This window comes from Balaenoptera acutorostrata, chromosome 5, assembly GCF_949987535.1.
Source record: "Balaenoptera acutorostrata chromosome 5, mBalAcu1.1, whole genome shotgun sequence".
In the NCBI taxonomy this organism is placed as follows: Eukaryota; Metazoa; Chordata; class Mammalia; order Artiodactyla; family Balaenopteridae; genus Balaenoptera; species Balaenoptera acutorostrata.
In genome coordinates this window covers 55,714,751-55,786,839 of record NC_080068.1, presented here as the reverse complement: position 1 = coordinate 55,786,839, position 72,089 = coordinate 55,714,751, and the positions used below count along the sequence as shown (strand labels likewise).

At 34.1% G+C, this 72,089-nt stretch overlaps 1 protein-coding gene across 1 annotated transcript; it reads right to left on the bottom strand.

Annotated features, from left to right (window-relative positions):
- Positions 1-18,457: 18,457 nt before the first annotated feature.
- LOC103009971 (UDP-glucuronosyltransferase 2A2) lies at positions 18,458-69,828 on the bottom strand. The gene is given in 9 exon segments (XM_057546949.1): positions 18,458-18,737; positions 22,769-22,988; positions 23,455-23,542; positions 26,038-26,169; positions 28,662-28,810; positions 52,407-52,649; positions 52,652-53,035; positions 65,570-66,341; positions 69,810-69,828. Coding segments are annotated over 8 exon segments (2,214 nt in total). The 5' UTR covers positions 66,288-66,341; positions 69,810-69,828.
- Positions 69,829-72,089: the final 2,261 nt, after the last annotated feature.

The following is a 72,089-nucleotide window of genomic DNA, read 5'->3' as shown; positions in this document are numbered from 1 at the left end:
AGGCTTTAAGCTCAAATCATCAAAATTTAAATTAATTTATTCCTTATTTTGCCTATACCCATTTTTCTCTTTCAGTGTCATTTTTGCTTGACAAAATGTTGGTGACATAGTGTATTTTTATTTGGTAGGCCCTTAGCAAGAATAATTTGCCAAAAGCAATAATGGCTCAGATTAACAATGAAGAGGAATTGAACCAACTTCCAGGTTCAACTAAGGAGCAGACATTCTATGGGTATTTCATTTTTAGATTATAAATATGTTGAGATTTATTAATGGGGAGTTAAGCCTATGTCAGATTATGGGATGAAGACTGTTAATGACATCACAGTTGTACTTTTTTTTTTCTAACTTCATACTCAACTAATACAGTTAGATATTTCTACTACATCATAGTGATTATATTTTTATGATAAAAAAGTAATAGTTCCATATCTTTACAAACTGTCTCTGCAGAGATGTCAGGTGATGATGTTATTGGCATCTCGATTTGGCAGTATGCGAAACATGAGACTGCCTTAAAGTATATGTGCTACTTCGGTTACGTATCTCCCTCTGCCTAGGGGCCAGGCCAGTTCCAACGAATACCAAGATTCTCGTACATAATAGTTTATAAAGAATTTAAGGGTTCAGACAGTTGGTTGAAAACAGAAAACTTAAAAAAAATTTTTTTTAAACTAAAATTTTTAAATTTCAGTTTGAAGTGCCTGGTTTATAAAATCAGATTCTTTGATTATTACCTTTCTCTTTTAAACTGACTAATTTTGCTGATTAAACTTAAAGTCCTAGGCTCAAATGTGATGATTTTTTGATAAAATTGCTTCTTGATGGTTTGAGGTCATGACGTTTATTAAATTGTCCTTGTTTTCCCAAATACTGGTCTAACCATATCCAGATGTCATTATTCAATTAAGCAAGTTAAGAAATCATCCTGTAAATGAATGTTTAGGTTACTAAATTATATCATCTGCTGAGGAAGTGTCAATCTTCCCTACATTAAGAGGCGCCGTCATCTCCTCAAAACACATGCTGTTTCCTTGGTATTAGCGGAGACTGTGTTCATTTAAAGATGGGAAGCCTTTCATGCAGTTCCTAGAAACACTTGCTTTTTCTAGAAAGAAACTTTTCTATGATTAGTTTATAATTGTGTTTTCTCTAAGCACTTTCTTTTATTTCAGTTATCAATTTAATTTTCAAGTTAACAAATGCTATGTAAAGTCTCTCATACTGAGACTGGTCCATTAAATTATTGAAAGTTGCACTGCTCTTCATCTTTCAGGTGTCTGAAGTGAATGCCGTCAGGTGTTTGGAAGGTGTAAGATCATAAACTTTATTCATTTGCCTTATACAAAGCGATGGCTTCTAATGCTTATATTTCAAGATTTTTTTTTTAAAGACAACAACCCCTAATAGAGTAAAGTTTGATTTCAGTCCAGGTCCCAATAATGTATTTGATTTTTCTGTTGTTGCTGGTGCTTCCTCTTGCATCAGATAGAGATTATCTGCCTTTTTGTAGGGTACCCTTGTGACACCTTACGCCCAGTTGGAAAATACTATATGGCTTCTTTGTGCCTCTGCTATCTTTTCAAGAGCCATTTTACAAAAATCCTAGGTAGCTTATTTTAGTATTTAAATATATGTATACATGTGAGAGATACTTTTAGAACAGACTATTTTTACTTAAAAATTCCTGAATTCACATTTTTAAGATTAAATTTGAACTTTCCAGAATTTGAATTTGCCTTTCTCCACAGCAGTGTAATAGACCATAATTCAGCAATAGAAGAAATTGATGTCTGGTTAAAGGAAACAGATGTGAAGGGGAAAAAATTGTTTTAATGTAACAGAAATGAATTTTTAAATAAAATTGTCTTGTTTCTGTAATTTTGTATTTGCTGCTACAGTAGCTCAATATTTTACAGAGCTAACATATAAATCTGGCTCCATTCAAAAACTAGAGTACTTTCTAGTATCACCAGCCTAGTAGGAAACTATGCACCAGTCTTCCAAATGGGTGACTGACGGCCTTGTTTAGCTGATGCATACTTTAAAATTCACCTATAGCCCAACATCAAGGAAATTTGGGAGAAACTTTTATCTTGCTAGTTATAGAATTATGATTCTTTTTGGGCACTGGCATTTTGTGAAACCTTTGGGGGAGGGAGGGTGAGGCTGGGGAAGAAATGTGAATTATGTAGAAGGGTGTTTTCATGTTTCCTACCCTCTCCTAGAACCAGTACAACTTTCTTACCTGTGTTAGGTCCTAGTTCACCAGCTTTGTATCCAGTGATCATCTCATACAAGTTTGGCTTTACTTGGTGATAGTGCCCACAGCTAAGTTATTTGGCATACTTGACTTTCAACAGTAACAAAAATGGTTTTGGATTTTGTTTTATTTCCTAAAAATATATACAATGTCAGAACTTCACATTTTATATACTAGTATCTGGCTATTAGTATTTTACAGGAACCATAGTTCTTGGTGACTCTCTCTCTCTCTCTCTCTCTCTCTCTCTCTATATATATATATATATATTGGGCGGGCCAAAAGATTTGTTCAGTTTTTTCTGTAAGATGGCTCCAGTAGCACTTAGTTGCCTTTAACTTCATTCGAAACAATTTTGTTAGATTGCATGTGACAGCTGTCATATTAGCATGCATTTATAAAAAGACTTATCAAAATTGGTGAATTTTTGTGTAGCCATTGTAATATTAAAGAGGGAAGAAAAAAAGCAACATTTTCGGCATATTATGTTTATTATTTCAAGAAAAGTAAAAACTGAAACGTAAAAAAAGATTTGTGCAGCGTGTGGAGAAGGTGCTGTGACTGATCGAATGTGTCAAAAGTGGTTTGTGATGTTTCATGATGGAGATTTCTCACTGGACAATGCTTCACGGTAGGTAGACCAGTTGAAGTTGATGCCGATCAAATTGAAACAATAATTGAGAAGAATCAACGTTATACCATGAGGGAGATAGCCAACATACTCAAAATATCCAAATCAAGCGTTGAAAATCATTCGCACCAGCTTGGTTATATGAATCGCTTTCATGTTTGGGTTCCTCATAAGTTAAGCTAAAAAAACCTTCTTGACCATATTTCCTCATACGATTCTCTACTAAAACGTAATGAAAACGTTCCCTTTTTAAAGCAAATTGTGATGGGTGATGAAAAGTGGATACTGTACAAAAATGTGGAACAGAAGAGATCATGGAACAAGAGAAATGAACCACCACCAACTGCACCAAAGGCCAGTCTTCACCCAAAGAAGGTGATGTTGTGTATATGGTGGGATTGGAAGGGAGTCCCCTATTATGAGCTTCTCCTGGAAAGCCAAATGGTTAATTCCAACAAGTACTGCTCCCAATTAGACCAACTGAAAATGGCACTCAATGGAAAGTGTCCAGAATTAGTCAACAGAAAATGCATAATATTCCATCAGGATAACTCAAGACCACATGTTTGTTTGATGACTAGGCAAAAACTGTTACAGCTTGGCTGGGAAGTTCTGATTCATCTGCTGTATTCACCAGACATTGCACCTTCAGATTTCCATTTATTTCGGTCTTTACAAGATTCTCTTAATGGAAAAAATTTCTATTCCCTGGAAGACTGTAAAAGTCACCTGGAACTGTTCTTTGCTCAAAAAGATAAAGAGTTTTGGGAAGATGGAATTATGAAGTTGCCTGAAAAATGGCAGAAGGTAGTGGAATAAAAGGGTGAATACGGTGCTCAATAAAGTTCTTGGTGAAAATGAAAAATGTGTCTTTTATTTTTACTTAAAAAACCGAAGGCACTTTTTGGCCCACCCAATATATATACATACATATGTATATATATGACTTCTTTTGTATACTAAGTGCTGTTTCAGTGTTACAATCATTTTTAGAGTTATTATAATCAATGTGAATATCATGCTTTTTTAAATCTGAAAAAAAAAATTTATTTGAGTAGAATATTTTCTCTCACTGTTGTATTTTCTTAATATTGGGGTGACGATAGGTGTATACTTTGAGGAATCATACTCTAATTTACTACTGATGTTTTGGTCAAAATATAGAATTTATTTTGAAATTTTAAATGGTGTTTGTTATGGGCTGTATTGTGTCCCTCCAAAAAGTAGTAACCCCAAGTGCCTCAGAATGTGAATTTATTTGGAGATAAGACTTTGAAAGAGGAATTAAGGTAAAATAAGGTCATATAGGGCCCACCTTATATGGAGGACTTGTCAGAAGAGCACGTGAAGACATCAGAGGAAGATGACCATATGTAAGCCAAGGAGAGAGATCTTAGATGAAACCAACCTTGCTGACACCTTGACTTTAGACTTCAAGCCTTCAGAATTGTGAGAAAATAAATTTTTATTGTTTAAGCCACCCAGCTTATACTACTTAGCAGCGTTGGCTCTAGCAAACTTGTACAGTGGTATATAGGAACAAATTTGAATTTTGAGTGTTGATGTGTTATGAAATGAATTTTCAAAGTGTTGGGTTTGTATCAAGGCATGAAAGGAGGATTTTGCACCATTTGGAAGATGATACACATATAACAAGTCAGATATATTTATCAAACTCATCATTTGAGGAAAGACCTGTCATGCTCCATGTTTATTTTCTGGGAAATCATTTGTATATTGAATAGTTGCATCTCAGATTTTTGTTTAGCTTTCATAAAGTTATAGTAGTAATAATCATTAACTTCAAGTTTATAAATATATTAGTTTTCTCAATAATAAGAACAGAACGTTGTACATTTGAGATTGTAGAGACAGGTGGTTAAGATTAGGATAATTTTTTTTGCTAGAACAAATATCAGAGTTCAGAGTCGGTGAGTAATTAGGAGAGAATGCAGAAATATATAGAATTAAATAATTAAGGAATAAAAACAGGCTAGGTGGTATACACACCAACTTTAAAGAAGTGCTTATTTTTAAAGTTTTAGCGGAATTTAAACTAGATAATATAGCAAGAGTATTTCCACTTTCTGTGTAACTATTTATTTATTTGACCCACATGCACTTTTGTTGGGAATGTAAATTAGTGTAGCCTCTATGGAAAATAGTATATAGTTTCCTCAAAAAATTAAGAATAGAGCTACCATACGATCCAACAACTCCACTTCTGGGTATTTATCCAAAGAAAATGAAAACTCTATTTCAGAAAGATATATGCACCCTTACTTTCATTGCAGCATTATTTTTAATAGCCAAAGTATAAAAGCAACCTAAATGCCTATCAACAGATGACTGGATAAGGAAGTGTGGTATATGTGTGTGCAGGTATATATATGTGTGTATATATATATATATATATATACATTTACGTATATATACACAAACACAATAGAATATTAGTCATATAAAAGAAAGAATTCTTGCCATTTGCGACAACATGGATGGACCTAGAATGTATTATTCTCAGTGAAATAAGTCAGACAGAGAAAGACAAATATCATTTAATTCCCTTATATGTGAAATCTAAAAATAAAACAAACAAACGTAAGAAAACAGAAACAGACTCATAGATAGATATAGAAAACAAACAGGTGGTTTCCAGAGGGGAGAGGGCTGGGGGAATGAGTGAAATAGGTGAAGGAGATTAAAAGGTACAAACTTCCAGTTATAAAATAAATAAGCCAAAGTGATGTAATGTACAGTATAGGGAATATAGTCAATAATACCGTAGTATCTTTGTATGGTGACATGTTGTAACTAGACTTATACTAATGATCGTTTAGTAATGCATAAAAATGTTGAGTCATTTTGTTGTACACCTGAAACAAATATAATTTTGTAATTCATTTATACTTTAATAAAAGATATAATAAAACTTCTAGTCCATAAGAACATAATAAAAAGCCAAAAAGAAAAATAATTTTAAAAAATCAGAGAAATTGAAATATATAAAATGATTATAAAAGTAAAATATGTCAGTTTCACTAGACTATATCACTGGATAAAAATTTCCAAGTAAAAGATGTAAAGCTTATATAGGTTATAAAAATTCAGTTATGCACTGGGTAAAAGAGGTATACCTAGATGTTAGTATAGTGTGTAACTTCCAAATAAGTAGAAAAAAAATAAAAAAGGAAAAGCACAGCAAAACAAAAGGCATCCAATTCTAAAAACAAAAGAAAAATGGGAAAATATAATCTGAAATCCAGAAAACCCATGAAAAGATAATGACAATGAAATATAGTAGTTTCCAAATAAATAAATACAGATTAAAATTTTGTGTTTAGAAAATACTCATAAACAGTAGATTAAAAAATATCTAATTATATTTTAGATAAAAAGACAACATCTAAAGCATTACAACATTTACACATTTAAAGTAAATATATGAAAAATATATCACATATATACTTGACTAAAGAATGCAGATATTGTTATATTGATATTAGAAAATAATTTACTTTGACTAAAAAAGCATTATCAAAAACAAAATCACTGAGAAAAAAATATTAAAATTTTCAGTTCACTGGGAAACTATAATAATTCTATGTGAGTGCAGCTAATAACATCACCTTAACTATAAGGGAAACTTTGATAGAAGTACATGAAAAGTGTAAAATTAAGTGAAAAACTGAGGTGGATATTTTGATTATATCTACAGTGTTGTGATAAAGAAAATGTGGTATTGAAATCTTTTTTAGATTTACAATGCAGTTATACACACAAATTTGGGTAAATAATTGTGGTATATTGATGTAGTGGGATATTACAATGGTGAAAATGAACAAGCTACAGTTATTGCAAAACAATGTCCGTAAATCAGAAAACATATCAAGGAAGTTAAACATGGGATATTTTGTAATCAAACTGCTTTATTCACACAGTTGTATAGCCACACAGACTTTGCCTCATTAGCCAGAGATAATGAAAGGGTCACATCTCTGCTATTTTATTAATTCCAAATGAGTAATGCCAAAGCAAGATATAAAGATTTCCACTTCACAGTCTCAGGTGTAGTGGTATTTGTCATTCTGTGGCCTGCACTGGTATTTGTCATTCTGTGGCCTGTGCAAGTACTTTGTTTGCTTTTCCAAAAAGCTAATGGGTAGGACCAGCAGTTATATACAAGGAAACAAACAGGACTGACAGCACTTAGGAAGCCGGACAATTGAAGCGTTAGTGAAAGAGTTTTAAAAAGGTAGTGTTAACTTCTAACAAAAATCCCGAGGATTATCACTGAATTAGGTACGGGATTACATTGACGTTTTAGGGAAATGATGGGAAAGAGATAAGATTATATGAAAAGAACTTATTTTCTTTACTTTGATAAGTGTTAGGTCCTTATCACTGGAGTTGGAAATCAAAAATAATTCTATTTTGTGCAGCCCCTACTCATTTACTATGAGTGGTGACTGCAATTGACACAAGCTTCTCCTACTACTACATGAGGATGGCAGAATATGGAGAAAGAGAAGTGGGGCCTCAGATGGAGACAGGGGAGTATGAAGTGGTTCATAAAGCCTGGACACACTCCCAGTAGAGCAGGAGCAGAGGTCACTGCCTAGAGCTGGCAAAGGACACAGAGTTCACCAGGAGTGCTGGAAGGTTTCTGAAGTGCTGCCAGCTGTAATTTGATGGTAGGCAAGATGAAGAGAGTGCTTCTCAGTATATGGAAGAACATAAGCAGTGCCTAGCTTGAGTTTAAAACACTTGAGTGCCTGTAGAACTTGAAGGAAATGTGAAAAAAACTTATACTCTATCTTTGAAATAGAAAATTAATACATTCAGACAGCATTTGCTAAAGGAAATGATTTTTAAAATTTAAAGCAGTTTTACAAGAAAATATCCAAATATATGTATCTTTGTTTCAATGACTCTAAAGGGAGCTGTTGCAAAAATTAGTTTATATAGTTATTTTGTGGTTTAACCTATGATTCAAAGTTCAGCTCAGCTACTTCTCAGATATAGCCATTGTATGGCAGTGTGCTTGTTATTGATTTTTTTTTTTTTCATGTTCAAGTTCACATCAATGAAGGCACAAAGTTCCTTGGTTTTATACCATGTATCAATTAGAATACTTAAATTATTTCACAGTTGTTAATTCCTTTATTCTTGAATCATCCTCTCCTGGTTCCCTAACAACAGAACCCCCAGTTTTGCTCCTAATAAGTGGCCACTCTTTCTTATTCTCACTTCATAGCTCCTGTTCCTCTGTCTCTGCTCTCAGTGGTGACCCTGGAATGCTTTAATTATTCTTCATTTATCTCCCCAGATCTATTATCCTCAATTTTATTTTCTAATTTTGGATCTCAGGATGCTCAGCTTTGTGCACTATATCAACTAAATTCCTCTGCTATGTGGCTTCTGGCTGGATTTAGACAATGGGGAAGAGAAATTGTATTTCATCGCTGTTCTTTTCCTGGATTGGGACCGTGTCTTCAGCAATCGCTTTATCCTTCCATTACTACATTTTTTGCCATCTGTTTCTTCCTCCATGTTCCAATTCTCACTAATTTCTTGGAACGTTACTGCTTTCCTTTATGGTTTAGCCTAATAGGATATTAATGGCTTCCACTTTTGCTAGTCTTTGGTTGCCTCACTATTCCTTTTGGTTCCCTTCACGTTGTCCAGATATTTGTTAAGTACTCTTTTCATTAAAGTATCCCAATTCAAAATATCTGAGGTGAATTTTTTTATCTGCATGGAAACTCAGTGATTCTGGTTTGGTAATAGTCATGGCCTCAGGAAAGAGACTATATAGTTAGAATCTGAGGTTGTTATCATATTTGATTAATATATGGATACCTTCCTTGACAGAAGAAGCTAAAACATTGTAATGTTTTCATATAGTGGTGTATTAGTCTGCTCAGGTTGCCATAGCAATATAGACAAGGTGGCTTGAACAACAGGAATTTTATTTCTTCACAGTTCTGAAAGCTGGGATACCGAAAATCAAGGTGCTGGCTGATTCTGTTTTTGGTGAGAGCTGAGCACTCTCTTTCTGGCTTGCAGACAGCTGCTTTTTTCTTGTGTCCTCGCATGGTGGAGAAAGAGAGAGAGAGAGCAAGCTCTATAGTCTCTTCCTAAAAGGAAACTAATCCATTGGATTAGGGCTCCACATTTATGACCTCACTTAACCTTAATTACATTCTTATAGGCCCTGTCTCTAAACACTATCACATAGCTGGTTAAGGCTTCAACATATGAAATTTGGGGAGGGACACAATTCAGTCTATATAAAGTTGTATCATGACTCTTCAAATAATCTTGGTTTGAAATGTGTTATAATTTGAAATGTGTTGAAATGTTTATAGTGAGTAAGCTTTGTGAGTTCAAATTAGCTCACTGTGATTTTAATGGAAGTTTCAGATGGAGATGAGTGCTTCTGACTAAATTGAAAAACACAAAAACAGAAAAGATTAGGTTAAGACCTTGAACTCATAACTCATGGATGAAGAAACAAAATCCTGTATGGAAGTTGTAAAATAATACCTTATGTGATGTAGCTGAATTGAAATCATGACTATCAGTCCCCAAATCTAATAGCGGTGGTAAATTACAATGCTCATTGGATTAGGTTTCTAGGGCTGCCATAAAAAAGTACCACAGATTGTGTGGTTTAGACAGTAAATTTTTTTCCTGAGTTCTGAAGGCTAGAAGTCTGAAATCAAGGTGTTTCCAGAGTTGCTTTCTCTGGGATCTCTCTTCTTGGCATTTAGATGGCTATCTTCTTGTTCACATAATGTTCTTTCTCTTTATGTGTTTGTATTGACTATGTTTCCTTATTTTCTGTGTACTTGATGCTCTGGTATTTGGGACCTTGATCATGGAGGGATCCTGGAGCTAGCTCCTCCCAGGTCTAGCTAATTCTTAGAGCCAGCAAATGACTTCCCTGAATGATTATTTTTTTAAAAAACACTTAACTATATGCTGTCTACAAGAGACTCATTTCAGCTATATGGACACACAGACTGAAAGTGATGGGATGAAAAATGTTATTCCATGCAAATGGTACCAAAAAAGAAAACAGTCATTATAGTTTTATCTTTCATTTGAAAAGATACATGCACCCCGATGTTCATAGTAACACTATTTACAATAGCCAAGAAATGGAAGCAACCTGTGTCCATTGACAGATAAATGAATAAAGAAGATGCGGTACATATACACAATGGAATATTACTCAGTCATAAAAAGAATGAAATAATGCCATTTGCAACAACATGGATGGACCTAGAGATGATCATACTAAGTGAAGTAAATCAAACAAAGAGAAGTATCATATATCACTTATATGTGCAATCTAAAAATATGATACAGATGAACTTATTTACGAAACAGAGACAGACTCACAGACATAGAAAACAAATTTATAGTTATCAAAGGGGGAAGGGAGGGATAAATTAGGAGTTAGAGATTAAAATATACAAACTAGTATATATATATATATATATATATATACATATATATATATGTATATATATATATATACATATATATATATATATATATAACAAGGACCTACTGTATAGTACAGGGAACTATACTCAGTATCTTATAATAACCTATAATGGAAAAGAATCTTTAAAAAAGTATATATATATATATATATATATATATATATATATATATAGACCTACTGTATAGTACAGGGAACTATACTAAGTATCTTATAATAACCTATAATGGAAAAGAATCTTTAAAAAAGTACATATATATATATATATATATACATACATATATATATATATATATATATATATATACGACTGACTCACTTTGCTGTACACCTGAAACTAACAATATTATAAATCAACTATATTTCAATACATTTTTTTTAAAGATCAAACACTAAAATAAAGAGAGCAGTTGTAATGACATTAGACAACGTAAACAAAATAGATTTTAAATCAAAAATTGCTGAAAAGACAAAGAAGGACACTAGATAATGATGTGTCAATACACCAGGAAAATATAAAAATTATAAATATATACACACCCAGTATCAGAACTCCCAAATATGTGAAGGAAACATTGACAGAACTGAAGAGAGAAATAGATAGCAATACAATAATAGTATTTAATATCCCACTATCAATAATAGATAGAAATCTAGACAGAAGATCAATAAGGAAGTAGCATACTCAAATGAAACAATAGACCAAATGGACCTAACAGACATATATAAAACATAGCACCCAACCACAGTAGAATACATATTCTTCTTAAGAACAACAGAATGTTCTTCACAATAGATCACATATTAGGTCAAACACAAGTCCTAACAAATTTAAGAAGATTGAAAATATACCAAGTATCCTTTTCTATTACAATGGAATGAAACTAGGAATTAATAGTAGAAGGAACACTGGAAAATATTCAAATATGTGGAAATGAAACAACACACTCTTGAAAAATCAATGGATCAAAGGAGAAATTAAAAGTGAAATTAGAAAATATCTTAAGATAAACAAGAGTGAAAATACAAGATACCAAAACTTGTGAGATACAGCAAAAGCTGTTCCAAGAGGAAAGTTTTTAATGATAAACACCTACATTAAAAAAGAAGAAAGATCTCAAATAAAACCTAACTTTACACCTCAAGGAAGTAGAAAAAGAAGAACAAACTATGCCCAAAATTAGTAGAGAGAAGAAAATAATAAAAATTAGAGCAGAAATAAATGAACTAGAGGATAGAAAAGCAGTATTAAAAATCAATAAAACTGGGCTTCCCTGGTGGCGCAGTGGTTGAGAGTCTGCCTGCTAATGCAGGGGACACGGGTTCGAGCCCTGGCCTGGGAAGATCCCACATGCCGCGGAGCGGCTGGGCCCGTGAGCCACAACTGCTGAGCCTGCGCGTCTGGAGCCTGTGCTCCGCGGCGAGAGAGGCCGCGGCGGTGAGAGGCCCGCGCATCGCGATGAAGAGTGGCCCCCGCTTGCCACAACTGGAGAAAGCCCTCGCACAGAAACGAAGACCCAACACAGCCAAAATCAATCAATCAATCAATCAATCAAAACATACGCATCTGATTCAAGATCCTCATTAAAAAAAAAAAAAAAAATCAATAAAACTGAGTTGTTTTCTAAAAGATCAACAAACTCAACAAAATTTTAGCTAGACTAAAATAAATAAACAGAAAACTCAAAATCAGAAATGAAAAAGGAGACACTAAAAATTATGCCACAGAAATAAAAAGAATATTGAGACTATTATGAACAATTACATGACAACAAATTGGTGAACTTAAAAGAAATGAATAAATTTCTAGAAACATACAACTTACCAAGACTGAATCATGAAGAAATTGAAAATCTGAGCAGATCTATAAGTAGTAAGGGCATTGAATCAGTAATCAAAAGTCTCCCAACAAAGCAAAGCCCAGGAACAGGTGACTTCACTGATGAATCCTACCAACATTTAAAGAAGAATTAATGTCAATCCTTCGCAACTCTTCCAAAAATTTGAAGAGAAGAAAACACACCCAAATTCATTTCATGTGGCCAGCATTATCCTGATACAAAAGCCAGATAAGGACACTTAAAAGAAAACTATAGGCCAATATCTCTGATGAATATAGATGCAAAATCCTCAACAAAATACTATCAAAGAAGACTCAACAGCATGTTAAAAAAGATCACACACTCTTACCAAGTAGGCTCTATTCCTAGGATGTTTCGACATAAGAAAATCAATCAATATGATACACCACATTACAAAATGAAGGCTAAAAAAATCACATAATCATCTCAATATGCAGAAAAAGAATTGACAAATCCTACACCTTTTCGTGATAAAAACTTTCAGCAAACTAGGAATAGAAGGAAATTACCCAACATAACAAAGGTCACATATGAAAAGCTCACAGCTAATGTCATACTCAATGGTGAAAAAATGAAAATTTTTCCTCTAAAGATCAGAAACAAGGCAACGATGCTCACTTTTGCCACATATATTCAATACAGTACTGGATGTTCTAGCCAGAGCAATCAGGAAAGAAATAGATATAATATCCATTCAAATTGAAACGGAAGAAGTAAAATCTATTCACAGAAGGCATGATCTTCTATGTGGAAAACCCTAAAGATTCCACAAAAAACTGTTAGAACAAATCAACTGATTCAGTAAGTTTGCAGATTACAAAATCAATATAAAAATTTTTCCCTGGACTTCCCTGGTGGCGCAGTGGTTAAGAATCCACCTGCCAATGCAGGGGACATGGGTTTGAGCCCTGGTCTGGGAAGATCCCACATGCCACGGAGCAACTAAGCCCACGCGCCACAGCTACTGAGCCTGCGCTCTAGAGCCCTCGAGCCACAACTACTGAGCCCCCGTGCCACAACTGCTGAAGCCTGCACGCCTAGACCCCGTGCTCCGCAGCAAGGGAAGCCACCACAGTGAGAAGGCTGTGCACCACAACAAAGAGTAGCCCCCGCTCGCCGCAACTAGAGAAAAGCCCACACGTAGCAACGAAGACCCAATGCAGCCAAAAATAAATAAATACATTTATTTAAAAAAAATTGTTTCCTACACACTAACAATGAACTATCTGAAAAGGAAATTAAAAAAACAGTCCCATATATAACAACATTAAAAGGAATATACTTAGCCAAATACACTTAGGTATAAACTTAGCTAAAGAGGTGAAAGACTTGGATAGTTAAGACTATAAAACATTGATAAAGGAAATTAAAGAGGACACAAATAAGTGGAACGGCATCCTGTGCTTATGCATTGGAAGTACTAACATTATTAAATGTCCATACTACCCTAAACGATCTACAGATTCAATGAAATCCTTATCAAAATCCAAATGCAAATTTTTACAGAAATAGAAAAAAATTCTAAAATTGATTTGGAACCACAAAAGGCCCCAAATATCCAAAACAATTTCAAGAAAGAATAACAAAGCTGGAGGCATCACACTACCTGATTTCAAACATATTGCAAATAGTATGGTTCTGACTTCAAGACAGACATATAGACCAATGAAACAGAATAAAGAGTCCAAAAATAAACCCACACATATATGGTCAACTGATTTTTGACAAGGGACCAAGAATACACGGTGGGGAAAGGATAGTGTCTTTAAAAACTAGTGTTGTGAAACCTGGATATCCACATGCAAAAAAATAAGATCGGACTCTTATCTTACATCATGCACAAAGATTAACTCAAAATGCATTGAACACTTAAATGTAAGACCTGAAATTGCAAACCCCCAAGAGCAAAACAGAGGAAAAGTTTCATGGCATTGGTATTGACCATGATTTATTGGATACAACACCAAAAGCACAGGAAAAAGAAGGCAAAAATAGACAAGTAAGACTAAATCTCACTAAAAACTTCTGCAAAACAAAGGAAACCATTAGAAGATTTAAAAGGCAACTTAATGAAAGGGAAAAAAGATTTGCAAATCACATATCTGATAAGGGGTTAATATCCAAAATATATAAGGGACTCCTACAACTCAGTAGCAAAAATCCCCACAAAACTTAATTACAAAATAGGCAAAAGACTTGAATAAACATTTCTGCAAAGATAATATACAAATGGTGAACATGTATGTGTATATGAAATGATGTTCAACATCCCTAATAATTAGGAAAATGCAAATAAAAACCAGTTTGATATCACCTCATACCTGTTAGGATGGCAATTATAAAACGAACAAACAAAAAATAACAAGTATTGGCAGGGATCTGCAGAAGTTGGAATCTTTATGCACTGTTGGTGAGAAAGTAAAATGGTGTGTAAGGGGATTCCCCCAAACAGTAAAAATTGAATTACCATATGATGCAGCAATTTCTCTTCTGGGTATTTATCCAAAATAATTGAAATCACTATTTCAAAGAGATATCTGCACTTACATGTTCATTGCAGCATTATTCACAATACCTAAGATATAGGAGCAAACTAAATGTAAATCCACAGATGAATGGATAAGGAAAATGTGGTATATACATACAATGGAATATTATTCAACATCAAAAATGAAGGAAATCCTGTCACATGCTACAACAGGGAAGAAACTTGAGGACATTATGCTAAGTGAAATAGGCCAGTCATAGAAGAATAAAATACTGCGTAATTCCATTTATATGAGGTATCTTAAATAATCAACCTCATAGAAGCAGAAAGTAGAGTGGTGGATGCCAGCAGCTGGAGGGAAGGGACAATGGGAGTAGCTATTCAAGAAGTATGAGTTTCAGTTCTGCAAGATGCACAAGTTCTAGAGATCTGTCGTACAACATTGTGCATATAGCTAACAATACTGTGTTGTACATGCAAAAATCTAAGAAGGTAGATATCATCTTTTTTTTACCACAATTAAAAAAAGAAAGAAAGAATATCCAAGTGTACCTGCTGTGCTTGTAGCAGATAGCAGATAGTTAAATAAATGTTTGATAAGTGTCAGAAAAACAGAAGTCCTAGGATTCTGGAGCACTACTATGACCTATTTTTCTGATGTCTCTTCTCCATTAGAAGAAACAGTCCCTGGCTTGTTATTGAGCTCTGGTTGAGAATGAATACCTGATCATGGGTACCAAGTGACTGTTACTTATGATGACTATTATTTTGCAATAACAAAAATATAAGTGAACATTAGCAGCAACATTCTACAATTAAATAGATATAGTATATATGAGAATAGGCCAAAGCAGGTCCAGAAAAACAAGTAAATTGTCTCTGCAGGTGGCTTAGACTTTTGTGGAACCTACCAATGCTTTTAAAACCTCCTACAGTATTTCTGCCAGCATCACAAACCAGGGACATAGTCTTAATAAAAATCATGGTAATGATATCAACATTGTGTATGAGCAGGAAACATATTTACAGCTGAGGAAATTCCACAAAGTCTAATATCCATGGAATTTGCTGATTTTACCAGGTTCCCCATTAGGTAATGAAAGCTTTTCAGGGTTTTAGCTGGGGGCTAATACCCTGTATATTTTAGGTTCTGTCTTAAAGGAGGCAGTGTATGCTTTAAATTATGGCCTGATATACGATATATTCTGTGTTTCAGTTTGAATACACACGGGTTACGATATCAAGGGGTTGAAAGTGGGAATGGATCCTCTAACAAGTATGCTTCCCTATTTCCCTTAGACAAGTTGGTTTTTCCTTACTACAACTTGGAGACAGGCAGTTTGGAGGTTGCATTTCTCAAGAGAGCAGTGATTCCACCCAGGCATATGGACATAATTTACTTAGATTGGAAGCATGCATACTTCTTAATTATTTTGAGCTCCTCTGCATCAGAATTCACTTAGAGAAGGGCTTACTCTCCTGGCTGTGGTAATTTATCCAAAATACCAAAGATAAACTAGGTTGCTGACACATGAGAAGTGTAGGCAAAATTATGCCTAGTATCCATCTCAATACTCTGATGTCCAATAGTAAAAGTCAGTGGAAAGCTGTGGCAAACCAGTCAGACAAGACATATTTTCACATTGATTTGGAGTGGAGAAAGATTTGGATCATCCTATCAGGTAAAGAACCCTGACCAGAGGATAAACGGTATGTGGAATGTTTATGAACAAAGTAAATAAAACTATTAAGTTCAGTCTCTTGGTCATACCTAAGGTCTGAGAAAGTAAGATTTATGTATAAGTACCCTGGCTGATGGGACTTGGTTTCTGCTTTATTATCCTAGAATGAACAGTTTTATGAATGACTGCTAAGGAAAGTCCATTCTTAACCTTTTTTAAAAAAAAAAAATCCAAATATATGCTGCAGTTATTCTAGCTAATGCAGTTGGTATCACCCAGGAAGTTTTGCCAGATGACTTCTGATGATACTCAGGCAAAGGAAGAAACCTGTAGATGATCAGAGGGCAGAAAGGGAGAAATCAGGTGAGCAGCAGCTATAGAGCTGAAGTAAGTCAAACCAAATGGGTGCCTGCACTTGGGCAGTGTTCAGGGCCAGGGATGGCCAGCCCACCTCTCATTAGATCATTAGATCTTAGCTGTTTGCTACATTCTAATTACCAAAAATAAATTGAGCATAGAACAAACATAAACAACTCTTCTCCAAACATAATTGTAAAAGTCAAAACGTATCCGTATGAATCACTCTTTTAGAAAGACAACATTTAACAAACACATTTTCAGCCTTCACAAAAAAATTTGTAGAATTTATTTGCATTTTCAGTAATGTACATATTCAAGAGGAAATACCTGTATGTTCTGGTGATACAATTATTTTTAAATTGGAAGTAATTTTTGATATACCATATTGAAATAAAAAAGAATTTCAAAAAGTTCAGTAAGCTGATAGATGTCATTTATTGCTTCAATTATATATCAAATACTGAAATTAAAACTTTAATTAGACATGTCATTAAGTTTATGATGGATAAGGAAAGTAAAATCTTTAATCTATTTGTTAAATTAATGCAAAGCTGAATCCAATATGAACATTTCTCTTTAGTGCTCTGCATTGATGCATGTTTACTACAACGTATCTTTGGTCAAACAGGTCTGCTAACATCTTATATCCTTGGCATAACAATTATTGATGAATTTAAATTTGTAGGCGATAGAGACTGAAAACTAATATAATAATCGTATCTTTCAGGTAAATATTTGTTTTTGACAGAAAACTACACCTTTGATTATAAATAGCAATTGTAGATTATGAGCATTAATGATTTTTAAATATAATGAATTGACATTTAACTTTAAGATTATCAATTGTACTGTAAATTAAAATTTTCATAAAATTATTGTAAAATTTTCCTATATTTCTTGTTATTTTTTTCTAAAAATTATCTGTTCCCCCTTAACATATTGCTTACGTTCTCTGTCCCTGAGAAAAAAATCAATGATTCAATCGATCTCTTGTTTGAAGGCAGTGCTCAGTCTCTTGCACTACAGGGCACACAAGAGTACTTGCTGACTAAAGGCAGGAATGTGGGTGTGATTATCTATGTGTTTAATGGAAATTTGTAGACCTTTCCTGGTGTGATGTGCTGTCACAATTATTATCAATTCGTGCTCTGACCCCAGTAACAGTGGGCAAGCAGAAAGACTTATTGTTATGACAAATGAAATCATTACTCTTATGATATACTAGTCTCCTGTGATAGTTTCCTAATTTGTATGTTCTAGAGGAACTTGTGAATTTTTTTCTCTGTGGTCCCTGCATCTATCAACTTTGGCTTACATTTTGTGTGTTCCCCAGGATTCAGCATATTGTCAGTCAGCATATCACTTAAGGTTAAAAATAAAGAAAAAATTGGTATTATTAATAGAATAAACATAAAATTATTAGTGAACCTTTGTCAGGAATGTTTGAGGACGAGGGTAAAGCCACCTGGGAAAAGACAGAAGAAGAATGGGACATGCCCACCAGTTAATGCTATTGTTGAATTCTAGACTTTAGCTTAAGGTAGAGAGGAATGGGGATTTTGAAAACAGGATGAAGATGTTATGTTTTCATTAAGGCCATTGTGGCTAGAATGAACAGAATTGCCCATACAAGCCTTTACCAAACTTAGAAAGATCTATTCTCTCTTTTTCTTCTTTCCTGTTTTAACAAATTTTAGACAAGAAAACAAACAACATTTTGTGACCAAGAATACAGCAGTTGCCACACAGGCCAGCAAGAACCCAATCACATCCAAAGAGTGGTACTGGAACCAGGTGAGGTCATGGGCAGCTGGCCTCAGGTGCTTGGCTCCTTTGTGGCGCATGACAAACTCGATCCAGAAGACTGCTCGGTCCAGGGGCTTTACAGGCTGATCATGGTGAATCCTTGATAACCTCATAGCATTCTCTTTATAACTGGTAGGCAAAAACAAACAAAAACATAGAAATTATAGAGCTTTTGTTTTCATTAAAAGTAAGTATACGATGCATGATATGCGCTATGCAAGCCAAAAGCCACAGGTGTGTTGAGAAAAACATTTTAATTCTTGCTGTGACATGAACTTTGCTGGTCGCATAGCATGTTAAAAGTTGTGAAAGAGGGGTGTGGAAGAGATATATTCTTAACGGAATGTGGTAGAGATATATTCTTAACGGAATGTGGTAAAATGCAAACATATAAAAAAGATGGAATAAGTCAGTTGTAAATGTATAGCCTCATTTTTCCAAGAAGGAATTTTGGTTTTGTGTGAATTATAGTTTCCAGGACTGTTCCAGACCAAGACTCTGAATAATCCTATTTTGAGAGAAAATACCCATTAGAGAGTCCATAAGCATGGCCTCTAATGTCAGACTAACTAATGATGACAGAAACAGAAACTGATAGTCAACAGTAGTGAGACATTTTTGCAATGTCTGAGATCTCGACACTGATAATTCCTCCATTGCACACACCTGTGCCTTTGTGATGCAAAAGACAGTGTCTATATATTGGCAGTGTCAAGACTGGATGAATATTAAGGTAATCTTAGAAATGGCAAGGACATGGGTTTTGAGTTTTTAAGGTAAATAGAAGTATCTCACTGGCATAAAGCCCATAATCAATGTGGCATCACAAGAGCAATAGTTAACAACTCTAATAGTCTCTCAAACAACAATGGTTATAGGTATGTCTTCAAAAGACATGTTCTGTCTTCACTGGAGATTTCTTGGTGGCTGAGCCAGAATTAGGATGTTTACCTTTGGTTTTGTGTTAGAGATAAAAGTTCCAACCTGGAGACATGAAGATGACAGAAGGTAGAGATGTGAAGAGATGTCCTGGTGCAAGTTGGACATTGTTGGGATCAGAGAAGAAGAAATGTAATCATCATTCACCAGTGAACATGGTACACAACATCCAGCAGCAAGAGGTAATTTACTTGTGTTCTTTTTTTGCACACAGTGAGAAAGAATAGTCATACTCTCTCTTTTTGTTTTTTGTTTGTTTGTTTTGTTTTTTGTTGTTGTTTTCATACTCTCTTTCAACTGGATTGAAATATAGGTAGGACTAGAAGAGTAGTTACACAAGTTTCTTCCTAATACATTTTAGGCAAACTACAGTGGTGATAAGAGACTATCTGTCCAAAACATATTTTTATTCAAGGTTTTCTCCATTTATAGATAGAGATTTAAAATCTGAAATATGCATATACTTGACAGATACACTTGTACATGTGAATACAAATAAAAATACAGTAAGCTTTCCTACAAATGAGATAAGATAAAATATGACTATGCCCATTAAGATGATTACTTAATATTTGTTGTACACTGTTTTATGACTGTTATGTTAAAATATTATGAAATTGCTATGGTTTATGTATTTAAATGTAATCTTTGTGTTCCTTAATTCCTTTAAGGAATAAGAAAATGGAATATAAATACATTATATATATACTCTACACTAAACACTTTTGTTCCCAGATAATTTCAGACTTGAATAAAGTTTAGGGTTAAAGTTAAGGTATTTTTAAAATAAGTAATTTCAGGTATTTTCCTGGGAAATTCTAAGAGTATAATTTTTTCACATCAATAGTTTTCAAATCAACAAGAAAATTTAGTAAGCCTTCTATAAAACGAAGTAGAATTTTTAAAAATTACAGAATTTACCTACTCTGATATTTAGTAAAATGAACCAAATTATCAGCAATTAACAACTTGGTAATAGCCTAATAGATTAGACATCAAGATCATCATTTATGAGAAACAAAAGATCATAGTAAGCCTCGCTGAAACTCCTAAACTCCCTTTCCAGATCCTGAGGATATCTATAATATTCTGAAATTTATGATTTGAATATGTATCTTAACAAAAATCTTTTGACTGCAATGTGAGTGGGAGGGGAAAATGGACCACCAGGGCTGACTTTTTAGGATGAGTTCAAGGCAGATATTGAGTGTCTTCCCTTTTGGAAATGAATACATTGACCACTTTGTCTAGAAAACCTTGCTGCTAGGGTTTTAACAGATGGTTTTTTACAGACTAGTTCCACTAAAAAAAGCTGCAAAAAATTCCATTTAAGTTTATCTTCTCTCCTACCTCCTAAATTGCAGGTTTCAGTAATGTGAATGGAATATTACAACTATCCTTCAAGTTTTGCCTCTGAATAAAAATAATTGAGTCTGAGATAAACTGGAAACAAATTTTAAAATAAGGTATCTATACAAATGTGGAGCGAATAGTGAAAGCAAGATGAAAAACATGACAGCAACTTACACAGTATTGGGGAAAAGAACATAAAAATGATGGACTTAGAATGTAATTAGGCATAATACATAATTCAAAAGAAGAGGAAAGTTTGAGTAGAGTAAGAATGTGAGAGTTATGAATAAGAGCTCGAGGATCAGATTATGAAACAAGAGGAGGTAACAAAAGACAAGGTGAGCTATTGAAATTAGTTGTTAAAAATAGCACTTTAAAGGATTAATAAGAAAGTTACAAATAGCAAGCAATGTTCATAAAAAAGTGAATTTACTAATTTATGGACTATTTAACGGAATCTCAGTAAATTAAGAAAAGCAAAAAATGATTAGAACAGTTAGAAAATAATAGAGAAAGAAAACAAACTCAAATATTTTAACATAGGGAATATTAAAATCTGATGTCCCTGAAATAAAGTTAAAAAATGGGACTAAAAGACATTTTAATAAACAAAAAAAATTAATTTCTGAAAAGAAAAATTGAATAATTTTCATCCTAGATTAACAGTGGTAAAAGAACACACTATAATCCCAGGAAAATGTAGAAAACAAATGGTAAGGATATACCATGTTTAAGTTTCTGAATTTAAAAAATACTATTTCCAGACTGAACAAGAAACTCTTAAAAAGTAATACTGATCAGAAAGTCCTCAAAACCCTACAGCAGCATTTAAAGCCAGAAGATCATAAGTAACCCTGCACAGTTCAAAAGGAAAGAAAGTGAGATCTAAGTATGTTATATTCAGATAGGTGTCATCCTCCCATCAAGGCAATGAGCAAATATTGCTAACTGTGATTTCAGGGAGTCCACAACTCTTTGATGAAAGAAAATTCCACATGAAGCATTCAGTTAAGAATGAATTCAAAATATTTTGAAGAATCTCTGATTCAATGGTGAACATTGATTCTCTTAAAATATGTGAAAAGATTAAATTACTGTGAGGAAAATAAGTTCCATAAATATTGACAAATTAAAATTTTAAGTAATATATATTAGAGATGAGATAACTTCCAATTTCAACTGTTAGCGGCTAAAATTAAAACACATTGTTAAAAATAAACACTATGTATATATATATTAATTTTTAACCTTGGTGAGACCTTTCAGAGAAAAATATTAAGATATAATGATCTGTATCTAAAGTTCATATAGTTTATAAATGTAGTTTACAAATTTATTTTATCTTTAGCTGAATCAGATAAAATTTAAAAGTTTGTTTAAAAATACATATATAGTATCAATTGATATTTATAAAATTATTAACTACTCTAACTACTCCTCCCTGTATATATGCATGTACTGATTAATGATATACACAGAGTGTCAACAATGATTATTTTTGAATGATCAATATTGGGTGAATTATCACTTCCATTTTTGTACTTACTGAATGGTTATAATATTTAAATAAACATATATATATATTTATAAAATAAGCAGATTATCCAGAAAAATATCTAAGAATTTATGTAATCACCAACATTATTTATTTTGAAAAAACATTAATAGAATATTTGAAATCTTTGTTTTTTCATCTCAGACAATCACTTCAGCAATTTGGGAAATGAAATAATAAAATAGTTTTTAAATGGTCATGTTATAGTTCTTATTTGAAAATACACTAGTTAGAAATGCATGAAACATTGGACATTTTTGAGTATGCTGGGTAGCATAATTAATGACAAGCCTTTAAAAATAGTAGTACTTACGAAGGTTCATTAATGACTGTTCTCAAGGCGTTGAGCAAATCTGCTCTTGTCATTGTGTTTATGTTCACCTCCACAGCCGCTCCTTTGGCCTTCATGTGAGCAATGTTGTCAGGCTGATCAGCAAACATGGGAACTCCCACCATAGGCACCCCATGATAGATAGCTTCATAGATCCCATTGGTTCCACCATGAGTGATAAAACCTTTTGCTTTGGGATGACCTAGTTTGGGGATTGGATGAGAAGTGGGTGAGGATTTCATGATACATGATACATTAACAGAATTTCAGAGAGAGATGGGGAAAAAACTATTGGATAACTCAATGAAGAAGGCAGTGTTTTCTACAAAAGCCAGGAACATGGGGAATTGCTACCTCAGAAAACCGTGATCCCTGAAAAAGGTGGAATTAACTTCCTCTGCGTTGTCTAGAAAGACTTACTGGGGAGGTCATATCAGAACCGAAATTGAAACTTGAAGAGTGATGAGAGTCTTAACTGAAGATTCTCTTTTATGAACCAGAGTAAGCATCAATCTATAAACTTAATGGCCAATTCTTTAATTATATCTGCTTTAAAACTGCAAGTAAAATGTGGAAATTTAAATATTTAAAATGTTTATTGAATTTACTTGCTGTTAAACAGTTACTTGCCCATCATCCAACTGTACAGCTTTTTTTCTTGGTCTTACCAAGAAGATCATTCTGTGGTATCCAGTCATAGAGCCGAGTATTGGCTCCTAATGTGGCCGGTTTCTTTCCTTTGTATCTCCATAAAACCTGTGGAAGGCAATGCTTTAATTTTTCAAGTAAAAACACAAAATTAAGGCATTTTAAGGCCATAGAGTTATTTAGAAATCATATAGTCCATCTTAGTTTTTTTTTTTGACTATTTGAAAGCCTGTGTTGAGGTATTACATGAAGCATACAGAAGTTCATAAAAAGTTCAAACAACTGATGTTCACTTATATCTGTTACAGCAGTTAACTTTAAGTCATAAACAAAAGAATATTGTGAAGAAAGTTTTTCAAGAAAAAGTATACTAAAATCTGAAAACAGCAAATACCACTTGATGTTCTGAAAGGAGAAAAATTATAATTTGTAAGTTTTATTAATTTAAGAAGCATAGATTGGGTTCTAAATAATTTGTTGGATATTCAAGATATAATATATCATATTTAAATCTATAACCATTATTTTGTTTTCAGATATTTTAGAGCTGGTATGAGTCAGATTACTTTTCTTGCATAAAAATATAATTGAATAGAGAGGGTAATGAGCATAATGTCCTTCCTTATTTCTTTGTATTTTGAGAGGAATTGATAAATGAGAGAAGAGTACATTTTGCTTCCCTCCCTGACAAGCTCCAAGGCATGACAGTTGTATTCCACATGCTTCAGATGGCTCCTGCTTTCTTGGAATCAACTCTGGGCCTCAATTCCCAAATGGGGACAAGTCCAAACATTTTTCACTTTCATCTTCTGTTTCAGTTATTTGTGAAACTGATCCAGGTTGTATAATAGTTTATCAAGGAAGATTTTATTCTAAGCAGAGCTGCAGTTCTCTGTGCCTAACAGGCTGAAGATCCAGTGGAGAATCTGATGGTGGAAACCGGCAGCTCCTTTCTAGGGACAGGATAGAGGGATTTTTTTTCAGGTAGCCTAAAAGGCTGACTCTCTTGTTCCCCAGGCTATGGCTCCAAGGAATGAGGCACGTCCCAGGCAGGAAACCAGGCATGACTGGAGCAGAGCATCACCAGTGTCATCAGCAAAGAGTCTGGGACATTGACATATTGAATGACTTAACTTCCCAGCCAGGCAGGTGTGAGGGGTGCACATGTCCTCCAAATTCTGAGTTCTAAGCATCCTGTTCTGCCCTCAATGGCCGGCAGGTGGTGCACAAACCTGCCCTTTCTTAGCCCATCCTCCTTTATGTGATAGTTGAGAGGAACATACAAAAGAGGTAGTTTGCAAACGTTGAGAGATAAGGTAAAACTGTTTGCCTTTACCTTTTTTGAAAGGGCTTGTACTAATAGTCTATTAAATATAGTATTATTGCTTAAAAGCTTTTGGAAGTGAGATTGTGTGTGAAGAAATAGAAAATAAATAGGACTAGTTTAGGCAGAATATGAGGGTTAAAAAGCATTAAAATGAACATGAATACTACGTAACTTTACTTGTCATGAGGCCATCCTAGTTCTTAAGTTTCAAATGTAATGTTTTCCAAAAATGTAATTAGCTTTAAAATTTTTTTGGCTGCTTTTTGGATGATTTGTTGTCTTTCTGCCCTCCCTCCCTTCCTTCCTCCTTTTTTCTTTCTTTCTTTCTTCCTTCCTTCCTGCCTTCCTTCCTTTCTCTCTCACTTTTTCTCTCTTTCTCCCTTTTTTGTTTTTGAGGGGGAATGAGATAGAGGATTTGTTTATACTCTATTATTTAATGAAGTATCTTGTTAGGATGCTAACATTTTATTACATAATTTTTTTCTTTCTTTCTTCTTTTTTCTTTTCTGTATGACGATTTTCAGATTAAATACTAATAGGTGGCAAACTCTTTAACAGAAAAGTTTGAAAATAAAAATCCAGAGTTTTAACAGGCCTAAATAGTACACTTACAATTATAGAGTTTTATGTACTTTAATATAAAAATATAAAGAGACAGGGTATTTTGTGAATGGAAGTATATAAGGAGTAGAAATCTAGAATTAACAAAATTAAAGTTAATTGAATGTCATAACTTAGAAAATATATACTGTTTGACAATAACATTAGGATCTTTAATTGTTTTAACTGTAGAAAATTTATTTTAGAAAGATTAGGCTTCTATTTCTAAACCAACTATACTTTAATTGAATCCTAATAAAGCCTAGAAATATAAAGTATATTCTTAACATGATTCTACTCTACTGTATGTGTAATCTCTCTTTTCCTGGACCTTGAAGCTAACACACTTTAGAACTTTTGGGAAGAGTCAGTGCAAGTCATAAGGTTTCAAAGAGTAAAAAGTTATTAGAATCTTAACATTTTCATCTCTATTTCATTGAAAATAAGTGACTTCATAAAAAGATGTATTTTCATAGTAATGCGAAGGCTCAGTAGGCAAACGGTAAAATGTGCCCAAAATACATTTTAATGTTTTGAGACATTTTTACTTAAAAGTGGTGCCAGTTCTGCTCGGTGTATGATGAGTTACAACTTCCATCTAGAAAGAGTACTATTAGCCACACACTCTCTCCAGTTGGCAGAGCGGCTGCCCACCACGACTGGAGTTTGTACTAACCTTCTGTGGAATCTGGGCAAGGGCTGAGGCAATGAGATTGGCTTTTTCTTCTGTGAGGTTTTTGACCATTGACCCCAGAGAAAACACCACAATACCATCTTCGCCTGAACTTTGGACAAATTCTTCCATTTCCTGCAGAGATAAAATTCTCTCTCTTACACAAGTGCAGGATCACAGGGGGAAAAAGGCTCTCCTACATTTCTAAATAGGCAGACTCAAGAGAAGTGTCAGGGACATTGTTAGACTGATTCTGTCTTCTGCCACATAGAACCATCTAGTCTCTTTAAGAGGAAATGTATTTCTGAAAACTATGGCTTAAATATATAATGAGTGATTACACATAAAGACATGGAACCAAACCATTATACAAAATGAATAGGCGATAAAAGGCAGATGTTCTCATGGTACATGGAACTATTACTCCCAAGGCTTAATTTTATGAACCAACAGAGCTGTTTGCAAATTTGTAAAAATATTCCTTGGAAGGAAGCCCAAAGAAGGGCTCTGAATGAGGCTTTTAAAATTTTTAGCATGCCAGTTTACATCCAATAAATTATGAATAACTTGATCTAACTTCCTGTTAGGTGTTCAGAATATTTTTCTCATGTTTATTATTTCCCTGATTAATAGGGCTAAAAAAGATTTTTTAAGAAATGGTATACATAGTAATATATTTGAAAAGATGATAATACAGTTAAATTCCTGCTACAATCATGATAACACTTATGAGACAGTGTTTTTCTGCCTTCCCACAAGAGTGTTACACTAACTGCGTGCCCAAAATTTGAGCCTTAGCACAGATTCTCTGCAAATAAAATTCTCTTGATCATCACTTACAGTTGTGCAAACTAGGCATAGCAAAATCTGGGATTGGGGTCTTTCACATAATCTATGTAAATGTCACCCTCTAGAGATATGTCATCTCCTTGTAACTATTCATGGTCACCCTGCAATCACTATGTTTCTCAGTTTAAGGCTAGTAAAATTACAAGGGGAAGAACAATGCCATAAATGAAAGTAGACTGCTATTTTTACTTAGTTAATGTTAAGAGAATATCTGATGTCCCAGGAATTGGTATTTTACCATTTTGATTCAACTGCCTAAACAGATAGTGATTGAATAAAAAAACATTACACACACACACACACACATATGCAGGCACATATACACACAGGTATATTAAGACTTACACACTTACCTGTTTGATTTGGATTCTTGATTTAACTCTCATTTCTTTTCTATTCTGTGTATCCAGTGACTGGCATAATTCTTTCATCAGAGATATAAGCCAAGATTAGTATTGCCCAAATATCTATATTAATAATTGGGTTTGGGATGGAATAAATTTCCCATCTTGTGAAACACGTCTGAGTCATTTTTGTGAAATTGTCTGCATGTGAAAAGTGGGGTTGGAAGGATAAACATAATAATGTGGCAAGGTATTACCTAAGGAGCCATGGGATATGTCCTATCTCTTTCTGTACCTTTATTTATTTTAGATATTGGTTTACTATCTTCAGTGATAACACTCAATAGAGCTTGTCTTCAGCTATACCTTAGTTGGTATGAAAAGCATATTCAGAATCCTGAAGTAAAGTTTTAAACTTCAATATCCATCTTACTCTAAACAGAAATCAAGAACTCTCCTGGGAACAACATTTAACCTGCTATCTTCTACAGAGATTATGTTTGTTTACCCACAACCCAAGCAAATGAATATCTGTCTCTCCACTGCCTATTGATAAAGATAAATACAATATTCTTACTGTATTTACCTATTATTCTCCTTTGTTTCTCAATATTGTTTTCTTCCAATATTTCTGGCAGTCCATATTTATTCTTTGATAACATTGGAATATGGGTATATGATCTTCTTTTTTACTCCAAAAAACCCCCTGATATCATGGTCATAAAGAACCAATTCAGCGTTTGGGTTTCTCAGTTTTATGATTTCTACTTTATGTTGATGACTCCCAATTTATTTCTAATGCTCTCTGCTGGGACTGAAACCTTGTATTAACAGATGATTTCTAGAAATCCCCACCTGAAAACTCTTTAGACTTCTTAAAGTGAATTTGAAATTTAACTCATCATTGCCATCTCAAAAAAGCTTTTTCAACTAACTGTTTCCTGGCTCAGTAAATCTCATTGCTCTCCAAGAGGCCCTGTCTGATTCCATGTCTTCCATCAACACTTCTTCTTACTGACCAAAGCCTGTCAGTAAGAGTCTGCCAAGACTCACGAAAGCATCTTTATCACTCAAATGATCGTAGTAAATGTCCCTATTCATAACTCTATCATGCTTGTTAGGAAGACTACAGCAGTCTTCTTAGTGATTTCCAAGGCTCTAGCTTCCTGTTCTTCAACCCAATATCTATACTAGGGACACAATGATATTTTTAACATGTCAGTTGGCAGACTTCATTCTCTGCTTAAATATCAAAGTAAAGTAAAAAAAAAGTAATATCATTCATAAAAGACCCCTATGATTTTGAAAATAGATTTGGTGTAGCAAACTGAAGACATCCAGCAGCATAGCTCTGTTATTGACACTGTAAGCTTTAAGGGAAAATCAGGATTTTATCATAAGGTACAAAAGAGCCCTCCACTGTAATAGACCTACCTTAGGTAATGGTTTGGCAGGTTTACAATGCAATCCTCCTACAAACTCAAAATTAGGTAAGTATGGACGAGGAAATTCAAAATCCCAATATGTCCTGATTAGCCAAATTTCCGCTTTCCCCATAGTCTCACATAACGTAGTGGGTCTTCCTGGAGAAAATGAAGAAAGTTGGCTAGAAGTTATTAGCATAAATATTTGCTGGGGAAAAATTGCGCCACTAATTTTCTGATGTGCTATTAAGGAAAAAAATAAATCTAGTTTCTCTAGATTACTTATCACGTCTAGATGTTAAAAGGAAAGGGAATTTAAAGTAATAAGGAAGGAGGCAGAAAGGGAGGGAAGGAAGAAAGGAAAGAGGATAGGAAGGAAGAGAGGAAGGCGGGAGGTGGGAAGGAGGGAGAGAGAATGAGTAGTGAAAGAACAGTAATATGTAAAATAAAAATAAAATCAATAAAATCAAATAAAAATAAAATTCTTTTACAAAAATAAGTTCTTTCAGGAAATAAATTCAATCAAAAATTTTAGCCACAACTCCAAGTACTGATGGATTTAATACTCACTGTTTTTCTCCAATTAAAGGACAGATGACAGATTAGCCCCAACATATTAACACCAAATCAATTCTCAGTGGTTTTCTAATTTCCAGTCAGGACTGTATTTCTACCTTTCAGCTTGTTACAATTCCTGGATCACTCGTATTGTTGAAGAATCCCACCAATATCAGTTTACCTTATCTTGCTGAGTCAAATCTCATCACTAGTGGCAAATAATGATTTGCCATTATTTTCTCAGTGGGAAATCCCTGAGTAATTTATACCTAATACAACCCCCTTTGGAATGTAGAGTACACATGTATGCATTATTAATATCACACACTTATTTTAGTGTTAACTTTAAATGATGTTTTTTGAAAGGAACAGATTCTAAGTATTCATTTTAGGAGATTTGTGGAGAAGAACGAGTATTTGCAAATTACCAAGTCAATCATTCGTGTACACAGAAAACGTGTTTTGCATCTAAGTAAAGAAAAATTCAGATGAGAATGTTCCTTTCTTAAGGATTCTATTCAGAATTGGTGATCATGTATACCCCAGGTTGGATAACCTCTTTTTAGAATCATTACTACTTTGTAGTGCTTGGATATATGTCTGAAGTTATATAGGCAATGATTTAATTTGATAATAAGGAAGCAATTTCCAAGGACACTGAGCTTGAAATTGCCAGAGACTGGATGAGAACACTGCCCCACAGTTTCCCACCAATATGTTATTGTTCTTTAGATGTCTTGTTCCATGCGTGTGACATCCTGCCTTGATTACTAAGTCCTTAGGTGAAATTATTGTGTAAACCTGTAGACCACATTTTAAGACCTAGCTTAAAGTAGTCACTAAAGTTCTATATTTGAAACAGTTATGCGCAGTATGAAATACAAAGCCAATCAAATGTGAGGAGAACAAAACTGAGCAAAAGTATGCAAAAGTTGTTAAATACTTTCATAAGACATCCTAAATGTTATGCTGAAGACTTGTAAAACAAAAATATGGAATTAAACTTTACCACCAATCTTTTTCCTATAGTTATATTATTACACAAAATGAGTTATGAACACAGTGGAAAATTATATAAATAATTGATAAATGGCCATTAAATTTGAATTACCATGTAAATAGTGTTATTGTTTGCATCTATTACTTTAATCCTACATGGTGAGTCTACTGAGATGCCTTTCAGTTTCAAAGAATTCTTAGAGGTAGCCTGAATGTATGGCAAAAGGCTTGATGTAGGTGAGTTGGATGGAGGGAATTCAGCAGAGGACAGTTACCAATCTCTCGGTGGTAAGTCATGCAAGCCACAGATATCAATCTAGAAATAACTTTTCTAGGCTCCTTAGCTTATTCATTTCTTTCAAAGGCATGTGAGAAAACTAATATGCATAATTTCTGTATCACTTTTTAAAAATTAATACTTTACTTTTTTAGAGCAATTTTTGGATCACAGCAAAACTGAGGGGAAAGTGGAGATATCTCCCACGTACCCTTGTCTTCACACATGCATAGACTCCCTCAGTATCAACATCCCCTAACAGAATCGTACGTTTGTTGCAATTGATGAACCCACACTGAAACATTATAATCATCCAAAGTCTGTGGTTTACATTATAATTAACTCCTAGTATTATAAATTCTGTGGTTTTGGACAAATAATAAAGACATGATCAATCATTATGGTATCATACAGAGTATTTTCACTACCCCAAAATTCTTTCGTGCTCTGCCTATAAATCCCCCACCCCCATGTAACCCCCTAGCAACCATTGATTTTTTTTTTTTTATGGTCTCCACAGTTTTGCCTTTCCCAGAATGTCAGAGTTTGAATCGTACAGTAGGTAGACTTTTCAGATTGGATTTTTTCCTTAATAATAGGGACTTAAGGTTCTTCCATTGTTCCATGTCTCTTTGTGGCTCAATAACTCATTTTTTAGAGCTGAATAATATTCCTTTGTTTGGATCTGCAACTTAATTGCTTCCAAGTTTATCCATTCACCTACTGACGGGCAACGTGATTGCTTCCAAGTTTTGCCAATTATGAATAAAACTTCTATAAATATCCACGTGCACATTTTCGTGTAAACATGTTTTTAACTCTTTTAGTTAAATACCAAGGAGTGTGGTAGTATGGTAAGAGTATGTTTACTTTTATAAGAAACCACCAAAGTGTTTCCCAAGTGGCTGTACCATTTTACATTCCCACTAGCAATAAGGAGAGTTCCTGTTCCACAACTTTCCAGCTTTTGGTGTTGTCAGTGTTTTGCATTTTGGCCATTCTAATAGATGTGTAGTGGTATCTCATTATTATTTTAATTTGCATTTCCCTCAAAACAAATGACATGGAGCATCTTTTTATATGCTTATTTACCAACTATACATCTCCTTTGTGCAGTATCTGTTATTGTCCTTGGTCTACTTTTTAATCAGGTTTCATGATGTCTTATTGTGGAGTTTTAAGTGTTTTGAAAAAACATTTTGGATAACAGTTCTTTATCAGACCTGTCTTTTGCAAATATTCTCTCCCAGTCTGTGCCTTGTCTTTTCATTCTCTTGACATTGTCTTTCACAGAGCAGAATTTTCTAACATTTTGTTGAGGACTTCTGCCTCTATGTTTATGAGAAATATTGATCTGTAGCTTTCTTCCCTTGTAATGTCTTTGCCTGGTTTTGACATTTAGGTAATGCTATCCTCATAAAATGAGTTAGAACTTATTCCCTCAGCTTTTATCCTCTAAAAATGACTATAAAGAGTTAGTATAATTTCATCTTTGAATTCATTTTTGTTACATTTTTTTATCTCTCCTTTTTTGGTTTTTCTTAGGATTTGCATTTCTCTGCTTATACAGTTCATCTGTTTTTACATGCTGTCCACTTTATGCATTTAGAGCCTTTAGCATATTAATCAGAGTTGTTTTAGGTCCTTGTTTTGATAATTACAACATTCTTGCCATCTCTGGTTCTGATGATTGTTCTGACTACTCAAAATGTGTTTTTGCCTTTTGGTATGCCTTGTAATTTTTTCTTCATAGCCAGTCATGATGAACTGGGTAAAAGAAACTATGGTAAATAGGCCTTTTAAATGTGTTGGTAAATTGTGGGGAGAGAAGCAGTCTATAGCCCTAAGATTGGTCTCAGTATTTTACTGAGTTTATGCCTCTGGACTCATCACAACTCTTTCTCAATTTATTCTCCCACTTTATTTGGGGCAGGATGGTCTAGAGTTGGGTATATCCCTTTTCCATGTGGTAGGCTAGAGGGGCCTGGCATTGGGTATTTTTCTTCCGCAGGTCAGTTAGGATCTGATAATACCCCTTTGTCCACACTGAACCTCCAGCAATTCACCAATTATAGTTCAGGTGTTCCTACCCAGGCACTGGTTCCTGTAGCGATTTTCAATCCTGAGTCTCTGCTCTTGAGTGTTTAGATACACTGAAACTCTCTGTATATTCCAAAAGAATATACAGATACATTATTAGAATAAATATAAGAGTCTGATAATTTCAGTGGATACAAAATATTCTGAAATGGCCACTGTAATTTGTGTGTATGAATAAAAGAAAATATAACTAAAATATATACTTTAACTTCTAATTTTTGAATAATTGTATAAGAGTTGTGTAAACTATGTCTGATTAGAATTATAAAGTCTTATTGAAACCCATTTTAGAAAAATAAATAGAGCTATCATGTTCATTGATAGGAAAATCAAAATTCATAAAGATGTCCATTCTCTCCAAATCAATCTACAGATTCCTTGTAATTCTTATTAAAATCTCAAAATCCCAAGGTTCATGAAACTTGATAATTTTTGTAGAATTTTACATTTAATTTTTAAAATCTATAATAGAAGAGCAAAGAGTTAAGGATAACCAAGTTGCTCTAGAAGAGATACAAGGGGAGAGGGTATTACCCTTCCAGGTATTTTGAGCAGGATGACCAAATAAGATGTCTCTCATGTATCCTCCCACCCCTCAACAACAATGACTTGGCATTTATCCACAGACAAATGTGCCTTTGTGGGAGATTCAGGATACAGATAGGAGATTGTGAAATCCAGGTGCAGTACTAGACAGACAAAGACCTTTTGAGAAGGCAAGTTTGCAATCAGGTGACAGACCCACAGAGTGTGATCCTGGTTGCAGACATGGAAAAAAGCTCTGTACCCCTGAGAACTCAGCTACAGCCTGTTTCTCTTTGGTTCTGTCACCAACACAATATGCCAAGGAACCCAAGAAGAGTCATGCCCACCTGCATGTCGAGTAAGAAACACACAAACCTCAGTCCCAGCTGTGGGCCCTGAAGTGGCCCATGAACTGGCTCAAGCACCTATGGGATCCCTGGAGGCAAGTTTGCTAAACTTGGTCCGACTGTAGATTCTGAAAGGGCCCTGTAACTGGGCTGCAGCCCCTCCCGGCCACAGTCCTCAAGTAGCCTTGCTGGCACAGCAGCCAGGCAGGAGGTACTCCTCTCTGCACCCCAGGAGATCCTGAAAGGCTCCTATACTTGACTCCAGCCTGCTCACAGCCGCAGTCTGCCTGCCGTCCTGAGGGTTCGGGGTCCCAGAGGGAGACACTTTGAGCTACAACCTGTAGATTCTGAAAGGGCCCTAAATTGGCTCTAGCCCCTTCTAGCCATAGTCTGTGAAAAATCCTGCTAACTTGCAGACCCAGCAAAATACACTCAAGCCTGTGTCCCCAGAGATCCCGAAGAGTTCCCTACTTAGCTGCAACCCCATCACAGCTACATGTCCATTAGCAGATCTGCCACACAAGGACCCAGTAAGAGACACTCCTGTCTGTGCTCTCAGAGACACTGAAAGGGCCACACACTTAGTTCCAGCCCCTCCCAGCCACAGTCCATAAGTCTAATTTTTGATGGGTGGGTAAAGAAGATGTGGTATATATATATAGATACACACACACACACACACACACACATATATACATAATGGAATATTATTCAGCCATGAAAAAGAAGAAAATCTTGACATTTGTGACAAAATGAATGAAACATTCTAAGTGAAATAAGTCAGACAGAGGAAAACAAATACTGTATGATCTCACTGAAATGTGGAATCTTAAAAAAAAAAAAGGCCAAACTCAAAGAAATGGGAACTAGATTGGTGATTGTCAGGGTTGGGAGGGGGAGACTTAGGGAGATGTTGGTCAAAGGGTACAAGCTTTCAGTTATAAGATGAATAAGTTCTGGGGATCTAATATTCAGTATGATGACTATGGTTAACAATACTGTACTATATACTTGAAAGCTGCTAAGAGAGTAGACATTAAATGTTCTCACCACAAAAAAAGTAAAATAGGTGGGGTGATGGATGTGCTAACTAACATTACTGTAGTAAACATTTCGCTATACTTCTGTGTGTATCAAGTCATCATGTTGTGCGCTTTAAACTTACACAATGTTATATGTCAATTATGTCTTAATAAAGCTAGAAAAAAGAACAAGTACAAGAAAGAAAGATAATGAATAGAAGAAAAACCACTTAAGTAGTGAAATTTCTGAATGATAAAGCAAGCATTGTAGTAAACTAGGGAAAAGAAGAAGCCTTGAATAAATAGTAATGGTACAACTCTTTATCCCTGGGCAAGGGTAAGAAGAAAGAAAGGAGAGGAGAGAAGAAGAGAGGGAAGGAGGCAGGAAAGAAGGAAGAAGGAGGAACAGCAAAGGAAGGAAGGTGAAAAGAAAAGAAATTGAGCGCAACCTACAAAATGCACAAAAATAAATTAGTAAGTAGATTAAAATCTTCAAAAGCAAAGCAAGACCATAGCTTCTTTGGAGACAATATAAAAGGAAATCTTTATGCTTTCAGAGTAAGAAAGGGTTTCCTCAAGTGCATAAAGAAAATGGTTAATTAATTTGACTCCATTAAGTTTAAAACCTGAAGGTCTTCATATGATATTTAGGAGAATGAGAAGCACATCATAAACTGCCAAGAAGATGTTTGCAATACAGGAAACTAACAAAGGCTTATATAGAGTATACAAGGAATTTATTGAATCAATAATGAAAGCACAAGCAAACCCATTAGAAAAAATGGGCAAAAGACATGAGAAGGATATTCACTGAAAAAGAAATAAAAATGGCCCCAAAAATATGAAAAGTTACTTAATCTTAGTAATAGAAATCTAAGTAAAACCTAAGATGCAATTTCAGACCTACCACATTGACCAAACTTAAAAAAAATCATTATTTTGAGGGGTTATAAAATTAGAACATGGCAACAGTTGCTGATGACTGTTAATAAAAGTCATTCAATCATATGCTAAGTAAGGATGTGGTACTGTGAGGACTAAAATGCTGTTGGTTAAGGTAAAATTTTGTATAGTCTTGGTTGGAGTATAATTTTTTGAGAAAAGTCTGAAATTACCTAGTAGGGGAAAAAATATATATATATACAATTTACATCCTATTGATACTATTGCTCTGTTATTACAACAGAGGATATATACAAGAATGTTCATAATAGCAGCATTATATAAAAAAAATTGTAAATAGATAGTTGTCCATCCACAGAATGTCATGATGTAGTCACACAACAGAACACTATCTATAGAGCTTAAAAAAAAACCCATGATTTCATCTTTAAGAGTATTGAGCATAAGCAGCACATCTATGCTTGTATTTGTATAATATTTAAATAAACTAAACAATAGAGTGTTGAGGAAATCACATATAATGGTAGACATCAAATTTCCAAGAAAATGTTCACCAAAGTCAGACTTGTGGTTTTTACTGGAAGAAGCATGTTTCTAAGAAACTGATGACTATCTATTTCTTAACTTGCTTGTAGGGCACACAGAAGTTTATTATTTACATCAACTGTATACTTACATTTTTTCACTTTTTATTGGTATGATATTTTCTAAAATCTGAAACTTCATGTGTTAATATTTTAAAATATATAAAAATATTTTTATGTTGATGTAAGTTAGTTTAAAATTCCTAAGTCAACTGATGGGCTTAAAAAGATGTTTGTAATGCATATCATAGAAAAAAAGGCTTTAGAGTCCCTAAAATTCCAGACCAGTTAGAGATCAATAGAATAAACAGCCCATAAGAAAATGGAATAATTGCTGACCACCTAAGAAAAGGTCTGAAGATAAAGGTTAAATGTTTCAAAAATTTTAGAGGGCATTGTGGCAGAGATATAAGTACCAATGTTTAGGACAATATATATATATATATATATATATATTTTTTTTTTTTTTGTAACACCAGAGCTGGAACAATCAAAGTATAGCTTTCACACTAGACCAGTTCAATGATTTGTTATATCCATTCATATGAATATTACTAAATCAATATAAAGGATAATGTAGATTTTAACATGTTGTGTGGAAAGATGTCAAATCTATATTAAGTGAAAAAATACGTAAACATGAATATTTAGTCACTGTTCCTACTGGTAAAAGAAAGAAAAAAATGTATATTTATGTTTAATAATACATAGACAATATCTTGATGTAAAAACAAGAAAAGTTAATAGTGCTTATGTAGGAGAAACATGAAGCTAATTATCATTCATTATATATACTTTTGTTCCATTTGAATTTTTTAGCAATTTATATTAGTTATTTTTATCATGACATCAGAAATGAAATTTTACTCATAGTGCATTCAGAATTGCTTAATAAAGAACATTAGAGTACAGCAATGAAAATCAATGACAGTACTTACAGTAAAAGAAAAACCTATTAAAGATGTTAGAGTTAAAAATTTGCCATTGATCCTAAGGACTATATTTGTTTCATAATACGTATACATACAGAATCCTATACCTTTCCTCTATTTATGTATAATATGACAAATGTCCTAGAAAGTTATCGATTAGAACTAGGGCAGCATTTCTAATAATCAGAGTATATTTCTAATTCTGTGTTTTGTGTTTATTTGTGAGGGAAGAATTGAGGCCAAGGCCCTGGTCTTATTTACCTTAAATCCACACACTGCCTATACCCAGGAAGTTCTTATCAGCTGTTAAATTATTTACTGTGAAATCAATTCAGTGTAAATTCAAAATCATGTGTAAATCTAAGGATTTTTAAAGTGGGTTCTTTTGAGTATTAGTTCTGTGAAACAATGTGTCTATTAAAAATCAGTGTTATGGACTGAACTATGTTCCTCTAACATTAATATATTGAAGTCTGACTGTATTTGAAGATAGGTCCTTTAAAGAGATAACTAAAATTAAATGAGGTTATAAGAGTGGGTCCCTAATCCAACATGACAGATCATCTTATAAGAAGAGGAAGAGACACTATGAATGTACATATACAGAGGAAAGACCGTGAGAGGACATAGCAAGAAGGTGACCATCTACAAGCCGGAGAGATAGGCCTCAAGGGAAACCAGCCTTGACAACACCTTGGTCTTGGACTTCTAGCTTCCAGAACTGTGAGAAAATAAACTTCTGTTTTTTTATGCCATCTAGTCTTTTAGATTTAGTTATAGCATCCCTAGCAAACTACTACATTAAGGAAGTTAAATTAGTTAATTTTTCTAATACCTAGTATGATCTTTTGTTTGTTAGTTCATGTTTCTTCATGACTCTCAAAAATATTTGGAGTGATAACAAATGCTGGAGAGGGTGTGGAGAAAAGGGAACCCTCCTACATTGTTGGTGGCAATGTAAGTTGGTGCAGCCACTATGGAAAACAGTATGAAGGTTCCTCAAAAAATGAAAATTAGAACCATATGGTCCAGCAATCACACTCCTGGGCATATATCCAGAGAAAACCATAATTCGAAAAGATACATGCACCCCAATGTTCATAGCAGCACTATTCACAATAGCCAAGACATGGAAACAACCTAAATGTCCACTGACAGATGAATGGATAAAGAAGATGTAGTACATATATACAATGGAAGACTACTCAGCAATAAAAAAGAATGAAATAATGCCATTTGCAGCAACATGGCTGGAACCAGAGATTATCATCCTAAGTAAGTCAGAAAGAGAAAGACAAATACCATATGATATCACTTATATGTGGAATCTAAAATATGACACATATGAACCTATCTATGAAACAGAAACAGATTCACAGATATAGAGAACAGACTTGTGGGTGCCAAGGGGGAGGGAGGTGGGGAAGAGATAGAGTGGGAATTCTGGGTTAACAGATGCATTGTTATATGTAGAATGGATAAACAACAAGGTCCTACTGTATAGCACAGAGAACTATATTCAATATCCTGAGATAAACCATAATGGAAAAAGAATATAAAAAAGAATGTATACATATATATAACTGAATCACTTTGCTATACAGCAGAAATTAACACAGCATTGTAAATCAACTATAGTTCAGTAAAAAAAAAAATATTTGAAGTGAAAGCCAGCCTCAGCCGATGGGATCAGGTAAGAGCTAGATATGTGAAAATTGTAAAGCATAACTATTCTTTATTAGAAAAGGCAAGCAATTAAAAGTAGAACATATGTAACTAGTGAAGTGAAAAATATGCTGTTTTTAACACCTCAAGCTGTAAACTCTTTTAAGTTTTTCTATTTAATTTTCCAGGTTTCTGTATTATACTCCCCCAAGAAACATAAAACATACTAGGAAACTTTTCAGTATGACCAGGTATGATGAAGCAGTTCACATAGGACTTACTGAAGTTTCATCCCAAATTTATGAAAGAGATAGGAATAGAAGGTACTCTGGTCCAACAGGAGAATGGTATAAATTTTAAATCTAATAATCTATGATTTTCAAAATTTGTAGAGCAAAATTCAAAGTAAGTTAAAAAACAAATTTAATCCCATTGTTAGTATAGCTTAGGTTTCAGTTTATTACTGGAACCAGGCAAGAAGATTATCTCCCTCTTTCAACAAACATTACACTCTCTTTACCAACAAGAAGTCAAATGTCCTCCTTTATGAAAACTTCGTGTACTAGACTTATTTGTGATATCCTGCATCTGACAAAAATACATCTTCCACTGGATTGACATTTAATGGCATGTTTTATATTTCATTTTGTTTTGGTAACAATCTTTTAAGTATTGAAGTATCCTACAAAATAGATGACTGTAAAGAAAGAGTAACCATAGCAAGATATTTCTTGCCTCCCCTTCCCAATTATTTATTGAATAACAGTTCATTGCTATCACTTGTGTAATTTTATGTGGAGGTGAAAGTTTTAAAAATATATTCCTTTCATCTTCCTAGACTTTTCTTAAACCTCCTTAGCTTCTTCTGACAACTACTTTAGAATGAAAAGCAGAGTCTCTTACCTAATACTTTACTGTAAAACTGGTCCCAAAGCTGAGTGTCATATTGTTGGAGCCAGAAGTCAAAGAAAATGGAAAGTATTAAATTTTTTACCCTTTCTGGAAATGTCATTTTGTCTGTTAGTCCTACCATGGCAACAGGCACATAAGAAGGCGGAGCTGGAAGTTTCCCACAGTATTCCTCCATTGTGCTACCCAAGGAGAGCCTTAGCGTGTACACAAAAGGGACTCCCAGAAACTCAGCAATCAGCTCTCCACAGGGCATCACAGGGTCTATAATCATAACATTATAGTTGGTTTCCTGGAGTTTCTTCATGATTGACTGGTTGTAGACAACACTCTCACACAGAAGTGTTAAATGTCTACTTATTTGAAGAAAAAATTCTTGCAGTTGTTTTGCTGATTGTTAGGGTGACAATGATGTCATGACATTAACAGACAGGTCTGAAAAGTCATTTAGTGTATTTTCAGCAGTATCTCTGTCCTGTGGCACAGGGACCACCTCAAAGTTCAGTGTGGAAGGCTTGTTGTGATCAATGATGAGATTTTGTGGAGACACCAACACAGTTACTTCGTAGCCCCTTTTTGTGAGTCTCTCCAAAATAACCTTTAGATTGAGCCAAAGGCTCATGTCACAGGGCCACACCAGGACCTTCTCACAGAATCCACAGCCAGTGTAGCTGAGCTGCAGCAGTAGAATTGCTGAAACCCATTTCTCAGACACCATGACAGCAGCTCCCTCACTCACTGTTCTACAAGCGTTGAATATTTGCTGGGCACAGAAATGAAGTGGCAATTTAGACATAGATCAAGTTAAAAATTAATTTCTAGAGTTAGGAAATGGCACTTACATGCAGAGAACTTTGCCAGTGTTTTTAATTGTGCACAGTACTATATGAAATTTGTTCAGGAGGAGATATGAAATATTTATATATTTTGGAGGAAATGATTGCCATATTCTAGGAGTTTGTTTTAAATACGTTAAAATAGAAAAGATATTTTTAAATGACAATTTTAAAATGTGATAGAAGAAGCCATTTAAGTAAGTCTAGTAAATAATATGGTGTATCTTTTGGAACATGATGATTAATAATTTGGGGAAACATAAAATGTAGGTCTTGTCATAAGGTTGGTCACATGTTAGCATGTGGATAAAACACATACATCACATAATATAGAAGGAATATACTAAATACTGTTCAAAGGTACAGAGTTTCAGGGCCTCAGAAAATGCTGTCACTCTAATGCGAAGAAAATCAGACAAAGCTTCAAGATGGAGGGGACATTTCAGCTGAGCCCAGAAGCAAAGATTACAGGAGAAGGGTTCTGAAGGTGAATAGAAGAACAGGAGAAAAAGATGAATATGTAAGTCATGGTCATTTAAGTATACAGTTATTAGTTCAGTATGTATGGAGCAGAGGCTATCACAAAAGAACTGTGCAGAAAAGGAAAATATTAGTTAAAATAAGACACTTTGGAGAGCCTTGAATGCTATACTCTGGGTTCAGTTTTAATCTCCATAAAAATATGTCTACTCAAATTTTCAAATCAGTTTCAGAAAATGATCATATATATCCTTTAATAAAACTATTCTGGCCTCTAAATAGGATTTGAGTTGTAGAGAAAAAAGAATATGTAAGTGGTTAAAAATTAAATATTAGGAAAGCAACATTTGATGAGAGTATCAGAGAGAATATAATATTGATTTGTGAATGGAGAGCATAGAATGAAAGTCTTAATGACTGATGGGAAGTGAAAGGTGACCAGTAGTTAACAAGGAAGTGCTTGGTTTATACTTTGAGCACCAGAGTGTGATAATGACACTAGCAAAATCATGAAACACTAAAGGAAGAGTAGCTATCAGAAGAATTTTTGACCTGCAGTGTGTAAGTTAAAGACTGGACATGTCTGTGAATCCAAGAGAGGGGTAAAATTTAGAAGTACAGATTTTGTGTCCAATCATCCATCCATATTTCAATCCAATTCCAATTCTTCTCCAAATTCTTGATATTTCATACCTTCAACAAGCAATTTTTAACACTTATTATAGACCAGATTCTATATTATTCGCAGGGCATAAAGAGACAAGTAAGATACAGTTCTAATTCAAAATGATCTCACAGATTATTGCAGAAAATAAGTTAACCAGTTAACTAATACTTATTCTACAAGTATAAGGGAGATGGATCATATAAGGTAGAGATGAATTGAGGAAGGGCAAGGCCCATGAAGGAGGTTGCTTAGTGGAGGAAGGGAATGATGGAATTATGAGTTAGCTAAGTCTTTAAGAGTCTATTTAGCAGGTCGAAAAGTATCACTTAGAAGTAAAAGATAATATTAATGTATCTGTGTTCTAAGAAGTGTGGCATAGTTATACCAAGGGTTATATTCAGTTACAAAATTATACTGATTTCAATAATTTGAAAGAGATATATTGAAATTTCAAATCCCTTGAGAGCTTATTTGTTTTGCTAAAATGAAAACACTGAGTAGGTTTGCTTAGAAGATGCCAAGATAAATCCAGGACCAAGGATTGAGGGTTGTGCTGTGTTGCATAGTTAGGCTAAGTTCTGGTAGTAATTGGTAAAAAGCAGAATCCAAAAGAGAGTCAGAAAACAAGAAGATAGGACAGAACCATAAATCCACAAAAAGAAAAACTGAGATAACATTATAATCTTAAAGGAGGAAGGTCCTTTTATACAGGATAAGTAACCCAGAAGTGATTCAAAAAAAAAGACTGATAAATTTATCTACTCACTATGACAAAATTCATATGTTGTAAACAGCTTAAACAAAGTCAAAGAGAGAGCAGAGATATATAATACAGTTCAGAAATTGACCATAACATACATGTGTAATTTGGTAGAGAAATATTTCTAAGTTCTTTTATTATATGAGAAAACTAAGGTAGAACTCAGATTTTGAAGAAGGATTTATTTGCATAAATTTAAAAGTATAGGCATTTTTTCACTTATGTAAAACTGAAACATTTAAAATTCTAGATAAAATATAAAATTGCCTCATTAAAATTCATTTTTGATTTGGCAAGAAAGTAAAAAGGCAGCAGGATCAAAGCAGGAATTCTGATGTTCAAGCTTGTCATTTCTTTGAAGAATACACAGTATAGGGCAGGAGTAGGGAGAAGGAAAGTCTGAAGGTTTGCCTAAGAGCCCACACCCTGCGTATGTTCATGTAATGTTAGATTCTCAAGATATGGCCTCACTTTTATGAATAATTCCTTTACACAGAAGTTTACAGCAAGGAAAATTGCTATTTTTGACTTGGCATTGTATGGATGAAAAAAATCTTCCTTTAGAATTAACACAGTCAGCTTTTGTATGGATTTCCAGCTCAAACTAGAAAAGGCTCTTTGAAGAAACTTTGACCCCAGCTTCAAAGGTTCCCACAGATAAAATTTCAAGGGAAATAAACAGCTCCTTTTCACAAGGAAACAAGGCTTCAGGACTGAGAACCAGAAAAAGCAACAGAGACCAGAAATATTAGCACAATGATTTGAAATATTATTATTGTTTGAAATGAAAAATAAAATTATTTTGTACAATATATTTAAGGCTATGAAAGTGAAGTCCGAAAATATGGGCAAGGAACAAGAGATTAAAAAGAATAATTGTGAAAATTTGCTAAAGAAATAAAGTGAATTTCTGGAAATTAAGAATTCAACAAATAAAATTTAAAAGTCAATTTTGATTGAAGAGCAGATTAAATGCAACTGTACAAATGAACAGTGACCCAAAAGAGAAATCAGAAGATGTTATGTAGAATTAAGTTCTGAATTAAAAAATGAAATAGGAAATATGATAGAATGGTGAAGAGGCATGGAGAATAGACTTAAGACTTGAATCTAGTTAGTGGTTTTGCCTACTTGGTGCCTCCTCTCTCAAGTCTTTTTTCACTCTTTAAAGCTTGTGCATTTTTCATGCAACCAGTCTGCACAGCTAAGCCCTACATTTATGTTCCTTTAACCAAATCTTCCAATTACTTTAAATTTTTAAATAAATAATCATTTTAGACATAAAAAGTTTCAAATTAAGTATAGAGATTTCTGTATACCCTGCAGTAGTTATTACTATGAGTTTGCCTAATAGTGATTTTCTATTTCCATTACTCCTTCTGTAACTATTAATTGGAAGTTTACTGTAAAGGTTTGTAAAAATATGTGCAAACATATGAATAGCATGATTTGCATAGTCTCACAGTATCTCCCTTCAAGATACTTATTAATTACAAAGGGTGAAATAGGGAGAATCCTGGCAGACACCATCTTAACTAAGTGATCAAAATATGGTCACTAGTGATAACCTATCTCTATGATGTGCTTCTGCTATGTCACACCGTGAAGGACACAAGATCGCCTTGGTAGTATTCTTACCCCAAATGCATCATCTCACCCTAATCACAAGAGAATACCAGAAAAAAAAATTGAGAGATATTCTGAAAAATAACTAGCCAGTATGCTTCATAAAGGAAAAAACAAAGAAAGACTGTGGGAACTGTCACAAATTGAAGAGTAGGGAGACTGGACAAGTAAACACAAGGGGGAAACCTGGATTGTATATTGGAAAGAAAAAAGGGTATCATCAGGATAATTGACAATGTTTTAATAAGAATTCCTAGTTTTGATAATTTTATTATGGTTGTGTAAATGTAATGTTAAAAACCCAGTCAATTAAAAAATTCAGTTGTTCCTTCTATATTTATTAATTAGAATTTAAAGAATTTCCTACTTATTTAATTATTTATTTACTTATATTGCTATAACTCAAAAATTTATTTTTATAGATTCTATTTAATTTATTATCATTATTTATTTTATTGCTCAAATTGTCACAGATTTTGGATACTTTTTCATATATTAGTTCCTATGTCCTTTTGATATGACCCCATCGTTTTCAAGCACTCTTTACTTTCTGATACCACAAAATGTTTCAGGATCTTCTACTATTTTCAGAGCCCCAACCTTAAAATCAACCATTTCTTCAATGAATGCTGGTTCATTTTATTACAGAATGGCACTTAAAAATCAAGATGAGCATGTTAGGTGTGTTCAGTGCTACTGGGGTTTTAGTCTTATTCAGAAGACAAAGCTAGTAAATATACTTGCACATACTAATACTCACATAACAACATGGGGAATATAGCCAATATTTTGTAATAACTGTAAATGGGAAGTAACTTTTAAAAATTGTATTTAAAAAAGGATGCACTAGGGGGAAAATAAAAGAAAATAAAACTGCCATAACTTTCAAATGCTATAGTTGTCTATATTGAAATTCAAAGAAACATATAGCCACTGCTAAGTTACAGCTCTGCACCTAGAGAGACAAACTTTCAACTTATACATATATATATATATATATTTAATATTATATATAATGTATAGAGAGATGTTCTGCATATGTAATGTTTTACAAACTTGAACATATCCATAATATAATATTGCATACACAAACATATATATTATACATATGTAATGCTTTTAAGTTGATATGTCTAGTTTGGTTCCTGCAGAATGAATGGCCCTTCTGCTTCCTCAGAGCTGTTGTCTGCTTGGATCTTGTGGGTCAGCTCTTAATTGGGTGGGGAGGTTACATATTTAACCTATTTTGTACTTAGTGTCTTTAGTGTTATATTTTACTGACAGTAATAAATTTCATCTTATGAAAAAAAAAAAGAATTAGCTCAACTTTAACTCTGACTCCCTATGCAAAGAATTACCAATCTGCTGGTCCTTCAGGTATGACGTTTAGCTTTAACAGGGCCAAAAAATACTGGCCCACTTATTGTGTAAATATGAGAGGTTCCTACATTGAATGGGAAGATTGAGTTCATCATTTGATAAGCCAACTTCTATATTAATGTTCATTCAGGGAGTCAGTGCAGAATGTTAAATATAAAATTCTTTTTAGGGAGAGGGAAGGGAGGAGAGGCAAGATAGGGGTAGGGGATTAAGAGATACAATCTACTATGTATAAAATAAGTAAGCTACAAGGATATATTGTACAGCACAGAAAATATAGCTAATATTTTGTAATAACTATAAATTGAGTATAAGCTTTAAAAATTGTGAATTACTATGTTGTACACCTGAAACCTATAAAATATTGTAAATCAACTATACCTCAATAAATTTTTTAAAAAGTAAAAAAAAAAATTTAATAAAAGTGCTTTGATAAACTGAAAAAAGTTGATATGTCTATATAATATACACTATATATAATATTATATAATATATAATACCACTTTATATGGATAGATGCATATGTTCAACTTTAAACAATATCTACAACATCAATATCAATATAGACACACACACGTATATATAATACTGATAATTTTGGAATAAAAAAACAGTAAGAATAAAAAATAAAACATTATAGATATTCAATAAAACAAAGTGTAATTCAATATTGCAATGTAAATTTCTGTGTAAAATGTTTTTCCTGTACCCATTTATTGAAGAGAGCATCATCCTTTCTCCATTGTATGTTCTTTGCTCCTTTGTTGTAAATTAATTCTCCATATATGTGTGGGTTTATTTCTGGCCTCTCAATTCTGTTCCATTGATTTATGTATCCATTTTTCAGTCAATTCCATGTGTCTTGATTATTATAACTTTGTAATATAGCTTAAAATCAGGGAGTGTGGTACCTCCAGTGTATTGCGTTCTTCAGCTCCAGAATTTCTGTTTGATTCTTTTGAGAGTTTAAATCTCCTTGGTAAATTATTCTTTCTGTTAATTAATTCATTAATTTTATTCCTGAGCTCATTGAATTGACTTTCAGAGTTCTCTTGTAGCTTGTTGGGGTTTCTTCATGATAGCTATTTTGAATTCTCTATCAGATTGTGATATTCAGTGATTTTAAGATTGGTTTCTGGACAACTGTCATTATCTTTTTGTGGTACAATGTCACTGTGGATCTTCATGGAGCTTGATGAGTTGTTCCTCTGCTGGCACATTCAAAGTAGTCAATGTCTTTCTATTGTTTTCCAGTACGTGGCACTATAGCAAAGGTTTTTCGTTTCTCTTACCTGCGCTGACTGGTTATATTTGAGAGTAGGCACTTTCCACGCTCTGCTATCTCTGTCATGGGTGTTGCCTAGTGCTGGCATTGTCACTGCTTTGGAGTCCCTGGTGCCTTGCTGCTGCTGATGTCACTGGCATTGCTGCCTGAGGCTCCAGGATAGTGGGTGCTTCTGCTCTGTCTGCCATCTCCTGAGTCACGCACGGGCTTGTTCTCCACAGGGGGTGGGGGAAGATGGAGGGAAGTGGGGGTCACAGGTTCACTCTGCTGTGTTCGGCGTTATTGGGTTCACAGGCACTACCACTGGAGGCAGGGGTGAGGGCCTGGAGTTGTGGGTGTCTCCATGGTTAGAGGGACAGAGTCATAGACACTGCTCCCACTGCTGCCTGGTTACCTGTGGCTGCAAGCACCATTGCAGCCAGGAGGCCTGAGTCGTGTGCACTGCCTTCCCTGCTGTAACCATGTTCTCTGGGGCTGAGTTGCTGGGATTACAAGCATCACCTCTCCTGTTCCCTTGGTTACACCTTCTCTAGGTATTCTAGTCCACTCACATTTAGATGTACACTTGGTACATCTAGGAAGGGCATTAGCTGCCAAATCACTGAATAGAAAACTAGACCGGAGATGCTTGATGGATCACAAATTGAACATGAGTGACAATGTAATGATGTTACTTTTACAGTTAAAATGATTATAGGGTGTATTAAAAAGCTCAAGAAAGAAAAATGGAAGTCCAAAGAAAACAAAAACACTAATTCAAAAAGATATATGCACCCCAATGTTCATAGCAGCATTATTTACAATAGTCAAGTTATGGAAGTAATCTAAGTGTTCACCAACAGAAGAATGGATAAAGAAGATGTGAGGTTTTTATATATACACATACATAGACACAATGGAATATTACTCAGCCATAAAAAAGAGTGAAATCTGCCATTTGCAACAATGTGGATGGACCTAGAGGATATTATGCTTAGTAAAATAAGTTGGACAGAGAAAGACAAATGCTCTAAGTTATCACTTATATTTGGAATCTAAAAAATAAAACAAGTGTATGTACATAACAAAACAGAAACAGACTCACAGATATAGAGAAAAAAACCAGTGGTTACCAGTGGGGAGGGGGAAGTGGGATTAAGAGATACAAACTACTATATGTAAAATAAATAAGCAATAAGGATATATTGTACAGCACAGAGAATATAGCCAGTGTTTTACAACTTTAAATGGGGTATCATCTATAAAAATATTGAATCACTGTCATACACCTGAAACAAATATATTATAATATTGTAAATCAATTATAGTTCAATAAAAAAAGAAAAATGGAAGTAAGTAAGAAAACTGAACTAAATGGTAGGAGTTATTCAGTCTGATAAGTGTCTAAAAAGTTCTGGAGAGCTGCCATGTTAGAAAAGGATCTTAGAGATTGATTGATGTGTTGGTTACAAAGGTATATACATCTGATAAAACAAAGCACTGTATGCTTTATGTACTTTTTAAAAAGAAACATGCAAATTAACCTTTAATAAAAAATAATAATGAGCACATCAACAATATGGTTACAATTAAAATAAAAGAAAAAAGAAAATGCCCAGTGAGATGAAAATGGAGAACAATTGGAATCCTAGTAAATGGCTGATGAGATTATCAATCAGCACAAGTGCTTGGGAAACTAGACTTTAGCAATATCTTCTAAAGCTAAACAGATGCATAACCTATGACTTAGCAATTCCACTCTTATGTGTATACCCCATACTATGACATACATGTATTCACCAAAAGAAATGCACAAGAATGTTCATAGCAGTGTTTATCATACATAGCCAAAACCAAGATACCCTACATGACCAACAACAGTAGAATAGGTAAGTAAAATGTATATTAATTCAATAGACAGATTTGAGAATGAACATACTATACCTACATGCAACGACTTGGACAAATTTAAAAAAAATGATGTTAAATAAAAGGAGCAAAATACAAAAGAGCCATAATGTGTGTTTCAGTTATACAGTTTAAAATCAGGCAAGTTTAATCTGTGGTGTTAGAGGTCAAGAAAGTCGTTACCCTTAGATAGGAGTTGTAGGGACTGATGTGAGGAGGGATAAGACGTTATGGGTGTAATAATGTTTTGCGTATTGGCTTGGGTGCTGGTTGCATGGGTGGCTTTATATTGCAAAACTGCAATGAGCTGTACAATTTATGATTTATGTTTTACCTCTAAAGAAAGGTTACAGAGAATTTTAAAAATCTCACAGCACTGGCCACAGGAAAACCGTATGTGAGAAGGAATTAAAAGCCTATGTGAGAGCAGATTAACAGAGAGATCCACGTTTTCCAGGGAAAGGATGATATGTTGGCAATGAGGATTAGAATGGGAGTGAGTTACAGAAAAACAAACAAATAAAAAAATATTGGGCCCAGAAAGGGAGCCAGAAATCAAATGTAAAAAACGTAGTGAGTAACCTAGCCCAGTTTCAGTCAAGTGGGGTAGATGGGAAATGTTATGAGGCTTATTTATTTAATTAATTAATTTATTTTAATGGTCTGGGAAAAGGTAGGGATAGTTCTAGGGAATCCATCTAAAATTTAGCAGCAGGGAAAGAGGGACCAACATGGAACCCACATGGTACTTAGAGGTAAAAGCAGGCTGCACTGGATGAGTGTTACATAGATTAGTACTGGGCTTTCCTCTCTCCTGTCTGCAGTGTGCTGGGAAAAATGGAGACAGATCAGGAAACCAAAAGACACAGGCAAAATGGGACTATTCAGTTTCTTTACCGGTTTAACTATTTTCATTACAACATTCAAGTCCTTGGCCTTCCTATAGCTGTAGCAAAGGCTAGTCTCAAATCCTTCCCACATGAGAACTACCTATGTGCTATATGTACAGCAAATCTCTCTGAGGTTGGGGGAGAGATCAGACTCAGTGCAATTTGAAGATGCCTTGCAGAACAATTAGCCAGGGCAAGATTTATTAATAGATTCACTCCTTAATATGAATAACAATATCGGGATATTCCCAGATATGCCTGTTCCATTAGGTGTTAGAAGCATATTTAAAATTGAATTGATGATCATTTTAATTTACTTCATTCATAAAAGATTTCTTCACTGATAAATAAAACAGAATTTTTAACCAGTGAAGTTAGATATTTCCTTGTTACTTACTTCTATTTCTTTCAAAATAGATTTTTGAGGGTTTTTGTTTGTTTTTTAACCACATTTAAGCATGCTATTTTTCTAGTCTATTTTTCTCACAGAACTGAAGAACAGTCATTGAAATGGAAACTTCCCAGAAATTTGACGTTATGAAATCTCTTGTGTTCAAAGATAATAATATCAAATATAAGGTACCTGCCCTATTTCAGTATCAATTTACATTTAACAGGTGTCTCTAATACTTTAAGAATGTAATTGAAAACAAAAGACAGATTGGATTTTACCAGTTCTTCTTGGAAATATAGCTTGATTTGAAATAAAATATTCAAGGTAGTTATTTGTTGTTCAACTACATTTAGAAACATGAGGAGCATAAAGGATTTAAGTAAATAAAATATTTAATTTCTTAATATGTGGGATTTCTGAAGCTAGATTAGTATACTGTGCAAATAAGAAGTTGGGAACATTCTGTTTCACAAAGGCTTTTTCACACGTTATATAATTTGTCATGGTTTCCTTTGAGAAGGGAGATTTAGTATATCCCAGAGGCCGTTTATTTTCTACAAATATTTACTGACTACTTTCTATGTACATAGTCCCATGATAGTATAATTAGGGCATTGTCATTACAGAGTTGTTGTGTAGTTTGGTGTAAATAATATTCAGCATAAGTATAATCCTTCATAATTGACATAACATTTCCATCCATAAAGTGTCATATGATCATCTTAAAGAGTACTGTGAAATAATTTCCCCATTTTAAGGAGAAGGATGTGCTGTGACTTGAGTTTACCTGCCTGACATCACACATTTAGCAAATGGAACTTGAACCCAGAAACTCCTGTGCTTTGCAAGGCCCTTCACCATTTTACTTTTTACATCTCCCTATTTATAGACAGTTACCTTATTCAAAACCCACAGTAGTTGGTGTGTGATACATATATGCGCAGTGATAACTATTATAGCACACATTTCAAATGTCTTGGGAAATAATCATGGGAATAACACCTAAATTTAAAGCGAAATATGTTTTTGAAACATATGAAATTTGGAACCCAGAAAAAAAGAAAATATAGTTATGTTACATTATAAAAGATATAAAAACACAGAATTTTACTTTCAAAATTCTACCATATCCACAAAAGTATGTGCAAAATTTAATTACCTTGCATATGTTTTATTTATATGTGTGTGATATGTTCAATATCTTTCCTCTAGACTAATTCCACAAAGAAGTTTAAAAGTGATGGAAAACAGGATAAAGAGTATTCCAAAATCAAGGAAAGAGAAAAATTTTACAGATTCTACTTGTGAAAGGTAAGATTTAAGGTCAAGTTATATTAAATCTTTATTGTAAATCCTTATAAGTCCTGCATCTATGGCCTGCCATGGGTTTTTGCACTTGTTTTTACCTATGCCTGAAATGATTTTCCTCCAGGTATCCTACTGGTTCTCACCCTCACTGCTCTCAGGTCTTTGTCTGAATGTCATCTTTTCATTTCAGACCTTCCTTTGCCACCCTACTTATAAGTATAACACTACTTGCAAAACTGTCTAGTCTTCGTGTTTTACTACATAGCATATATCACAGTCTAACACCCTGTATATTTTATAGATTCATTTTATTTGTTGACTGCCTCCTTTTACTAGTGTGAGCTCCATAAGCGTAGAGTAGAGATTTTGATCTGTTTTGCTAACTGTTGTATTCCCAGTACATAGAAAAGAGGTAGGTACTGGGCTGGTATTTGGTAACTTTTCTACACAAAGAAAGCGAGATGGATGGAAGGAAGGAAGGAAGGAGGGAGGGAAAGAGGAGGGAAGGAAGGAAGAGGGAAAGAAGAAAGTAAAATAAATGAAGGAAGATAGGGAGAGAGGGAAGAAGGAAGAAAAGAAATAAAGGGAGGGACAGAGGAAGGGCAAAATGTGAGTAAAAGAATAGTATTTTGCATATTACCTTTGTAAGAAAGTACCATTGGTAGCATCAACTATTAATTTTTGCTGTTAATTAGTATCCCTGCTACTACTAATAGATCTAGAGAAAAAAGCATTAATTAGAAAAGAAAACAGAAAAATAAAGAAAGGAAGACTCATGAAGATGAGAAAAAGAAATAATATATACAATGAACCAGAACTGGCCTTGACAGTTTGTTTTATTTTGTTTGATGCCCATAACGGGATCTGTGAGACAAGGAATCTTGAGGTTTGCCAAAGGTCCCTGACCAATTAAGTTGGAGGCAGTGCTGGCACAAGCACCCAGGGGAACCTAAGGATGGAGAGATAGTGAGAGGCAGAGAAGAGTATAAATTCAAGTTTCCAATGCCTAATCCTAGGCTTTTTAAAACTTCCTCAGACAAAGAAAAAATGAAGAATGAAGAAGGGAAAGTAAATCAGGTATCACTTCAAAATGTGTGTCAAGGTATTTTTTAGCAGTGTCATAATTTATCCTAGTAAAGGTATTTTCATTTATATTTGAAGATTGATTTACACATTGAAAAGCTATTACCTACATAAGCACAACATTATTTGCTTTGAGACAACAACATACGTATTAATACCACCACTCCCTTTTCTAGGAATTTATCCAGAAATAATGTTCAAGGATGTGTACAAAGATATAATAAGTGTATTTACTTCAGCTTGGCATGGGCAGTGGTATGGAAACCTTCTGCTGTATTAACAATAAGAATAAATAAGATATCTGGAATCAATAGTAAGAGAATATTTTAGAGACTTACCTAGGATTTTGCTGTAGTATGAATTCCATTCTCCCCAGTAGGACTGAAATATATAGTCTTGCAGAGGATAAGATGTGGTATTTTTAACCCTTTTACCAAAGGTCATCTGGTCAGTGAGCTCTGAAAGTGCTGCAGGTACATAGGAGGCAGGTGCTGGGATTTTTCCACAGTGTCTCTCCACTGCTGAGGCTGGAGAGAACCTCGACGTGTACATAAATGGAATTCCTGATTTCAGAGCAACAGTTCTCCACAGCTTGTTACTGGGTCGGCTAGCAGCACATCAAAGCCTCCTTTCTGAAGTCTTGCCATTAACTTGGGGTTCTTTAATACTCCATCACAGATTTGTATATTAATTCAAAAAAAAGTATGTAGGAGTTTTCCTAGTTCTTTGTGGACAGTCCAGAGTGTGAGAGGAGTTGTTCTGTAATCTATCCACAGCATTATCAGATGTTCAATTAAGGAGTCGATGTTGCTTTTCTTGTAGGAAACAGATATCACCTCAAAATTCACAAGAGAATCATCAATGGAGTTGACGAATAGAGTCGCTGATGAAGCCTGTACAGTCACATTGTGATTTCTTTGATTCAACTCTTCTAAAATGATCTTAATGTTTAACCAATGGCTATCATCTGTTGGCTAAATTAGCACATTCCCACTTAGAACAATTTCAATCAGAGTCAAATTAAAAATCAGAAGATGGGAAAACTTCTTTGGCATGGTGATATCCATTATGGAAACCATCCTACTACAGATCTTTTAAGACGAAAAGAAACTTTCAAAGTATATTTAGGTAGATTATTTTTTCAAACAAAATAATATCTAATGCGATCGCTACACTCATTCATAAGTCAATTGATCTATAGATTAAAAGGAAAACAATATAACTCAAATTCTTGAATATATTAATATGATTAGTCCAACAAAAGAAATGAAATCTGGCCCTATTTTAAAGAAAAAGAAGCAGGCAGGTTATAAGCCTGATATCTGTGTTCTCTGTGAAAATAACCATAATTTATAAAATGTGCCTTCAATTTAGTATATCTTTCCCCAAATTAGGTTAAATGAAAAATAATACTTCTCACTGCTAAAGTCACTTTGCCAACACTTGCAGAACTTTCAAGCTGGCTATCTTTATTATAAGGCATTTCTACATGCATTGTCTAACTCAATCCTTTTCATAATCTTGCTTAGCAGACATGATTTACTCCATTTCATGGATAATGAAACTAATGTTGAATTGCAGAAGCAATTCGGAATATCCAGAAGCATATTTGACAGAGTAGTACAATTGGGACGATAATCATAACACTATTTCACTCATTTCTGGCTTTTTACAATGTCATGTCTCATCTTTGTTAAGTTTCAGGAACTTTGGCAATGCCCAGTGACCAGCATTATTATCATTTCCCCATGGCTCATATTTAGGAAAATATTAAAAACAAGCTTCCCTTAGAGGAGGTTTGCTCAAACACTTCAAGAACTTTTAGATTAATTGGGTAATATAGTAAATTACTACACATTTGATAGAGGGCAGTTTTCTTCTCTGATAAAGCAAATTGATCACTGTCTCCTTGTTGCAGGGAAATTTTTATTTTCTTCCCTATGATATCTTTATACACAATCAAGGAGATAGCGACCAGCACCCTGAGAAACCATACACTTTTTACTCAGAGCTGTTTAGTAGCTTAAATTAGGTGAACTCTAGAGTTCAACAGCCCCGGATTCAAAAACTGACCCTTAACAAGATTTGTGACCCTGATGAATTATCTAGACCCTCTCAGCCTTAGTTTTCTCATGTGTAAATGAGAGATGATGCTAATTTGTTATATTACATTGTAAATTAGCAATAATATCTGCAAAGCTGCTTTGCAGACTGCTTGGTTCAGAGCAAGAGTTTAGTAATGTTAGCAGTTTAATAAATTTGTCTAAAGATTGACCAGTAAATCAGTGGGTTAGCTACAGAATTACTGGCTAGACATGGATGTAATGATATCTGTTAGTTGAGGTTCTTAGTGAATGCCAAACTGAACAAGGGCAACTATATACTGGTGCTATTTTAAAAGTTAAAATCTTTAAAGGCTGCCATTAAAAAGAGAAAATAAGAACAAATAAAGTGATTAAAAGGATAGAAACCAGGAACTGAGATTGGAAATTAAGTGCTGGGTTTTCTCTTTATGATCTTTTGCCCTTGAATTGTGTCATTGTGTCACCTTAAGGAACAAAAGGACCAGGAAGGCAGAGAAAGGGAAAGAGGGGAGAGAGAAGTGATGTTTTTAGAATGATTGTATTTGTGTCCTTTCAAGAGCTAGCCTCAATTTGGTTATACGGGCAGTAATTTTAAAACTAATTAGATTTTGAAACAAAACAGCAGGAGAAGAGTATGACTAATCTTGATGGCCATTAAAATGGCCTAGTGAAGAGAATTTAAAATAGCTTCATAAAGAAATCTGTTGCTGTCATGACCCTCTTATAAAAAAGAGACAAAAAACAACAACCTGTGAAGGATAACTGAAAGTTTATTTATAAAATACTGAGATTTATTCAATTATTGAAGTCCTTGTAAGTACAATATAATAATCAATTAGACATTACTTACTAGCAACTGCTATGATAACATTTAAAAGCTTATCAAAATATACCCAAGAATCAAATGCAGGTAGGCAGCCCTAAATTACCCTGAATTTAAACAAAAATTCAAGAGTTCAAGGAGTCAACTTTCCACTGTTAAGTGGTCTCTTCAGGACAATAACAAAATTATATAATTTAATAAAGACAATAGGAGATAATAGAATTAATTAGTAGCTGATATATATATATTATATTTGTTTTCAAATTATTCTTGGATGTTAAAGTGTTTAATCTCATTGCCATCAGTGTAGGTGTCTGTTCCGTTTATTCTCTGGTTTCCTGTATACCTGAAATGCTTCATAATTTACAAATTCAAAAATGATGAAGAGATTAAAAAATAAATTATGTTTGGGGACACATGCAGTATAAACTTAGATTTAAATTTCCATCAGTGAAACAATAATATGCTAAATATGCATAATTTCATGAAAAAATGAAGTTCTGTAATTTAAAACGACCACATATTTGTTTGCTTTATGAGTTCACTATAGCTCTTCTGGATACGGTTTCAGTAATAGCATGTGGGATTGTCATTCTATAGCCAACATAAGTCCAGTTTGCCCATCTCCATCATTTTGCATGTAAGAAAATAGATCAACAGAGGTTTAAATAATCTGAAAGTCACAATGCAGGAAATGCATAAGTATTCTGGTTCCCAGTCCAATGTTCCTTCTTCTGTAATCTACTTTTTAAATTGAATAGTTGAGATATATTTTATAACAGTAAAAATTAGAAAACATTACATTTCACAATGGTGAATATTTGATAATGACATCTTAAACATAACTAAAGAGCTCAGAAAATAATTTAAAAAACATATGCCTGTGAAACAATACATAAGTACCATGAGTGAAAAATAGTCATAGAAAATTTGCACCAATTACGATATTGTTCTTGTACTTTGAATTGAGGGAGAGGAAAAAAACTTTCCCTCTACTTTTTCTAGGTTCTTTTGGCTCATCTAAAAATTAAATCGACATGACACAGATGAACAGGAGAAAAACCAAATTTAGTGACATGCGGGGTCTCCTCAAGACTATGAGGCCCAAGAACAAGTTAGGCAACTGAGGCCTATATGCCACCTGAGGGAAGGAGAAGGGGGTAAGGGTTTGGGGCTTTAGAGTAGAGGAAGGCAATTCACATATAGATGGAAAAACAAATATTTGGTAAACGAATGGGACAATGGGACACAGATTGGACTTTGCTCTCCAGGCCCTGCTGAGTTTCCCTACCACAGTAGCCATTGTTCTCTGTAGATTTCTCTGGTGAGAGGGCACTTCCTGGACAGGGCCTCTTATCTAAATTCTTTTAAGCAGTTAAAGGGAAGGTAAAAAGAAAGACTTACTGAGTCTTTGTCTCTTAAAAGCAATCAGCTCCAGATAATCCTCAAGCCAAAGAGACACATTTTGGGGTGGAAGATTTTGTTCCCCTTCAGAATCAATTGCTCCTTTTCATTCTCTATTTTGAAAGAGAGGACTCCAAAGGGGAATAAAACAGACATGCATTTCTCAGAATAAGATTTAATGAGGTTGGGGCTTCCCTGGTGGCGCAGTGGTTGAGAATCTGCCTGCTAATGCAGGGGACACGGGTTCGAGCCCTGGTCTGGGAAGATCCCACATGCCGCGGAGCAGCTGGGCCCGTGAGCCACAATTGCTGAGCCTGCGCGTCTGGAGCCTGTGCCCCGCGTCGGGAGGGGCCGCGATAGAGAAAGGCCCGCGCACCGCGATGAAGAGCGGTCCCCGCACCGCGATGAAGAGTGGCCCCCGCTTGCCGCAACTGGAGAAAGCCCTCGCACGAACCGAAGACCCAACACAGCCAAAAATAAATAAATAAATAAATAAATAAATAAATAAGAAAATCCTTTAAAAAAAAAAAAAAAAAAAAAAGATTTAATGAGGTTTTGTATATAACACTTGTTGGAGAATGTTAGTCATCTGTATAAAACTAAATTAGACTTAAAGTATCTTCAAATGTATAATGCTATTAGTTTGAATTGAGAATGTTTAAAACAAGACTTTTGTACAGGAGTTTATCTTACAAATTTTTTCCCCAAACACATGCCCTGGCTTGAAGCTTTCCTCTTTCTGTGCATTGCCCTGGATGCTAGGATTTAATTGTGCTGATCATTTCTGATTGTCACTCAGATTTGGAGGTGGCTCCAGAGGCCACAAAAGCCTACAAACCAGTCTTCACACTGTTTTAGGAACCTGAGTAATCAACTCTTTAGTAACTTTAAAGTTTTAGCCTTACATTAGTACTTCAATTTTGTTTGAGTTCCTTGATCGTCATTTAGTTAATTCATTTGAAATTTTATTTATTTTTATTTTTTATTTTCTTCATTTATACATTTTTAATATGATGGATTGTCTCTTTTTTGTTAACATCTTTATTGGAGTATAATTGCTTTACAATGGTGTGTTAGTTTCTGCTGTATAACAAAGTGAATCAGCTATACATATACATATATCCCCATATCTCGTCCCTCTTGCATCTCCCTCCCACCCTCCCTATCCCACCCCTCTAGGTGGACACAAAGCACCAAACTGATCTCCCTGTGCTATGCAGCTGCTTCCCACTAGCTATCTATTTTACATTTGGTAGTGTATATATGTCCATGCCACTCTCTCACTTTGTCCCAGCTTACCCTACCCCTCCCTGTGTTCTCAAGTCCATTTCTATGTCTGTTCTTTATTCCTGTCTTTCCCCTAGGTTCTTCAGAACAATTTTTAATTTTTTTAGGTTCCATATATATGTGTTAGCATACAGTATTTGTTTTTATCTTTCTGACTTCCTTCACTCTGTATGACAGACTCTATGTCTATCCATCTCACTAGAAATAACACAGTTTTGTTTCTTTTTATGGCTGAGTAATAGTCCATTGTATATATGTGCCACATCTTCTTTATCCATTCATCTGTCGATGGACACTTAGATTGCTTCCATGTCCTGGCTATTGTAAATAGAGCTTCAATGAACATTGTGGTACATGACTCTTTTTGAATTATGGTTTTCTCAGGGTATAGGCCCAGTAGTGGGATTGATGGGTCATATGGTAGTTCTATTTTTAATTTTTTAAGGAACCTCCATACTGTTCTCCATAGTGGTGGTATCAATTCACATTCCCACCAACAGTGCAAGAGGGTTCCCTTTTCTCCACACCCTTTCCAGAATTTATTGTTTGTAGATTTTTTGATGATGGCCATGACCAGTGTGAGGTGATACCTCATTGTAGTTTGGATTTGAATTTCTCTAATGATTAGTGATGTTGAGCATCCTTTCATGTGTTTGCTGGCAATCTGTATATCTTCTTTGGAGAAATGTCTATTCAGGTCTTCTGCCCATTTTTGGATTGGGCTCTTTGTTTTTTTGATATTGAGCTGCATGAGCTGCTTGTAAATTTTGAGATTAACCCTTTGTCAGTTGGTTCGTTTGCAAATATTTTCTCCCATTCTGAGGGTTGTCTTTTCGTCTTGTTTATGGTTTCCTTTGCTGTGCAAAAGCTTTGAAGTTTCATTAGGTCCCATTTGTTTATTTTTGTTTTTATTTCCATTTCTCTAGGAGGTGGGTCAAAAAGGATCTTTCTGTGATTTATGTCATAGAGTGTTCTGCCTATGTATTCCTCTAAGAGTTTTATAGTGTCTGACCTTACGTTTAGATCTTTAATCCATTTTGAGTTTATTTTTGTGTATGGTGTTAGGGAGTGCTCTAATTTCATTCTTTTGCATGTAGCTGTCCAGTTTTCCCAGCACCACTTATTGAAGAGGCTGTCTTTTTTCCACTGTATATTCTTGCCTCTTTTATCAAAGATAAGGTGAGCATATGTGCATGGGTTTATCTCTGGGCTTTCTATCCTGTTCCATTGATTTATATTTCTGTTTTTTGGCCAGTACCATACTGTCTTGATTACTGTAGCTTTGTAGTATAGTCTGAAGTCAGGGAGCCTGATTCCTCCAGCTCTGTTTTTCTTTCTCAAGATTGCTTTGGCTATTCGAGGTCTTTTGTGTTTCCATACAAATTGTGAAATTTTTGGTTCTAGTTCTAGTGAAAAGTGCCATTGGTAGTTTGATAGAGACTGTATTGAATCTGTAGATTGCTTTGAGTACTATAGTCATTTTCACAATGTTGATTCTTCCAATCCAAGAACATGGTATATCTCTCCATCTGTTTGTATCATCTTTAATTTCTTTCATCAGTGTCTTATAATTTTCTGCATACAGGTGTTTTGTCTCCTTAGGTAGGTTTATTCCTAGGTATTTTGTTCTTTTTGTTGCAGTGGTAAATGGGAGTGTTTCCTTAATTTCTCTTTCATATTTTGCATCATTAGTGTATAGGAATGCAAGAGATTTCTGTGCATTAATTCTACCAGAAAACTGCTAGAGCTAATCAATGAATTTGGTAAAGTAGCCAGATACAAAATTAATGCACAGAAATCTAATTTTAAATTTTAAATTTAGGTGAGCTTTCTTTTTTCCCCTTTGTTTTACCCTGTATAAACTGAGTATTGTCTAAAGCTTTCTTTTTAGCCCTTGGTCTGGCATTAAATCCTTCACCACTTCCTTGATTGTAACCCCAGACAAGCTACTCAGCACCATTACAAAATAGGGGAGAATGACAGTGCATATTTTCTGTAGTTATGAGGACTGAATGAAGCAATGCATGTAAATTATTCAGAATAACATTTGTACTCAATAAATGTTAGCTATATTTGATATTGTAGGGAGAGAATCTGACTTTAAAATGATCAGTTTAACCAGATCAGATCACCTAGATCTCATCACTTAGACCCACCTCCTCTCTTCCACTCCTCAGACTATAGCCCCCTGGGACACCTGAGCTTTAGTGCAGATGTTCCCAAACACTTGCAATTTCCTCCACAAGTGTCAGTCATGCTCAGACTCCAGGCACATCACAAATGATCTATCACTAACAATATATTCAGTTGCAAAGTTCAAAAATGATTTAAGAAATACACAGATATAAAGCTCAAGATTATACCTATAAAGATTATAACCGTCATTCCCTTTCATTGAGTGGGAGCAAAAAGAGTGAAAGCTCTTCCTGGGAATTGTGCATGTCCCACAGCAAGTTCCATCTTGGTTGTCATGCTGCCTATGGCTATCATCCAGCTGATGGGTAATTGCGTAAAAGGGAATGCTACCAGTGGTGATTTGAAAAATTCTAACCAATCAAGATTAACTTAAATTTTGAAATAGAAGAAGAAAGGAAGGAAGGAGAGAGGGAAGCAAAGGAAAAACAGGAAGAGAATAAAAGAAAGGAAAAGAACGTTCCAAACCAAAATGTATTACTCTTCAGGGAAAAGAAGAGTATATTCCAATATATTATTTTCTCCTTTAAAATGACAACTGGAAATCAAGCACTGTGCAGATACAAACACTCAAATATGTCTCATTTCTAGCACTTTATTTTACATTAATTACCTGTGCTTAGTGAGTACCTCGTTCATGTAAAGATCTGAATACTACGGTCAAGATTTTTTCTTTTATGAAGGTCTGCTGTTTTTCCTATTGAACTTAATATATTTGCATGATTATCTATTGTTATTATGGATGGCATTCGTTTTTAGAGATTATTCATATGTAAAAATACATTGTATATTTATATAAATCTAATATGTAAATGTTACTCACAAAAAAACTCTTTGTTTTTATAGTAGCCACAGGGTAAAACTGTTGGTAGCAAGAGGTAATATTTATGGATTATAAATAGTTTTACTGGCATAAAAATGCTACATTATCATTTCCCTAAATGTTTCCCCAATTTTGGTGGCAGCTTTTTTGTTGTTAATATAAACAAAAATAAAATTTACCTGGATCAACTTTAGACAAATATATTTGAAATCTGCAGAAGCCGTTTCTAACTTTCAGTTAAAGTGAAGCTCTCTTAAGACCAGAAAGCTATCCTCAGGCAAATTACCCCAGGCAACAAAATTGCTATGCCTAAAGGAATAACAAGGTGCCTAGTGATAACAAGGCCCAATTAAACTCAATTCGGCAAATTAAATAGGTGAGAAATAAAATAGTAGACTGTAAAAACTAAATACATAGAAAGGAAGAAGAAAAGTACCCAAGAAAGTTTAAACCTAAAATATTCTGAATAATTGATGAATTTGTACCTGAAGATTTTAAAGGAGAGAAAAATTGTTCTAGATGCTTTGGTGTCGGAAAGACTTGTTTGAAAATTCTCTCAACCTAGTAGCTATATGATTTGATTTTAACATGTTCACTATTTCTAAGCCTCAATATTCTCATTTGTGATAGTAGATTTTTCTTCACAAGTTCATGGCAAGGATTAAGGTATATATTACATGTGAAGCACTTATCAACAAATATTGCCTGCTCTTACTATAATGATATCCATGAGTTTCAACCAAATACCTGTTACCTGAAATAAAAGAAGTAATTCTCACATGATAATATCCAATTCATAGCAATTAACAGAGATAGACTCACTCTGAGGTTCTTATAGCATACCACTGCAGAAAAATAATCTTATAGAAAGAAAGTTGTCCTCTATTTATTTACTCAGGTGTGACAATTTGAGAACTGAGTAGATATGGATTTGTTGAAATGACTTTGATTAGAGCAGTCAAGCTAAATTAAAAGGTAAATTCAAATTACAAATTGGAAATAAGTTATTTTTACAAGTCAGTTCCATTCATCATCCTCATTTATCAATCCACATGTACAAAGTCTTGCAAAAAAATAAATTACTCTGTCATGTCAGTACTTTTATTTTTTACCTGACCTTTTGACTATGAGTGCTCAAGTCCCTGGACATCAATAAGAATATTGTGCTTTAGTAAAACAAAGTTTAAATAGCCATTCTAAGTCAGAAGAGTGTAATTTGATTAGAAACATGAGATTATCAAAATCAGAGGGTAAGAACCTTTCTAGAAATCTTCATTACATTCCCATGAACAAATTGTTAAGAAAGATTATTCTAATATCTTAAGACGGGAAAATAGTGTGGTTTTATTACCAGCATTAACTTACAAGCAAAATACAATGAAACATGTGATTTTGAGATTGTCAGCATGGAGAAGGTTTATCTAGGGATAATTTCACCAACATAAATAAAGAACATCGTAATCCTGATAATTATTATCTCAAGCTTGAGAACAAGTAGTTGATAAAAACGTAAGTGATGAGATGAAAATGTAGACACATACTGTGACCAAGGAACTCTCCATGTACATTCCTCTAGCTCATTAACTGAGATTCTGCACATGTTCAGATGTCACTGTTAGTTTACTACATGCATGAGGAGATTAAAGAGTTTTCAAAATCTTGACAGCTTTGCTGCCTTATAAAATTGCCATTTCTTTGTCCTCTTTCTTAATTTTTAAGGTCCAGTTTTAGCCCTGTGATGTTGACCATTCACTTTTATCGTCATAAGGTAGTTCATGATTGTCATATTAGCTGAGTTTATTCTCTCTAAGAATCAGAACAGGTAGACTTTTGTTTGGATTCCAGGAGATAAATATCTGTTTTTGAGTTTGGGGGTAACTATTTAATATATCCAGAGAATATGATGAGCCAATTGTAACTTACATCCCTCTTAATACTCCTCACCCATAAACCCACTCATATATGGTCAATTAATTTATAACAAAGGAGCCAAGAATATACAGTGGAGAAGACAGGCTCTTCAATAAATCATGTTGGAAAACCTGCACAACCACATGTGAAAGAATGAAACTGGACCCCTATCTTACATCATGTACAAAAATTAACTTGAAATGGTTTAAAGACTTTTATGGTTTGGACTGAAACCACAAAACTCCTAGAAGAAAATATAGGCGCTAAGCTCCTTGACATAGGTCTTGATGATGTTTTTTGGATTTACTACCAAAAGCAAAAGCAACAAAAGCAAAAATAAACAAGTAGGACTACATCAAAGTAAAAAGCTTCTGCACAAAAAAGGAAACTATCAACAAAATAAAAAGGCAACCTATCATATGGGAGAAAATATTTGCAAATCATATATCTGATAAGGGGCTAATATCCAAAATATATGAAAACTTACACAACTTAGTAGCAAAAATACAAACAATATGACTGAAAATGGGCAGAGGATCTGAAATGACATTTTTCCAAAGACATACAGATGGCCAACAGATACATGAAAAGGTGCTCAACAACACTAATCATCAACGAAATGCAAATCAAAACCACACTGAGCGATTACCTCACACCTCTTGACTGTTACCAAAAAAATAAAAGATAAATGTTGGTGAGGATGTGGAGAAAAGGGAACCCTTGTGTAATGTTAGTAGGAATGTAAATTGGTACAGCCACTATGGAAAACAGTATGGAGGTTCCTCAAAAAATAAGAAATAGAACTACCATATGATCCAACAATTCCACTTCTGAATATTTATAGAAGGAAATGGAAACTAACCTCAAAAGATATCTATACCCGCATGTTCATTTCAGCATTATTTACAATAGCTACATGTGGTATCACATTTTCTTTATTTATCCACCAATGTTGTTTTCATGTCTTGGCTACACACACACACACACACACACACACACACACACACACACGCAAATAATGGAATATTAGCCATAACAAAGGAGGAAATCCTGCCATTTGGGACAACATGGATGGACCTTGAGGACATTATGTTAGGTGAAATAAGACAGAAAAAGACAAATACCATACAATCTCACTTATATATGTAACCTAAAACAAAACAAAAAAAACCCTTAACTCATAGATACAGTAGAACATATTGGTGGTTGCCAGAGGTGAGGGGTAGAGGGTGGGTGAAATGGGTGAAGGGGGTCAAAGGGTACAAACTTCCAGTTATAAAATAAATAAGTCCTGGGAATATAATGTACAGCATGGTGACTATAGTTAATGATAATAAGCTGTATTATATATTTGAAAGTTGCTAAAAGAGTATATTTTTAAATTATTATCGCAAGAAAAAAAATTGTAACTATGCGTGGTGGCAGATGTTAACCAGACTTACTGTGGTGATCATTTAGCAAATATATACAAATATCGAATCATTATGTTGTACATCTGAAACTAATTAATGTTATATGTCAATTATATCACAAGAATAAACCATTTTAATCTCATCCTCATCCCTCTTAATACTCCACACCAATCAATTATCAGCTCTTATTAATTTTACCTGATAAAGAGCTAACACTAATTTGAATGGTTACTAGTTCCTAGACACTATCTTAAAATCCTTTTATATGTTAACTCATTTAGTTCTTTCAGTAACGCTGTTAGAAATGGGATAAATAAGTGCAGGTACAAGAGGCTTAATTACCCCTCCGTGATCACATACTCTTAATTGGAAACTGGTTATCAAGAGCCTGCTCTCCTAACTGCCTTACTTTATAGTCTCATCTGCATTATTTTTCTCCACCTATAAGCTACTTCACTAGTGCATGCTCTTATGGCATCTTTCCAGGAGGGATGCAATAACCTACTGTCTAACAACCCTCCCACTCGAGGTCCGCATCTATCCAAGTATTTTACATAAAACGCAATCCAGTCATAATGCATCTCTTTCCCATAATGCAACTTTCCCCAGTTGCTTTTTAGCTAAACACTAAAATGCTTAGCATGACATACTAGAGGCTTTGTAAATACATATTGAATAAATTCATTCTTGCAATCCTGACATCTCCAAAATTCTTCCCCATGCTTCCTGACTTTATACTTTGACCTTCATAAATACTGAATCATCAGTAATACCAAGCACACACATGCTATTTTAAGACTCCACAATATTGGGCACACTGTTTCCTTCCCCACACTTAGTTTGCAGGAAAATTTATATTCACTGTTTAAAGATTTCTTTTTGAGGTGCAACATCTCAACTCTGAAGTTTTTCAGAATACCACTCTCTCTCGTCACACACTGCCTGTCTCCTTTATACTATCTCTGTCCTTTATACATATTTCCATTACTCACATCATTCATACCGTAAGTATTCCTTTTCCTGTCTGACATCTCTTCTGCTTGACTGTGAAATCCTTGAATCCAAGAACTTGATCTCAGTCTTTGTTGTAACCTCTCTATCTAAGGGAGAGCCTAGTAAACAGTAGGAAATCTATGTGCAATAATCAAACGTTTTCCATAAACATGTATGTTTTTAAATACACACGCACAAATGTTTATAATAATGGGCTTGTAGAAAGCTTAATTTCTTCCAGCTTTTCCCATACCCCACTGAAGTTTCTAGGCAATTTCTATTTTCAATGCAATATCTAAATGAGAATTTAGTCCTATTTTTAAACTTAGGTATTTGTCACCAGATGTTATCCATAAAAGAACTTATTTGGTACCTTCAAGTCCATAAAATTAGAAAACAACACACTGTAGTTCCAAAGCATAGTGTCTTTTATGTTCTTTCCTGCTGTCAAATGATAGTAATAGACAGTAATCAATATGTAGGATTGAAGAAGAATAGCCATAGGGAAATAGAGAAGAAGTGATACAAAGCTCTGTTTGTTCAAACTTAAATAATAAAAAATGTAACATACCCAGAGCTTTACTATAGTAGGAATCCCATGATTTCCAAAGCGTATTAAACATGTAGTCCTGTAGATGGTAGGAAATGAAATTTCTTATTCTGTCAGTGAAAGACATCTGGTCAGTAAGTTCTGATAAAATAGCAGGAACATAGGAAGGAGGGTATGGTACCTTCCCACAGTGTTTTTCCACTGTTGAGGCTGGAGAAAACCTCAAGGAGTATATAAATGGAATTCCCAGTTTTAAAGCTATTATATCACCACAAGGAAATACTGGATCTGATACCAAGACCTCAAATTTGCTTTTCTTCAGCTTTTCCATTAGATTTTGGTTTTCGAGAACACCATCACAGACTTCTCTAGCCACCATATGGAAGTCCTTGATGACTTTGGCCATCTCCTGATAGAATCTCCAAATGGTTAAAGGAGATGGTCTATTTTCCATCCATGTCAAAACAAAGTCCTTGATCAATCCTTCTATTCTTTCTTTGCCAAAGGGCACCTTATATATTTCAAATATCAGAGATGGGTTAGAGGTCGGCGTGATGAAAAGTGCACCAGAAGAAACTAGGACAGTCACATTATGCTCTTTTTTAATTAGCTCATCTATAATTATCTTAACATTTAGCCAGTGACTACCTTCCATTGGCCAAACCAAAACATTCCCACCAAGAGTGGTTCCTAGGAGACTTATCTGAAGAGCCAGCAGCAGAATGTTCTTGTTCAACATGATGTCGCTTGATGTAGAAGATTCAATGAGGCGTGGTGCAAATGAATTTCTCTGCTTTTTAAGCAAAAAAGGAGAGACAAATTATTTCTAAGTTTTGATTCAAACCGCTGATACTCTTAAGAGCCTTCTCTCTACAAAATGATATTAGTCATGGTAGCTCTATAATCATAATTTTGTGATAATTGGAGATTTAGGGGTATCATGTGTCTTGTCTCTCAACGTGTTGCTTTAGCTTTGGTGATGATTCTTGCTCTCTGATCCTTTTCCTGAAGTTGATCCTTCAACCCTTTCTTTGCATCTTATAATTGTTAAATTATTACTACTAAGCTGCTTAAAGCCATCGTGTGTCTCAACTCTACACTCAGGCCTAGGAACCAAAACCTCAGACAGGGCTAGAACTTACTCAGAAATGTAGAGTTGCTAATGCTATAGATTTTCCAAAATTTAATACATTTTATATAATGTCATTAGTAACATTAAACTTTTTAAGTAGTTCTTAGTTGTTAATAGATAGGATTATTGCAAAGAGAATACTTATAAAATGCAAAGAACAAAGAAATATAGTGAGTGCAATATTTAGTACTACTTTAATAATATGTTTAGGAAAATATTTTATGTTAATGAATTACTGAGAAAAAATTACAAGTAAATAAATAAACTATGTGCAAGTAATATATACAAGAGCTGATGGGTAATGTTACATGTGAATAGGAGCTATTTGAAGAGAATTGCTAATTCAAACATCCTTCTATTGAAAGTGCTGCCCCAAAGCTAGCTAAGCCTATGTGAATAAACTATTTTACATCTAGACTCAGATTTTTAAAATTGTTACTAGCACTTAAGTGTTCACTATGTGTCAGACATTGTGCAAAGTGTCTTACATGTATTAATCTCATTTACTTCTCACTAAAGAAAAGATCCAGTGAAGCAGTTACTATAATTATTCCCACATAAAGAAAGAACCATTGCTCAGAGAAGCTGAGTAACTTGACAAGTTCATACAGCAAAATAAAGAAGGAACTGGTATTAACAGCTTTAAGGCTCCTTACCTCCCATAGCCTACTGTGTTAAACACTAGGATAGATTAGCCCATGAGAGTATATCATGTCCCCTTATCAACTATAAGACACCTATGTATATGAACCATAAACTACCCCAAACATGCTGAGACAATATAAACGGCACAATATAAATTTGTGTAAGTCACACTGAATAATGTAGGATCAAGTCATCCCAGTAACATAATCTCTATGAAAACTGTGTATGTGCATGCATATGTCTATGAGTAAGCAGAGATGAATCTTTTTGTTTTAATGTCTGTTGAAATCAGAAATCTTATTTTTTTTTTAGTGGTGTCTCTTCTGAGCTCCCCATCACCAAAGATAATCTGTAGTGAAACATTAACTGCTTCATTAAAACAGTTACTACCTTTTACAAAGTATTATTCAAAGCTTAGCAGAGTAATCAGACAGTTCATGGGGTGGATTTCAATTCAAGGCTCTGTGCAGTAGGATTTTATGGTATGCACAAAATTTCTGTCTGCTGGTGTCACCCTGGTCCACAGTTACTTGCCAGGAGACTTTCAAATAGTTGATCCACTAGGATGAAAAACTGGTCACAGTGTACTACTATTTTATTCATTTTATTTACTAGTGGGGAATCAGATCCAGTTTAAACAACTAAAATATAGTCTTTATTCAGGTTATATGTGTTGACTGGGTACTTACTAGGCACAGAACTCCCTACTAGGCAAAAGATGAATCAAAGAGATACTAATATTCATCTTACAGTCTATCAGAGGAAGATAAGAAAATTGCATACATAAATGTAACAAAAATCGGCATAGTATATTAAAGTCAGCATGATATTATAAAAAGAATTTAGTTTTTAGAATCAGGCGAAGAAGTCCTAGCTTAACATTATGCTGCTTAATATTTATGAAACTTAGTTTTTTCATCTGGAAAATGAAAATTAAAAACAACTTAGGATGCTTCTGTGAGTATAAAATAATACAACAAAATAGATAATAAAATATCTATTAATATATAATAAATGAATAACTTACAATAAATACTATAAATTATGTAATTATATATACAATATAGAAGATAAATATATATTTAAATAAATAAAATAATATTGATTAAGCAACAAGTATAGTCCCTGGAGTAAAGGACATGTTTAAAATCTATTATCTTTCTCTTTTAATTCCTTCTCCTTCTCTTAATTAGAGAAAATGCTAAGTGCCATCAGATGAAATAACACAGGTAAAAAAAATGTTTCAAAGCTCTACAGAGTAGAGATTGCTTTCAGGTTTCTTTTTGTGAGGCATAAGGATAGGAGAGTCTTCATGAGAGATGTGGTATATGACACTTATCTTGGAGTCTAAAGTATCTGGACATTAGTGATGAGTAATGTGCACAAAAGAAACCAGTGTTATGTCATAAACTTTTTGATTTAAAAAAATATCTTAGTAATATGACAAGTATTAAGAAATTTGTCAAACTATTGAGGTTAAATTTTAGATTTGTTTGTGTTCTTAAATTTAATAGAAAACCAAATGAAGAAATTATATTGACCATAGACGTTTAAAGAGGTTGTAAAAAAAGGTTTTTTTGAAATGCGAGGGTCTGAAAATGTGATTTTAATTATTCTGACCTTAAGAGCACTGAAAAGCTAATATAATCTTTCCAGAAAATTTTTGAGAGACTACAGCTAAAAATATGATTAATATATTTGTGAAATCAATTGAATTCTAAGAAAAAGCTAGCATATTTGAAAGAAGCTAGCATATATGAATATTTTTATCATAGATGATGATAATAAAAAATGTGCTTTACCTAATTGCACAAAGGAAGCAAACACAGTATTTACAATACCAAAATTGGTTGCACAACAGGATTTTGTTTAGAGAACCTTTAAATTTTCTGTTTTTAATAAATAAAATTGACTTTGCATAAACTTATTTGAGATTTATTTGAGATATATGTATATTTAAAATATGTAGATATAAAAAATCCACTGCACAATATTAAGAAAATAAAATACCCATCGAAGGATGTCATCTTGATCTTTATACATGTTCTGTCTTAAAGACCATAGTGGTCACTTGTGAGAATCATCTTTGCCTTCATCATACATCGGTATAAGTCTTACTTGTTACTTTATGTGTTGGCTAATGCAGGAAGAAATAAGTTTTCCACTGGTTGGAACTGAGATAAGTGAAGTTTTAAAGAGGCCCTTGGGCTCACATTTAGATAAAACTCTCAATTTACTGCTCTATAATACAATTCCCTCAATATCTATAAAATTATTGTGAATTGTATAACTGGAGCTGGGGAGGGACCCTCAAGTTATTTCCAGAAAACTGAAAACTTTTTCAAAGGGAAGCAATGGAACACACCAGAGGTTAACCATCAAACTTGTAATGATTGATATTTCTTTTAGAATAAAATATAAAGTCTACATGTACATTACGCATTGCTTATGTATTGCTTGTCATGAGATTTAAAAATTTCTTACCTGAAGTTTCCAGCCAGAACTTTAATAGTGCTCATTTGCCACCAGGAAGAAGGTGAACTTAGATAAATGCTAGTTGAAGAAGCATAAATGATGAGAAATATGATCTTAAGTGGAGAAAAGATTATACAGATCATTTTACTCTTTGCATTCCCCCCCATTACGTTATAAAGCAGATTAACATTTTGTTAAAGGTGTATCCTTCTACTGGTTCCCTGGAAACTATTTGAATTGAATATTGCCTTTGCTATCATGGTCTCTGCAGCCTCCCACCTCCACATCAACCAAGTATGTCTGGATGTATCTGAAATAATTGCTGGTAATGATTAATAATCGGGTTATTATAAGAAGTAGGTCAAATTAATATCTCTCAAGTTCATGCAACATAAAATTATTATTACTATTATTATTAATTATAAAGAGAATAATTTTTTAAATTTGAAGTGTCTTTCTTCTTTTCTGCTGCGTCCTGTAATGGTGATAATAGTTTATGTTAATTCAAATACAGGAACCACGGCAGAGCTGAATTGCTCTGTAGAATGAAGAAACATCTCTGGAAAATCCTGGTGGTTTTACTGATCTTTGCATTTATATATTTAATAAAGGTACTAATTTAGACCATTAAATAAGTGTTTTAAAGCTGCACACTTTCATTATGCAATATCCTTGAGAATGAAAATTACAATTACATTTCTTTGTGCAACCATTTTGAAGGGGAAACAATAATAATTGAGTATGTCTTTTAGCAGTGTCCCGAATATGTCATTTAGTAAATAAGTACTGGAATAGAACATGACCATTTATTGTTGGACCATTTATTGTTGTAATTGATAAACAGATGTGGCAATAAATTTCAAACGGACTGTAAATAGGGATTAGTCTCACAGAGATGCATTTTATGTGATGGCAATGGAGGGGAAACAAGGAGAGCAGTGGACATGCCACACAGCATTTCAAGTTTAATTCCCTTAGATTGCATACACGTGACTACCGCTATTCTTTCTCAATTTGTGGAGTTAAAGTTCAATCTAGATAAAAGAAAATCAGTACTGTACATGTTTTATAGAATAATTCTCCATCTTCGAATCGCTAATATAATTTACCTATCAACTAAATAGAATAAGTCTAAGTAAATATTTCAAGATAAGTCTATAGGTAAAAACTTTCCTGAATCTTTCCACATCTAGTAATATATTTTTCACCTTCACATCTGGATGACAGCATGGGTGACAACTGATTTCTTTGACCCTGACATTTTTCACTAAATATCTAGTAGATCATATTGTATTGTCCTTTTCCAACTCTTGTTACAAAAGACAACAATGAAGTCAACAACTTTTTCTGCCAAAATGCCAATGTGTGTGTAGTTGTTGGCGTGTGTGTGTTTGAGTTACATTATTCCTATAAATTATTTTGTCATAATTTGTCTAGGTAATGTCGATGGAAACAATCAATAAAAAATCCATAATAGGAATAGAAAAGAGTTTTATTTGAGGCAAACTGAGTACTATCGCCCAGGAAACACAGATTCAAGAAGGACTTTAATTGTGTCCTGCCAGCCTACAAAATGGAGAAGTCTTATAAAAGCAAAAAGTGTAAAATTACGTAAGTTGTTTGTCAAGGATTATAACCAGACCTGGCAAGAAGAGTGCTTGTTAAGCAAAGATTGGTTGTGGTCTGAAATTATTTCATAGGTACAAGGGGAGACCTTGAGACTAGAAGGTTGCAGTTGGCAACTTCTGGCAGATATTATTTTGAGAATGACTCGTGATATCCTTGAGCCTAACACAGTTCAGAGAATTCAAGTAAGTTCTCAGTGACACAGGTACATTGTCTGAACCCATGTCCACAATGGCCATGCAGCTCCATTTTGAATTCCTGAACCATATTTACAACATTTTGATTTTTTAAATGTATTCTTTTCTTTAATGGTTAAAACAGATGTACAATGCATGTTTAATTGGGCACAAACAGGTTGTTTATTGGTTTTGTTTTTTGGGTTTTTTTTGAAGTATAGTTGCTGTACAATATTAAGTAAGCTACAGGTGTATAATATAGCGATTCACAATTTTTAAAGTTATGCTTCATTTATAGTTATTATAAAATATTGGCTATATTCCCTGTGTCATACAATATATCCTTGTAGCTTATTTTATACTTAATAGTCTGTATCTCTTACTCCCCCAGCCCTATAATTCCCCTCCCCGCTTCCCTCTTCCCACTGGTAGCCACTATTTTGTTCTCTGTATTTGTGAGTCTACTTCTTTTTTGTTATATTCACAA